This window comes from Hippopotamus amphibius, chromosome 11 (genome assembly GCF_030028045.1).
Source record: "Hippopotamus amphibius kiboko isolate mHipAmp2 chromosome 11, mHipAmp2.hap2, whole genome shotgun sequence".
In the NCBI taxonomy this organism is placed as follows: Eukaryota; Metazoa; Chordata; class Mammalia; order Artiodactyla; family Hippopotamidae; genus Hippopotamus; species Hippopotamus amphibius.
In genome coordinates, this window is record NC_080196.1 from 18,919,368 (window position 1) to 18,971,599 (window position 52,232).

The following is a 52,232-nucleotide window of genomic DNA, read 5'->3' on the forward strand; positions in this document are numbered from 1 at the left end:
GTTGGTTGTAGCGAAGCAGCGAAAACAGGAGAGCTGGGCTCCATATGAGCTTGAGGCCAGCATGAAAAACTTGCTGGACAGAGACAACCCATACGTCAGATAAACTACCTTCATACACACAGCTGTCAGGCTCCAAGGGTCCTATGACAGAAACCATGCTTGGAAAGTCGTCTTTAAAGGCAATCACAGCTACTTAGAGAAACCGGCCGTCTTTACATCTGTGTTGAACTCATCTTTTGCAAGGCTCTGCAGACAGAAACAGGTTAATCTTTCTCTTAACATAGGAACCTAACACTGTGCCAGCTACAAAAACACAAAACTCTTTTAAATATATACCTTAGTGTCTTACCCAACCTTTATTTCTATTAACTAGCATCTCAGTTAAAAGAGCATGTTTTTGTTTTGTGTCTCGAAAACCCCAAGATGACAGGTCTTTTAAAATACGAGGATACACCTCCAGCCCAGTGTGAAAGGATGGGAACGTGCTATTCTAACAAGAGTTACTTTTGTATTTTAACTCCCATTGACTGTCCTAGATTAAAGGATTCCTGTGGGCATCCTTCCGTTTCGTAAGCGCTCCACTATCTGTCCTTTGAGCAATAGCTGAAGGAAGCTCCGTTTCTGATGGATCCATTCATGGAAACCTTTGGATTCCCTCGCTCCATCCTCTCTCGGCTGAAGATTGTGTCCTGATCACTGTCAAACTCAGACTCAGACACCATCAGGCTGGAGTTGTGTTCTGTGCTTCGGTGCTTAATACCTAGGGAGAAGCAGACAGACGCATCTTGGCGGGGAAGGGCATTTTTCCTCTCAGTTGTCCATCATTCTGGTCCCACACATGGAGTCACGCGCTCTGTACCTGCAAAGTGATCACTCACAACGCAGTAGGCAGTTGGCGTTTCCTAGTGAGTATTAACAAGGGCTTTGGGATCACTCCTGTGCTTGAGTCCAACCTTTGTCATTTACCAGCTGTATGACCCTGGGCAAGGTGCCTAACCTCTCTGGGCTTTCAGTCCCCTCATCTATTAAATGAGGAGATGACAAAGCTCTACTGCATGGGTTTATGCTGAGGATTAAGTGAAATTGGGCATATAAAGCTCTTGCCCAAGATTTAGCACTTAGTAAGCACTCAATAAACGAAAACCGTTATGATATGATTTTACCATTTGGTCCAATCAAATATTTTTAGCAGAATATTTGACTGCTGGGAGTTAAAATAAGAGAAGAGACAGGTATAAGATATGATCTCTGCTCTCAAAGAATTTACAGTGTCCAGCTAAGGATTTAAGACAAAGACTCATGAGAAGAGGGTTCATGACAGGCAAGAAATTTTTAAAAATAAATTTTACATGAACCAAGAAGAGATAAGCACACACTTATAAGCTCCAGGCAAGGTTCACACAGGACGGGATTTGAGGAGAGTGAAGGGCTTGGACAGGAGGACGGTGGAGGAGCACGGAGTATGCAGGGGCATGCAGAAACATATGGAGAAACCAGTCTGGAGCAAATGATTCATGCAGGAAATAATACAATAAATAAATTTCTTTTTAAAAAAGAGGCTGGGACCTCACAGAAAAGCACATAAATCCAAGGGAAGCCATGAAGTTTGGATTTTATCCTACTGTCAAAGGAGTGACACGATTAAAACGCTGTTTCAAGATATTACTTAGGAAGGTAGACGTCATAATCTGCATTTTTTACATTCTATTGATAAAACAACGGCAACAACAAACAGGCCCTGAGGAAATAAATAAGTTTTCCTAGATGAGGCACCGAGAAAGCAGTATAGAGTTCACGCCTAAATATCAAAATGGTATTTGTTGGTCCTGGCAAAATGCTGAAACGTGATGAAACTTCCTAATCTGCTCTCAAGGCAAACTACTCATGACATGAAAAATAAAACCACTCAAGCAAGACAATGAAGGACTATCAAACGGTCACTGAAGGTCCTGGCCATCCTTTACTTTTAAAGATAATTTTTTTCTTTTCTAAATGTCCATGTACCAATTTGCCATTCATGTGAAATATTAGGTGGCAAAAGTGAGTAAATCCTGAGGTGACTGAATTATAAGGCCTGGTTTCTGACTAGAACTTTTCTCTTTTTTCAACATTGCCAGATAGGAGGTCTACTGGTGCCCACCACACCCTGCCTCTGACTTCAGACATAAGTGACACCTAATTCTTAGGCACTTATACCATTTTAATAGACTAGCAGGTTTTTTTTTTGAAGATAATGGTTGGTTCAGATTCATTTTTGCATTCCTACAGCAAGTTAAATGCCTTACACGTAGTTAGTACTCAATAAATATTTGTTGAGAGGATGGATGACTATGTATCCAGAAAATATTCTACCAAGACTGATGCCAAAAAGAGAATAAAATAGCAATGAAATGCAATGAAATCACAATAAAATTACAAAGAAAATGTTAAATTACACCAATTGACACGTCCTTTAGTTTTCTCACAGTGGTACTCAGAATAGATTGCGAATAAACATGCACCTTCATTACAAAAAAAGGGGGGGGGAGATAAAACCCAGTGTGCAGGACAGAAGGAGGAAAGAGGCGGGCAACTGGGCAGCTGGCTGCACACAAGGAGCAGTGCGGCGTGGCGGCGGGGGGCCCGGGCTCTGGAGCAGACAGCCTGTCCCACCTGCCTTTGGCGCCCACCAGCCCTGTTACTTGGGCAAGTTGCTAAACTTTCCTGTGCCTCAGTTTCCCCTTCTGTAAAATGGGGATAATCATGGTACCTTTCTCATAGAGCAGGATTGGAATTCGATGAGTAAAGTGCATAGAATAGTCCCTCATACATATCACACATTAAATACCTGCTAACTATTACTGTTGTTACTCTTAGTCCACAGGTGAGATCACAAGGGTCTGAACTAGGGTGGTGCTGAGAACGATGAGGAAGAGGGCAAGGGATTAGGCAAGATGGGGTGTCTTGGAGTGGGGACAAGGCACCCTGGACCGAGCACCAGCGCCTGAGGTTTAGAGCCCGGTAACGAGAAGCACAGGGGGCCTGTGAGTAGAAACAGGACTGCCAGAAGGAGGAGTGTATTTTAGGAGGCAGGTGGGTGAGATAATGCACCCAAAAGCACTTTGAGCTCTTTGATATAAAGTCTCTTTATAACACCTCTGATATTAATTATGTAACACAGATGGCGAGCACTCGATAAATGTATGCTATTATGTGGATTTCCTGAGAAGCTCCCCCCTGCCAAAGCCCCGAACCCCGCTCTCCATACACGCTCAGTCAGTCTGGCCCCTGTGTCCCTACAGGGCATCCTCTGGCTTCTGCAGGACCCTGACTCGGGTGTAACTACCCTCCCCTGGGCTCTGAGCACCCAAAGGCGGGCTCTGTGCTTCACTCTCCTCCCCGTCTCCAGGGCCTAACTCAGGGTCTGTGCAGAGGGGAGACACATGACATTGACTGCGGACGACGTTTTGCAGTGCACAACTTCGAAAGCGATTACGACCCTCTGTAAGAATCAATGTAGTCATCAATCCAGAATTATGACAAGTCCGTTGAATCAGGGCTAAGCAGCCTCAGAGGGCCAGAGAAGGTTCCTTAAGTCTCTAAGAGTTAGCAAGTGAGGATCAGAGAGTTAACTGAAATGGGCAAGAGGCAGTTCCAAGTGTAGGGATCGATTCACGCTGCGCACAAAGTCAATTTTTTGGTAAAAAGCTTTTGTGTTCATCTATACACATGGCTAATTAGCTAATGCAGATGCTGAAAAATTGTTTGGTTTGAAAGTCCAAATGTTATTTTGTGGCATTTTGTGTGCGGCAGACCTAAAGGGAAGAGCTTTCAGAGATGAGCCTGGGTGAAAGGGCATCACAGGCCCCACCCTCCAACCATGAGTAGAGAAAAGCCAGGCACTGGGGACGCCTGCTTGAAAAGCAGTCTTACTCCTGGGGTCATGCTGGTTCAACCAATAATAGGCATTTCCTACCCCTCACTCATTTGTGCCGCAAAGCACCTTGCCTGAAAGCCAAGACTTCATTATGTGTAGGAGGTATAATACAACTATCACCTCCCAGCTAGCATATCCCTGGGATTGAGGTAGGTTGGTTTTCTTCCCAGGATCCCAGCCATACTCCTCCTCCCCGGTTTAAGCGCCCCACCCAGCCTGCTGCTCTCCCTTCACCCACAATGACTCTCAGGCTCCTGGATCAAATAACAGAAAGGCACCAGGAAATCATCTTGGAGGCTGCCTTACCGTATTTGGGCCTCAGCTCCATTCTTTCCTGGTCATCCATGTTATCCAGGATGGTGTACTTTGTTTTTTTCCTTATTTTAGTCCTTTTTCGTCTGAAAAGAACAAAGAAAAGGTCAACTCAGATTCTCAGAAAAGCAACTAGGATCCAGGATTTAAAACACATGGAGGACGGAGGGCACCAAAGGAAATGTTTTGCCTTTAGAATTTATTACGTTCTATTAATTGGCGTCTTTTATTAATGATATACATACACAGCGAGATCTGAGTCTGGTGAGTCTGAGGTACATCTGCATCTTGAAGAGACACATGTCAGAGGAAGAACGGCCACACTGCTATCACCCACCTAACTGCAGGCTCTCACCTAAGCCTCAGGCTGAGGTGCCAAGGACCTCTCCAGAAACTCTCAATACCTGTGTGTTGGCCTAGCAAGCTTTTCTCCATGAGTCACTCCTTTCTCATAAAAACCTGGAGTAGCAAGTTTTCCCCTGAACCTATACTACCCTGGGATGTCCAAAGATGCAGGAATGGAAAGATGACATAACTAGCAATCAGAAAAACAGAAACAAAAACACAGAAATTATAATAAATTCTCCCAAAGGAATAAACAGTAACTCAATCTTTCCTTTCTTCACGACACGTAAAAACAACCAGGCTGATCCTATGCACCTCACCCTATGCTCCAGGGGATAATTTGAAAATACACATCAACACTATGGTAAGAGATGCAGAGAACAAACAAAGGTACTTTTCTGATAGCTTGATGATTAAGAGCAGGGGCGTCCAACCCTGGGTGTACTAGCAGGGTGACTCTGAGATCATTTTTTGTTACCTCTGTGATTCCAAGTTCCCACCTGTAAAATGGCAGTAAGAATAGTCCCTTTCTCATATGGTTGATGGGAGGACTAAATAAGATAACACTTAATAAATGCTCACAGCCAATCACTCCCATCATCATCATCTACTTGATACAAACAAATGTCACAAAACTGCAGAAGCTTTAAAGCCAAGCATGGCAGGGTGACCATCATCCCAGATAGTTCTGGGAAAACTTAATGGGATGGAGGCCTCTAAGTGCCTGTGCTCTCTTTCACCAGTCCTACCTTTGGGAAAGTAACCACAAAAAAACCTAAACATTTTGATAAGTGATCTCTGAAAAATAACTATTATTCTGGTATACCATTATTTATTTTTTTTAATCATGTCTTCTTTGGAGAGCATTTCTAGAGTTCCATATAGGAAAGTGGACCCAACGCTGTCTTCTAAGGACTTGAGTAATCACTATCCTCTTGAATCTCCTCACAGAGGGTTGGGCATGGGGTTCTGGAAGGTTCGGACAATTGGGCAGCTCTGGGGCTTCTCAGCAGTCAGCGCCAACGGGGAAAAGCAGAAGGGAAAACCTAAAGCAGAACTTCTCTTTGGTGATGGTATCACTTCATTTAAAGTTCGGCATGTATGAAACAGAATTCAGGTAGATTAGACTGTTGCTTCACACACGTAAAATAATAAAAATCTACCATTTGGATCAGTCTACTTCTACTCTACCCTTCTCTACTGAGGGTGGATTAGTCAGGCCACTTTAGGTAGTGTTCCAGTGAACATAATGCAAGACTGATAGAGAAGAGCATTAGATTTGATACAGAATCACCGAATCGTCTAGAAGACATGAAAGCTGCAATGAGAAAAAGCTGCCTCTAGCATTATCCCATTTAAGTAGGCACATACGCCTCGTGGGGAAGAATGCACTAAAAAGTGCTTTTTAAAGTCGAGTTTCTCTTTATATAAAGAGACTGTCAAACAGTACAGCAGTTTCACAAATCCGAGCCAAAGCCGCTAAAACTGTCACATCACCTTCCATGTTGCATCTTTTTTTTTTTTTTTAGGCGCACAGGCTTAGTTGCTCCATGGCATATGGAATCTTCCCAGGGCAGGGCTCAAACCCGTGTCCCCTGCATTGGCAGGCAGATTCTTTACCACTGCGCCACCTAGGAAGTCCCCATGTTGCATCTTTATTTCAAAGAAATAAATAAGCATGCCAGGTACCTCTTGCAGCAGCAGACGCACAGCCAAGTTAAACCCCCTGTTAGCACCACGAGAGTGACAGCCAATACTGTCACATAGAATACGCTCCACTCTGAAAAACAAGAAAACCAGAGCGGACATGTTACATACCATTTGCAAAACAGCTTTATTTCAATGACTCACAATGAATATTTCTTGAGTCCTTACAAGCAAAGGCCACCTGTGGAGCTGCTACCCACTGCACCAGGCTGGTCGCAGAGCCCAAGCAAGGCGAAATGCAAATAAATCAAGAACAACTTAAAACCACCCAACTTTCATCCAGTTGGTTCAGGGACCTCAAGGAGCATATATTTCATGCTGAACTGAAAACAGAATAATCTGAAAAAAAATCAATTCATCAATTAAGAAGTAAGGCCTCTTAAACACCCATGGAAGGCACATCAAAATATTCATTCCAGAATCACAGAACCTCAAAACTGTCTGGCCTGGTTTGAATAAAGCCAAGTATTTTTATGGTTGCCTATAGACATGAAGACAGTTTTCACAGAGCCAGAAAGCCACTCAGAAGCTACCTGATCTTCACTTCCTCCACATCCTTGCGGAAATCCAGTGTAAAAACTTTGCAACACCAACTCAGGAAGAGAGAAACCAATGGAGTGAAGACACAGGGTTTCACTCTATGAAATGTTATACACACTCCTTGGAATAATGATCCAAATGCTGGCTATTTTCAAATTTTTATGCAGTAGAGAGTGGGAACATAATTTGGCAGTGAACTCGGCCTACTTTTTCTGCCAATTATGTCCATCTGCATTCCCAAGAAAACAAAATTACTCTTAGAAGTAGACTGGCATTTAAATAGACAGTTTCCTCCTCAGAAGAGACCTAAGGGTACCAGCTTGGCCAGCTGAGGCAGTGGCTCCAATTGGTGGTGCCTGCTTGGGCAGACAGCCTGGAAGAGTAGGTTGATTTTCTTGTTCATCTGATTCCAGCCAGATCCACACCAGGGGCCACTTCACCAGAAGGTCACGCTCAGCTCAGGCCAAGGCAGGTGCAATCTGGAAATGAGGATGATGTAGCCCAAAGCAACCTTCTCAGCAATGCCAGCAATGGTTAGCCAAATCTGCTCTGCCGGGGTGAATTTTCTCATCAGGAAGTTTCACGGAAAAGCCTTAAACACACCCCCAAGGTGAACTGTGGGAGGATCTTAACCCATCACCACGTGAACTGCTTTGCTTAGCTTCAGTGAGCAAAGGGTTGAATTTATAGCTGCAAAGCTAGGCAGATCTATCTTTCTTCCTTCCCTCCCTCCCTCCCTCCCTCCCTCCCTTCCTTCCTTCCTTCCTTCCTTTCTTTCAGAACTTTTAATGAGATAAAATTGACATACAATAAACAGCATATATTTAAAGTGTACAATTTGATATTTTTTTCTTATTAGTAACATATATATGGCAATCCCAATCTCCCAATTCATCCCACCCCAACTCCCCCGCTTTCCCCACTTGGTGTCCATATGTTTGTTCTCTACATCTGTGTCTCTATTTAGGCAGATCTTTCTGACAGTTCAGAATGGTTTGTCTGAAGGCTCCTCGCCTAAGGCCATTGCCACCACACCAGGACTCACCACAGTTGCTTTCGCCATCCCAGATATAACGCTGGATCAGGTTCTCCATCCACAACTGAGAGCAAATGCAGCGTTTTGTGATGGGGTCACAGTGACCATGGCCAGAACACTTCAGAAGGCACCCTGTAAGGAGGCGAGCGGGACAGAGATCATCACCAAGAAAAGCGGGCTCCCTGGCTTCAGTCTGTGTCTCTTCATAGCACAGACACTGAGGGAGGCATCTTGTTGAGTCAAGAGCCTCCTACAGTATGGACAGGGGGCCCAGGGATAGTCCCTCATATTGACAACCTCATCAGGAAGCAAATGGCAGAAATATGCCAACACCTGCACCGTGAAACAAAAGCCTTAAACATGTAGCAGAAAAGTAGCACCCTCTGGCTTAAGAGAGAGAAATTCTAAGAATTTATCCAGGGAAAATGATTGGGGATATGTACAAAGATTTATCTACATTGTAGCATTATTTAAAATCAACCTGACAGTCTGTGAGTAGAGCCTTGGTTGTATAAACTGTGGAACATATCCAGGATGGAGTACTGTGAGGCCATGAATATGTTATTGAGGGATAAATTTTTAAAGATTGGAGAAAACGATCACAGTAGGATTTGAAGTTTAAAAGCAGATTAAAAAATATAAATCAAATTGTCCTGACTGTATTACATGTGTCTAGAAATAGGGGAATGAAGACAAAAAACATCAAAATATTTTTATCTTAAAGGATTTTTAAAAAATTTATTTATTTTTTGGCTGCACTGGGTCTTTGTTACTACATGCAGGCTTTCTCTAGTTGTGGTGAGCAGGTGGCCTCTCTGTTGCAGAGCACGGGCTCTAGGTGTGCGGGCTCCAATAGTTGTGGCACGTGCGCTCAGTAGTTGTGGCTTGCGGGCTCTAGAGTGCAGGCTCAGTAGTTGTGGCACGTGGTCTTAGTTGCTCCACAGCAAGTGGGATCTTCCCGGACCAGGGATCGAACCCATATCCCCTGAATTGCCAGGTGGATTCATAACTACTGCACCACCAGGGAAGTCCCAAAACACTGAAATATTAACAAAAGTTATCTTTGGATGGTGGGAATTCTAGACTCTCGAATCTAGAGGATTATTCTAAATTTTTTGTCTTCTTGGATGTTTCAAATTTCCTACAGTAAATAAATATTACTTTTGTAGCTAGAAAAAAGTTCTTTAAAAATTAATTTACTCTATATTACAAAGAAAGCCAATTGTGAATAGATAAACATTGAAACAAATTAAAATTTACTACCCAAATAGTATCAGAGTCCCGGTGTCTACTGAAATGGCCCCTTTAACATAATAAGGGATTCACGTTCCTTGGAAGGTGGTGACAGAGACCCGGGATAAAGACCACATTTCCACCCACACATATGAAGGAGTTTGGTACCAGGAAGAGGTGAGCAAGTGGCTAAGAAAAGAGGTACTTTAAGGCACTTACAAGCTACCTTAAACTTCCAATAATCTACGTAACACCATCATCACAACCCAAGGCGCGATGTCCCAGGTCAATAAATTACATAAACATGGCTTTTATGGCTTTTCCAGCCAATAATACTTATCTGTCTTTAATACCATTCTGACTGTTTACGTATGAAATTTCTGACAATGACCAGTATGTGAAAGTATAATTTGTTTGTTTCTTTTTCCCCGCACCCCACAGCTTGTGGGATGGTCCCTGAACAGGGATAGTACCCAGGCCCTGGCAGTGAAAGTGCTGAGCCCTAACCACTGGACCGCTGGGGAATTCCCGAGAGTATAGTTTTAAAAACAGATCATGACAGTTGTTTCTCTCCAGAAACAAAGCTGGCAAACATGTGTTGCAAGAAACTGACTGGATAAATAAATGCAAAACAAATCCCTGGATACTGAAGTGAAGATTTCACATGTCCTCTTTCCCACAGGGGTTGACATGGAGAAATTAGAAAGATAATTAAATATCGAACTGCGTTCCCACTTAAATCAAAAAAGATTATGAGACCTCGCTACTGTTCCACCATATTGGAACCAAATCATATTTCACCTCCTTCAAGAAATCTTTTCCTCCCACTACATTTCATTGGATGGGATGTCTAGCTCAGTGGAATCCAATTCTGATTATACAGCAAGTGAATATTTACATTACTTGAACTCTAAAAAAAAAAAAAAGAATATTTCTGTAGAGGACATACCTGCTGTGTCAATCCTCAAGACTTTGAAAAGCAAGAAATCAGTCTTTTCCTTTGAGAGCCGCCTGTGCAGATTTCGGGCCACTTCTGCAGCTTTGAGGACCTTGAAAGGTGGCCCAGTCTGTACATAAAACACAATCACGGTGCTGCAGAGGAATCAGAGAGAGAGGTCAGCCACACAAGTGGTGACTGATGTGACGTGTCCACTCCAGCCATCTGACCTGTGGGGCTGAGAAGGCAGATGGCCACAGCTCTGCTGCTTGGCAAGGACACAGGAGCATATCCTGAGGGCCAAGGAATTGATCAGTTTCTATTAACAAATAAAGGTTCTTGGGTCCCAGAGTTCAGTGGATGATAGACACAACTTCAGATAAAGGAGCGATGTGTCTGTGTGTGCAAACACACACAACCACGCACAGAATGAGAACTTTCAGACATCTTCATTTTTACCTTTTTGTTGACATGTAATACACTTACAATAAAAGTCACCCTTCTGAAGTGTACAATTCAGTGGCCTTTAGTACATTCACAAAGTTGTGCAACCATCACCACCATCTAACTCCAGACCACTTCCATCATTACAGAAAGAAACTCCACACCCATTAGCAGCCATCACCACGCCAACCACTAGTCTACTTTCCATCTCTGTAGGTTTAATTATTCTGGACTTTTGATATAAATAGAATATATACATGGCATTTTGTGTCTGGCTTCTCTCACTCAGCATAATGTTTTCAAAGTTCATCCAAGTTGCAGCATGTATCAGTATTTTCCCTTCCTTTGAACTGCCAAATATTATTCCATTGTATGAATATCTCTCATTTAATTTATCCACTCATCAATCAATGACATTTGGATGGTATCTACTTTTTGGCTATGTGAATAGCGCCACTGTGAATGTTCCCATGCCAGATTTTGTATGGACATATGTTTACCATTTCTCTTGGGTATATACCTAGGAGTGGAATTACTGGGTCAGATAGTAACTCTTTGCTTAGCATTTTGAGGAACTGATAAACTGTTTTCCCCAGCAGCTGCACCATTTTACATTGCCACCAGCTATGTAAGAGTGTTCCAAGTTTTCCACATACTCACCAACATTTGTTATGGTCTTTCTTCTGGAGTACAGCCATCCTGGTGGGTGTGACATAGTATCTTAATGTGATTTTGCTTTTGCATTTCCCTAATAGCTAATGATGTTGAGCATCTTTTCATGTGTTTATCAGCCATTTGTATATCGTCTTTGGAGAAATTTCTATTCAAATCTGTATTACTTACCAATTGTTGCCTTAAAAATGTACCACAAACTGGGTAGCTTAACACAACAGAAATTTATTCTCCCACAGTACTAGAGGCTAGAATTCCAAGAATCAAGGTGTTGGTAGGACCATCCTGTCTCTGAAGGCTCTAGCGGAGAATCTGCTCGCTGCCTTTCTCTTAGCTTCTGGTGTTGCTGGCAATCCTTAGCGTTCTGTGAATTGTGGACACATCACTCCAATCTCTGTCTCTGTTATCACATGGCGGTCTCCCTATGTGTCTGTCTCTGTGCCTCTTTTATTTTAAGGACACAGTCACATTGGATTAAGGGTCCGCCCTACTCCAGTATGACCTCATCTTTACTAATTCCATCTGCAACAACTCTTCCCAAATAAGGTCACATTCACAGGTACCAGGGGTTAGGGCTTGAACAAATCTTTTGAGGAGACACAATTGAACCTACAAGTGTTTTTATCATGAAAATTTTGTCAAATGCTTTTTTTGTGTCTATTAAGATGATCATGTGGTTTTTGTCTTTTACTTATATGGTTTACTATATTTATTGATTTTCATGTGTTTGACTCACCCTCGCACTCCTGGGATAACTCCCACTTGCCCATGGTGTATGATCCTTTTAAATGTTGTGGGATGGATCTGGCAATTCCACTCCTGGGAATACGTCCAAAGGAAATGAAAATAGGATAGCGAAGAGATACACGCACTCCCATGTTTACTGCAGCATTATTCACAACAGCCAAGATAGGGAAACAACCTAACTGTCCATCAGCAGATGAATGGATAAGGAAAATGTGGTATATATACACAATGGAATATTATTCAGTCACGAGAAAGAAGGAAATCCTGCCATTTGCGACAACATGGATGGACTTTGAGGGCATTAAGTTAAGTGAGATAAGTCAGACAGAGACAAATACTATATATCAATTATATGTGGAATCTAAATAAGTCAAACTCATAAAAACAGAGAGTAGAATGCTGGTTACCAGGGCTGAGGGGTTGAGGGTAAAGAACTGGGGAGATGTTTAAGGGTAGAAACTTGCAACCAATAGATAAACAAGTCCTAGAGATCTAATGCACAGCCTAGTGACTATAGACAACGATACTGTTTTGTAAATTCAAAGTTACTAAGAGACTGGATCTCTTGCACACACAATAGATCCCACCACAAGAAGGAAATGATAATTTTGTGATGTGATAGAGGTGTTAGCTAACTGTACAGTGGTGATCATATTGCAATACATAAATGTACAAAAGCAATGTACACCTTAAACTTATACAATGTTATATGTCAATTATAGCTCAATAAAATAAAATTTAATAAATAAATAAATGCTGGATGCATTTTGATAATACTTTGTTGAAATTTTCTGCTTCTATATTCATAAATGATGTTGGTCTGTAATTTTCTTTTTGTGATATCTTTGCCTAGTTTTGCTATCAGAGTAAAACTGGCCTCACAGAATAAGTTGGGAAGTGTTCCCTCCTATTTTTATGGAAGAGTTTGTGAAAATGGTGTTAAATCTTTAAACATTTTGTAGAATTCATCAGTGAAGCCATCTGGTCCTGGTCTTTGTGGGAAGTATTTTGATTTAATCTCTTATTATAGGTCTATTAAATTGTATTATTTCTTCTTGAGTCAGTTTTTGTAGTTGTGTCTTTCTAGAATTTTGTTTATTTAATCTAGGTTAACTAATTTGTTGACATATATTTGTTCACAAAATAATCCTCTTCATTTCAATAAGGTTGGCAGTGACATCCCTTTTCTTTCCAGATTTCAGCAATTTGAGTCTTCTCTTTTACCTGGTCATTCTAGCTAAAGGGTTATCGACTTTGTTGATCTTTCAAAGAAACAACTTTTGGTTTTATTAATTTTCAGACGTCTTTGGTTCATTGTTTGATATTTTATAAGGGAAATGTATGATCCATTTTAGAAAGCGTTCCATAAAAAATAACTAGTATTTTTAATTTATTATTTTTCTAAGTAAATTTCAGTTATCTGAAAAACAAACCTAAACAGAACAGCCGACAATATATGGCAGGTGGATTTACTATGAATGGTAGGTTTTCATGCCCGTATTCATTCTGTCTCTCTCTCTCTCTTTTCCCATCCCACTCTACTGTTCATAGATTGGATAACAGTTTTTTAAAAACCCAATTAAAATTATAAATCTTATAATAAGAAATCAACGCAGAGACTGAACCTTATAGATCCTCAGAAGACGGCAGTGGTAACCCATGATCCTCTCACACTGAGAGAAGTCTCAGCCCCTGAACACGCAGTAGGGATGGAGTCTGGCTCTGAGACATCCCCCGTGCGTGCCCCAGACTGTGTGCACGCCCTCTGGTGATACCAGAACTAAAACCCAGCCCCCTCTGATGTTTCCCAACTCCTCCATCCAGAGCATTATCGATCAATAAACATTTACTGAGACTTGTGGGAAGGACCTGTAATTATGTTATCCTTACTGATGCCCTTTGAGAAAAAAAAAGAAAAAAAGAATATGAATGGGATAAACGTATGTGCAAAGATACAGAAGAAATGTCCAGCTTCAAGCTGGACCGTGTGCAGCGCATACCTGAGATCCGAGTGGGCCTGAATCTTCTGAACCTTGATGTCCGAGTCCAGCACATTCAGCAGCACCGCCAGCTGCCTCACAAGGGTGTCCTTCTGCTGCTCCGTCAGCTGCCCAACACCAACCTGCAGGATCAGCTCCACCAGGCCGCTCTTCTTCGGGTCTGGGGAAATGAGAAGACATGGGCTTTCCACTTGGAAACCCCAGGCCTGATAACAGAAGGAGCGAGGCCTGCACAAAAGTTAAAGAGCTTTGGGACTTCCCTGGCGGTCCAGTGGTTAAGACTTCACCTTCCAGTGCAAGGGGTGAGGGTTCAATCCCTGATCAGAGAGCTTAGATCCCACATACCTCACGGCCAAAAAACCCAAATCATAAAACAGAAGCAATACTGTAACAAATTCAATAAAAGACTTTAAAAATGATCTACGTCAAAAAAAAAAAAATCTAAAAAGAAAGAGTCAAAGAACTTTAAATGACCCCTGTGTAATTTCCAAGCTTAGGTTCTAGGGCTCAAGTCAATTCTTCCAAATGCCACAGAGGCCACTATCCGAGAGTACTTTGTCCTTCTTTTATATCAGCTTGCTGTCTATTAATTTTTCTCCAGATGATAAACAGATATGCTTAATCAGCCTCTGGGTACATGTGAAATTTTGGGACCTCACACACCTCCTCAGGCCTGGAAAGAGAACTTAGTCTCCGAGCTCTACGGGCCCGGCCCAGTTTATGCCTAGAGTCAAGGTGGCCACCTCACTGGAACTGCCCTCCTTGCGCTCCCAGGAATGAAGCCCTCGTGTGCACCTCACATCAGGTCTCTGTCTTCTGGCAGGAAAACCAAAGTGGCCAGGGAGTCTTGCTGCCGGAGCCAATTCTCCCTAATGAGCTAGGAGGCTGGGTCTATTTGGGGATAGATAACCACGTGCAGAGAAAACCTCAAAGTGGGCCCGGCCTCCCACACTGGGTTCCACTGTCACCTGCAGAGAGCCCCAAAGGCTGACCCCTCCCCGCTCACAGACCAGCCCCACAGGCCCAGAAGCCCTGAAGCGCACCTGGCCGCACTTCCACGGTGGCGGTGTCTGTGTCTGAGGCCCCCTGACCATCAGCAACTCGCAGGCGGAAAGTGTAGACCCCCTCCACCAGGTTGGTGAGCTGCAGGGCCGAGCTGTGGTCAGAGCCATCGATGACATCCTGAGAAATGACACAGTTCACGATTCAATACTCAGCTCCCAACCTGGGCCTCTGCGGATCCCAAACCTCAGGGTCCCGTCTCTGTCACGCATGCATGCTTCTACGGGGCAGGCTGAAGAGGAAGCAGAGTGGTGGGTTAGTGAAGGTCTGGGTTAACCCTCAGCGTCTCTTCCACTTTTAAAGCACCAGGAGGCACAATCTTCAGTCAGGACTTTCTGAGCTGAGCCTCCCAAGGGCTCTCTAGGAATTACCAAATTCCACCCAATAGAGGGGGAAACCACTGAAATTAGGCCAAAGACCTGGAGGGTGAAGTACTCTCTTTGAGGAGTTTTCTGGGTCTTATTTTCAAAGCTAGTTTTACAGTGCTCTCATCTTGGGTTTCCTCATGGTGTATCACGTTCACCTTCTCAAATGACCCAAGAACCTGAGTAGCGACATCTCTCAAAAAACATCAGCTCAAAAAATTTGAGAAGAATTTCCCAGACCACTCACCCCTGAACCTGCTACCTGAAGAGGGCGGTCACAAACGGTAACAAGTGCTCTGATCAGGCAGCTGTTATAATGACACTTAGAAGCTAATCCACCATATGGCTGAACAGTGTTCATTCCAGACTTACTTTAGTAATTATAAAGCATTTTCAGTTCTTTCCCTGCGACCACTCCTTTGGTGCATCTCCAAGAGTAAATTTGCATCTCTCAAGTCCTTAGCAACAGCAGGAATGAAGATGTACCTAAATTTATAGCCTAAGAGGCAGAGTGATCTAATGGAGAAAAACGCCTGCCAGGAGCTAAAATCCTAGGTCTATCTGGTTTGACTAAGAATGAGTTAGTGGACCTTGGCCAAGTCACTTTCCATCTGTACATCGCATTTTATGTACTTATGAAATGGGAATAGCAATCCTTGATCTATTGGCCTGTCTGATATAATGTTGAGGAAGAGGAAAGAATCCACTTGGACCAAAATAAGAACAGGGAAGCTGAGGAAGAGAATGAGTTCCATGAGAAGACACCAGGCTATGGTTTCTGACCCTATGCAAATCTGGGCAAGGAAAAAGTCAGAAAGGACTTCAGATTTGTTTAAATAAAACAGTAGCCTGCTGCCTCCAGCCCTGAGAGGAAACCCAGAAGCATAAACACCTTAGTGGGGAACTTGGAAAGGGAGATGAGGTCATAACAGAGACACTGCTTATGGAATTAACTATGTTCTCGCATCTGTTGAAGCTCTAATCTCCGCAATGAGACTCTATTTGAGATAAGGTCTATTAAGAGGTAATTAAGGTTAAATAAGGTCATAAGGGTGGTGTCCTGATCCCATAGGATTAGTGTCCTTATAAGAAGAGACACCCAAGAGCCCTCTCTCTCCCCCCCTCCTCTGCTCTCTCCTCTCCCTCTCTCTCCATATGTCGGCCCTCCCCCCACCTCCCCACCCCCGGTGCCATGTAGGACACAGCAAGAAGGCAGCTGTCTGAGAACCAGGAAAAGAGCTCTCTCCTGGAACCAAATTGGCTAGCACCTTGATCTTAGACTTCCCAGCCTCCAGAACTGGGAGAACACAAATAGGTGTCATTAAGCACCTCATCTATGGTATTTTGCTATGCAGCCCCAGTAAACTAATACAGACATAATGATTAGTGGTCTAGGGGCAATTCTCTTCAAGTACTCACTCCAGCTGCTGGACTCTGGCCATCCCGGATCCACAGATAGGACACAATTCCTTGGTCATCAGTGGACCTTGAACCATCCAAAGTAATGGAGTTATTGGGAAGCACAAGAACATGTCTGCCACCAGCCTGGGCTCTGGGAGGACTATTATTTTCTAAGTCAAATACAGCAGAAATGAAAGCAAAGAAATTGATTTAAAACACTTGTGATAGAAGTAGATCATAAAATATCCATGATTGTTCCATCTTGCAGATAGTAGAATTAAAATACCCAGAAAGCATCATCTCCTGCCCCAAATACCCAAAAGATAATACACAGACTTTCTTTAAAGCTCTCACTGCATTTACCTAGTTGTAATTTGGCAGCCTATATGCTGGGCAGTTTTCTCTTATAATCACAGTTTTTCTCTTTTTAAAAAAGAGAAGTGATGATCTTTCTTATGTTCAGGATCCAGAAAGTGAAAATATTTTGGTTTAGAATATACTCTGGATCATTTTGTACTGGTCCATATTATCTGGCCACAGAAATATTTTTGTTTCTAGTAGTGCCAAATCTTGATTGTCTAAATAAAATAAAGAACTTGAGTCAAAAATAATTAGACTTCAACGTTCTGACTGGGTGTCAAATATAATGAACAATATAAGGGCCATTAATGATATAATAGCCTCCGGAGAGAGGGGCCAGGGAGAACCTGGCCAGACTGGGATACAGTAGGGAGACCATAATAAGATATCCTCAATTTGGGGATGAGGATGTTATGAGGCAGATGGGGTTGGGTTGTTCAGATGGGGTTCTGGGACTCAATTTGACCCCTCATGAATGCCCCCTAAAAATAAGTCAAGCAATAGAAAATAGGTGAGGACAGCCAAACATTGCCCCAAGGGAGTAACTAATATCCAATTAGTCACCAGCCACTTTCATCCTGAGAAAAGACACTAGAGATTGGAGCAGAGACAACTGATGCTACTTTTAGCTTGTCCATTTTGTCCACTCCACTCCCTTTTTGGGAGGACTCAGGGCAGTGGGGAGAATCTGGCACTGAGGAGGCTTAATTTCATTGTTGATACAAGGAAAGGCTAGAAGGAATAGAAATAGACTGGCAGTACACTGAGTAAGCCCAAAAGTCCTTCTGTAAAAAACAATATCTAGACCCTATCGAGCTTTAAAACTGGAACTTAAGACAACCACCCCCTTTTATGCACGTGTCCCCAAACTCAAGCTCCTGTCATGATGTGCCCCAAGGCACCTCACCCAGACACTCCATCACCACAGATTCACTATCTCCAAACCTGAACTTATCCCCTCCCCCACACCTCCCGCTGCTCCCCTGTGAACCTGGGTTCAGATAACTGTGCCATCATCCACCCACACGCTGAAGTCAAAATTCTTTTTTTTTTTTTTTTAATTTTTTTATTTTTTTTTGGGGGGGTACACCAGGTTCAATCATCTGTTTCCATACACACATCCCCGTACTCCCTCCCTTCCCCGACCCCCCCCCCTCGAGTCCCCCCCACCCTCCCTGCCCCAGTCCTCCAAGGCATCTTCCATCCTCGAGCTGGACTCCCTTTGTTATACAACAACTTCCCACTGACTATTTTACAGTTGGTAGTATATATATGTCTGTGCTACTCTCTCGCTTCGTCTCAGTTTCCCCTTCACCCCCCGCCCCCTCCCATATCTCGAGTTCTCCAGTCCATTCTCTGTATCTGCATCCTTATTCTTGTCACTGAGTTCATCAGTACCATTTTTAGATTCCGTATATGTGAGTTAGCATACAATATTTGTCCTTCTCTTTCTGACTTACTTCACTATGTATGACAGATTGTAGTTCTATCCACCTCATTACATATAGCTCCATCTCATCCCTTTTTATAGCTGAGTAATATTCCATTGTATATATATGCCACATCTTCTTTATCCATTCATTTGTTGATGGGCATTTAGGTTGCTTCCATGTCCTGGCTATTGTAAATAGTGCTGCAATAAACATGATGGTACAAGTTTCTTTTGGGATTATGATTTTCTTTGGGTATATGCCCAGGAGTGGGATTACTGGATCATATGGTAGTTCTATTTGTAGTTTTTTAAGGAACCTCCAAATTGTTTTCCATAGTGGCTGTACCAACTTACAGTCCCACCAACAGTGCAGGAGAGTTCCCTTTTCTCCACACCCTCTCCAACATTTGTGGTTTCCAGACTTTGTGATGATGGCCATTCTGATCGGTGTGAGGTGATACCTCATTGTGGCTTTGACTTGCATTTCTCTGATGATTAGTGATGTTGAGCATCTTTTCACGTGTTTGTTGGCCATCTGTATGTCTTCTTTGGAGAAATGTCTATTTAGGTCTTCCGCCCATTTGTGGATTGGGTTATTTGCTTTTTTGGTATTAAGCTTCATGAGCTGCTTGTATATTTTGGAGGTTAATCCTTTGTCCGTTGTTTCATAGGCAATTATTTTTTCCCATTCTGAGGGTTCCCTTTTAGTCTTGTTTATGGTTTCTTGTGCTGTGCAAAAGCTTTTAAGTTTCATGAGGTCCCATTCATTTATTCTTGATTTTATTTCCCTGATTCTAGGAGGTGGGTCAAAAAGGATGTTGCTTTGATGCATGTCATAGAGTGTTCTGCCTAGGTTTTCCTCTAGGAGTTTTATAGTGTCTGGCCTTACATGTAGGTCTTTAATCCATTTGGAGTTTATTTTTGTGTATGGTGTTAGGAAGTGTTCTAATTTCATTCTTTTACATGTTGCTGTTCAGTTTTCCCAGCACCACTTATTGAAGAGGCTGTCTTTTTTCCATTGTATACTCGTGCCTCCTTTGTCAAAGATAAGGTGCCCATATGGGTTTGGGCTTACTTCTGAGTTCTCTATTCTATTCCATTGATCTTCCTTTCTATTTTTGTGTCAGTACCATACTGTCTTGATCACTATGGCCTTGTAGTATAGTTTGAAGTCAGGAAGCCTGATTCCACCAACTCCATTTTTCCTTCTCAAGATTGCTTTGGCTATTCGGGGTCTTTTGCGTTTCCATACAAATCGTAAGATTTCTTGTTCTAGTTCTGTGAAAAATGCCATTGGTATTTTGATCGGGATTGCATTGAATCTGTAAATTGCTTTGGGTAGTACAGACATTTTCACGATATTGATTCTTCCAATCCAGGAACATTGTATGTCCCTCCATCTGTTTGTGTCGTCTTTGATTTCTTTCAACAATGTCTTAAAGTTTTCTGCATACAGATCTTTTGCCTCCTTAGGCAGGTTTATTCCTAGGTATTGTATTCTTTTGGTTGCAATGGTGAATGGGAGAGTTTCCTTAATTTCTCTTTCTGCTCTTCCGTTGTTAGTGTATAGGAATGCAAGAGATTTCTGTGCATTAATTTTGTATCCTGCTACTTTACTAAACTCATCAATTAGTGCTAGCAGTTTTCTGGTAGAGTCTTTAGGGTTTTCTATATATAATATCATGTCATCTGCAAAGAGTGACAATTTTATGAAGTCAAAATTCTTAGTGTCACCTTAGATACCATCTTTCTTCTAGATCTGCTCAGTTACCAACCCCTGAGAATTCAGGTTTTAAAATGTTTTTCTTTTTTTTTTAAGTTTTATTCTATTTTATTTTTTAAATAAATTTATTTATTGGCTGCGTTGGGTCTTTGTTGCTGCACGTGGGCTTTCTCTAGTTGTGGTGAGCGGGGGCTACTCTTTGTTTCAGTGCTTGGGCTTCTCACTGCAGTGGCTTCTCTTGTTGCGGAGCACAGGCTCTAGGCATGCAGGCTTCAGTAGCTGTGGCTCGCAGGCTCTAGAGAGACACATGGGCTTAGTTGCTCCGTGGCATGTGGGATCTCCCCAGACCAGGGATCGAACCCGTGTCTCCTGCTTTGGGAGGCGGATTTTTAACCACTGCACCACCAGGGAAGTCCCTAAAATGTTTTTCCAATCCTTCTTTGTTCCTCTAATCTCCCTGTGTTGGCTTCAAATAGGGCTCATATCATCTCTTACTCAGATTCTTGCAATTCCCTTCTGTTCTCCTGCTTGGGCCTTTCTTCTCACCGAGTGTTATTTTTCTAAAAATCCAAATCTTTCAGGTAAAATGGCATAGTGCTAGGGTTTGCTTTAAAATGCTGCAACCAACATAAAGGAAAATACAAATTGACAGATGAAATAAGATTGGCAAAGTGTTGATAGCTGGGTGATGGGACATGATGGTCCATTGAGGCGATTCTCTCTACTTTTATACATGGCTGAAAACTGCCACAATAAAGCATTTGAAAAAAAACCTCAAATCGATGTCACTGTGCTGATAAAATTGTTTCAGCCTCTCCTAACTGCCCGGCAGATAAAGCCCAAATCCCTCAGCACAACACATGACATACATGATCCGTCGTGGCTGAGCTCCTACTTCGGCTCAGCCACCCTCCTCCACATACTGACACTCCCGATGGTCCGTGATACCCGACTGGATTTTCCCATCCAGCCATGCTCTTTTACACCTCTGAGCTTCAGTACATCACACTCACCCATGCGTGCATTCATTCATTCACTGAAGTAACCAACATCTATGATTTGCCATGAGCATTGTGCCACATGGAGGAGACAGAAATACCTGAAACAAAGTCTTCAACCAGCTCACGGTCAAATGGAAAAGACAAAGAGACAAGTACCTAAAGCAAGATGGCATAAGACTGACCCACACATTTCATATCAAGAAACAACATGGAACCTGAAACCATCTCTGCTCTTAGATTTCCAAGGAAGAGAGAAAGCAAAGCACTATGTGGTCACTAGGACATGGGGCTTTAGTTGCCAGTAGTCACAGAAGGAGGATGAAGCTATTAGAAGGTACACTCCACAAATAAAAGGGAATACTGTGTGCTTGCAGAGGGTGATTGGAAAACAGCTAACGTGGACAGAAGAGGAAAAACCTTTGCTTGGCCAGGCAGAGGTTGGCAACTGCTATAACCAATACGCAAACACCAACATTTTCAGATAACCACGACCTGGCTTAGAGGCCATGAGACGGAAAAGCAGAAGGGGCCCAGCCCCCTCCACCGGCAGATCCACCCGCCGTCTGCCCTGACTCACCCTTCTTTACGGCCACGGTGAGGGTGGTCGTGCCGCTCAGTCCCTGCTGGTCTTTCACTGTTAAACGGAACTGGTAGGTACCCACCTGAAGACCGCTTACTGTGGCTATAGATCTGTCGATGTCTTCCATCTCCACTGTGCTGGGGCCTCTATGAAACAGGACAGTCGTCAACGACAGGCAGGGGGCATGGGATTCTGATGACAGCAGGCGTGTTGTTTGTGTCCTTATAAATGCTTCTTGTCACAGCGATAATATACACCACCCAGACAATTCTAAGACAACCTTTTATTCATTTAGATGCTCCAGCTCCATGTAAGAGTCACAAGCTAAGGCCTATTTCAGGCAGAGGCTGCTGGATTCCTCGGAAGAGGATTTTGGAGTTTTCGGGGTTTTTTAAATTGAGCTGTCAGTGAAATGATCTGTTCTTAGAAAATGGAAGCTTAGAAACTACTCTTATTTCTCCTTTGAATAAAATCAAATGAAATCCTGAGCTATCTTTCAGGAGAATGTGGAGGAGAAGAGAACAAACCAGGATCTCCCAAGACAGGAATTAAATGGAGTCGTGAAGATTTGTAGTCAGGAAGACCCGGGTTAAGTCTCAGCTCTTGCTCTTACTATCTGGGCAGCTAGAGGCCCTGTGATCTCACTCGTCTCTGCAAGTTTCTTCACCTTTAAAATGGGAATAATATTATTTTCCTCTTGAGAACTGATCTAGGATTCCATGAGATTAAGCACAGACAATGTTGGAGGACACAGGAATCCCCTTGAACTCTGAACTTCTGTTGTCTACAGTCACTGCAGATGATTTGAGCAAGTGTAGACGGGGGCCTCGTGAGGACCCCACCAGGTTTCCCTGCACCTCTTCTGTCATGAAGCTCACCTCCCACCAAGATGGCCCTGTCCACCCGTACTGGCTCCACCTTCCTCCATTGTCAAGGAATGTCCATCTTGTCCATCCAAGCCTGATACAGACTTCAAGCAACTGTGCCCAGTCACTTCTAGAAACGTGCTTAAATCCTGACTCCTCAACAATCTCAAGCTGATTGTTTAATTTAGACCCTCCGGAGCAGGGGTAATATTAGCACTTAGCCCAGGTGTGAACCCAGCACTCAGTGATGAGATGGGCTGACTACCTGACATGCTCCCAGTGGTAGAAGACAATGCCGTGGTCATCACTGCTACTGCTCCCATCCAGGGTGGTGCTTTCCACTGGGAAGACCAGCTCCTGATCCGGGCCGGCCACAGCCACTGGAGGCCTGTTGTTTTCTAGAATTACAGAAATGGTGTGAAGAAGCATTATCTCTTTGCATTAAGTCTGCCATCCCCTGATTTCTTGATTTAAGCAAATTACTCATATTCAGATCAGGCAGCTACTAGAGCATGCCCCGTCCTTTGGGAATCCTGGGGTGAAGCACTGCCATCTCCTAGCCGACACAGGAGTTAAACATGCTGAGTCTGAGACAGGGGTTACCGACAGCAAGAAATACTGTCCCCTGATACGTACATCTTCGGTTCCTTTAAAAGATCTCAAAAGTCACGGTGTGGAACTGTAGTTAACTCCCCAATGTTTAGCCACAAGCCATCTGCGTATCAAGCCACATATAACTACCAGCCTCTTTAAGAATGGCCTACAGTGGACTTCCCTGGCAGTCCAGCGGTCAAGACTCCGTGCTCCCAATGCAGAAGGCACGGGTTTGATCCCTGGTTGGGAAACTAAGATCCCACATGGCACAAGGCGCAGACAAAAAAAAAAAGAAAAGATTGCCTTAGGGCTTTGCAGCAGAGCAGGACAAGGCATTGGAGCCCAAAGTGACTCAGGGGATGGCTCTCATTTTGTCCCTCATGCCATGGTTCAGAGATACAGCCAGGACATAATTCAGAACCACAAAAGAAAACTGGCTTTATATTAAGATTCAGCTCCTGCAGCCCTGATTTCTTGATAGTTCAAAGACTTAGAGAATTTGCACCATATTTGGCTGGTCTGAAGCCCAGAAGCCCGGACGCCATTTCTCTTTTAATCTCTGGGGCTAAATCCCTTTCCCATCTCACCCACCAGGCTGAACAATCACAGTGACCACAGCGGTGGACTGTTGCCTTGAAGAATCTGTCACCATCAGCTGAAACGTATAATCTCCTTCCTCCATTGCAGACAAATGAAGGTACGGTGTCTCTACTCCCTAAGTAACAGCAAATACAAAAATGAAAAAAAAAAATTAAAAAGCATATGTAATTACTACGACATAATGAAAAACTAATGATTTTACTAAATATGGAGATCCTGCTTTTAAAAAAAATGTGCGGGACTTCCTAGGTTGCGGAGTGGTTAAGAATCCGCCTCTGATGCAGGGGACATGGGTTCGATCCCTGCCCTGGGAAGATTCCACATGCCGCAGAGCAACTAAGCCTGTGCGCCACAGCTATTGAGGCTGCGCTCTAGAGTCCGTGCGCCACAACTATTAAGCCTATGTGCTGCAACTACTGAAGCCCACATGCCTAAAGCCTGTGCTCCACAACAAGAGAAGCCACAGCAATGAGGAGCCCACGCACCACAATAAAACATAGCCCCAGCTCGCCGCAACTAGAGAGAGCCTGTGTGCAGCAATGAAGACCCAACACAGCCAATAAATAAATAAATAAAATTTTAAAAAATGTGCATGTCCCAGGAAAATGGGATCTAAAGTCCACTCTATATCTGGGACGCTACTGAAGGAATATAAATTAATACAGCCTTTTTGGAAGCCAATCTGGCAACATCCATTCAAATGTTAAATGAACACGCTCTTCAACCCGGCATTTCTACTCAGTATCTACACTAGAGAAATGCCTGTGTGTGTGATTATGGAGACTTGCCCATGGATGCTGACTGAGGCATTGCCTATGACACCAAAAAAAAGGAAACAAACGATCATCTAAACGATCATCCACAGGGGAATGGCCAAACCCATCACAATACACTGTGGGATGCTAGTTAAAAAGAAAGAAGTTTAAAAGCATAAAGTACAATAGATTTATAAAGAATAAAGTGGAAAGATGTCAAAGACATATTATGAAGCAAAAAAAGAAATCTGTGAAACAATGGATACAGCATGATAGATATTGTTACATGCACATATACACACACATAAAGAAGATTTTGGACGTACACACATTAAACTCATAAAAGTAATATCTTGGGGCTCCCCTGGTGGCTCAGTGGTTAAGAATCTGCTTGTCAATGCAGGGGACACAGGTTCAATCTGGGAAGATTTTCTGGGCCAGGAAGATCCCACATGCTGTGAAGCAACTAAGCCCGTGTGCCACAACTACTGAGCCTGTGCTCTAGGGCCTGAGAGCCACAACTACTGAGCCTATGTGCCGCAACTACTGAAGCCCGCTCACCTAGAGCCCGTGCTCCACAACAAGAGAAGCCACTGCAATGAGAAACTGGCACACCACAACAAAGAGTAGTCCCCTGCTCAACACAGCTCGAGAGAGCCCGTGCATAGCAACGAAGACCCAATGCAGCCAAAAATAAAAAATAAATAAAATAAATAATAAATCTTTAAAAAAAAGTAATACCTTGAGCAAAGGGACTTGGATGAGGTCAAAGTGTATTTTCACTTTATCAGAATTTGAGTTTTTTGGTTTTTTTTGTCTTTTACCACAAGAAGTAATTAATGTATTACTTTTATAATCAAAAATAAATTTTTTGTTATTTTTCTCCATTTATTATCTTTTGAATTGAATTTTTTGCATGGATTTCTTTTTTTTCAATTTTTACTGAAGTACAGTTGACTTAAGATGTTTTAGGTGTACAGCAAAGTGATTCAGTTATATATACATATACTCAGTTATATATATATGTATTCTGAAAAAATATATATCTCTCTGAAAAAGAACAATAAGTATATTCTTTTTCAGATTCTTTTCCATTATAGGTTATTAAAAGATATTGAAAATAGTTCCCTGTGCTATACAGTAGGTCCTTGCTGTAAAAATAAATTTTTTAAATGCTAAGACGACAAAACTTTTCAATAAGGCATTTTTTCAATTGAGTATATAGTAATTAGCTACTTGTTGCCTCCAGGTTAATTCCCTTTCATTCTGTTGCTGCTCTGTTGTTGGTAATATTTCCAGTTATTGCCTGTGTTTGAAGTTCATGGCATCCTGAAAAGGATTTTTAATTTTAAGTCCTATTATAATTTATTTACCTTCACAGACCCCAAGATTGTCTAAAGATAAATGTATCTCTGTGTGTTGGTTTTGTTTTTTTTTTTAAGTTTTAATGGGAAAATTGCAAAAAAAAATGGATAGAAAATCAAATGTGTTATCACAAGGGGAACTTCTGAAATTTGAAATGAATTCTTTTAAGAACTTTAAATAAAAGTGCTTTTCCCTACTTTGACTCAATAGAGCAAAGTACTTTTTTTCTGAAAAGCTCTAGAGGAAAAGTATGATTTCCTAGTACTTGACTCAAAATTGATATGGTTACATGAATGCTTTTGCACACAATAAAAAGCAATATTGAGGCAAATGGGAACCGAGCAGACTGATTCACTGAGCACCCCCAGAGCAGCCATGTGATTCAGGTAGCTGCACATGCTTCAGTGACCTTCAGTGACCTTCCCCAGTACAAAGCATAGCCTCTGCAGCCTGTCTTGATTTTTACACTAGTGTAAAAGAGTCTGGTTTAAGAGCTGATCTTGGTGATTGCCCCAGTTCAAAAAAGCATCACCACTTTTGACATCTTAATCAATCAACCACAAGGCGGTAACACTGTTACCATGGATAAGCTGAGAGTGTCTGCAGCAGACGGGCAGGTGGGCAGTCGGGCTAGCTCTGGGGTCCAGCACTAGTGACTTCATTTGGATACAGGTTTCATTAGACATGGATGTACTGGGGCATTAGCTCTGGGAACATAATTCTCAGTAATTAAGAGAAAGAAAATTTGGAATATTTTTTAACTGAGAAAATACAAAATACCTCATCTTCCTGTTTGTATCCAAACCCTTCTTTTTTTTTTTTTTTCCAAACCCTTCTGAATCCGAATTCTTAACCCAACAGAAGCAAACAGTATTTGCCACAGCCCTTAGTTAGAGATGGATACTATACCAAGTGCTCTCGCAGGATATCTAGAGAACTCACAGCTCTTTCAAGTTCCACGCATCCAGTCAGTCATTTCTAATTCATCATAATCACAAAGCACTTTCCAGAAATATCAAAAAGTAAAGTAGGTCAGTTTTCATGGAATGTCTGACTTCATCATAAATACTAATGAGAAATTTGTCTTGGACTGGTAAGATGGAGTTTGAAGGAGAAGAGGAAAGTGGTAATAAAAGGTCCTATCTTTTTTCCATTAAACTCTTAAAGAATAACATAACTTCAAAGATACCAAGCTGGTTAGCAACAAAAGCAAATAGCTCTGGCCACCATCGAAAGAAAAATAAGCAAGCAGCTCACACACACACTCACACATACAAATACAGCAACATTTCAAGGTTATTATGTCTTTAGGCAGATATAGTAGAGATCTGAACAAATCAAAAGGTAAATACAAAAAGAGCTTAACAAAAGACCACTGGATCCAGGAAAGATAACATGCAGTTTCCAAAAATAGGAGAAACAAAATAAAAAGGAATTTTCCGATAATGAGGTTTAGATTAGATTATTTCTAAGGTTTATCCTAATACTAAAATAATATTTCCATAGCAGATGTTGGGTCAGACTTTCCCCATACTAACTTCAAGGTCAAGCTGTCAACATAGGACCTACTTAGTTGCTATTCTGGGCTAACATAGAGTAGGTGAGGGAAAGTGACATAAGTTTGGAAGATTTGTGAGTCTAGCTGCTCTTCTAATGGTTGTAATGTTATCAGAGAACTTTACAAAATATACTTTCTGAATTTAGCTGCCCCCTTGTACCAATATTTTAGATAGATAGATAGAAGGATGGATGGACGGACGGACGGACAAGCAGATGGACACATGAACAGGTAGATAGACAAAAAAAGTCTGAAGGCAGGATGAAGAACTCACCTGCATGGCCACCTCTTTGCTCTCACTCCCGGGTCCCAGGGACCACTCATAGAGGACAATCTGGTGATCATCACTGCTCTGGTTTCCATTCAAAATGATGGAGTTTTGGGGCAAAGTTATGGTCTGATTTGGTCCCGCATTGGCAACTGGTGGATGGTCCACAGCACTGTTGACGATTAGGTCTGCTGTTGCCGAGTTAGTGGCTCCATCTGAGTCTGTAACAGTCAGTCTATTGAAAGAAGAGGAAGCTATTACACCACATGAATCCAAATCTTAAGGCAAATGGTCAATGTAGTCTGCCTATGGTACATTTCTCAGAACAACTCAGAGCAGGTATAAATAGAAACTTGAGGATGCAGCTGAGGAAAGAACAGAAACCTGAGGATATATTTTTTTTCTTTTTTGATGTTTTTTAAAAATTAATTAATTAATTAATTTGGCTGCATCGGGTCTTAGTTGTGGCATGCAGGATCTTTTGCTGTGGTGTGTGGGCTTCCCTCTAGTTGTGGTGCTTCGGCTCCAGAGCGCACAGCTCAGTAGTTGCCCCGCGGCATGTGTGACCTTAGTTCCCCGACCAGGAATCTAATCTGCATCTCCTGCATTGGAAGGCAGATTCTTAACCACTGGACCACCTGGGAAGTCCCAAGGGCCACTGTTTCTAATTCACACAAGTGCACTGACCTATGGGCTAATAGGTCAAAACCCTCAGATAACAGGTAGACAATATTTTGACAATACATATCAAACTCCTTAAAAACATACATGCCTCGGGGCTTCCTAGGTGGCGCAGTGGTTAAGAATCCGCCTGCCAATGCAGAGGTCAAGGGTTCGATCCCAGCTCCAGGAAGATCCCACATGCCGCGGAGCAACTAAGCCCGTGTGCCAAAAAAAAAAAAAAAAACATACAGGCCTCTCACACAGAAATTTTACTTGCACTCCAAAATTTAACTATAAGATGTTTCCCCAACCATTGAATAATAGGGCTAAACTAATTTTCTATAATGTATCAGCACAGCATCAAACATGATGTTGCAGAATACTTAATGACATGGATATTCATAATTAATGGGGAATTCAAAACCAGATCCACTCATACAAGACAAGTTGATATAGGAGAGATGCAGTCTTGCAGATTGGGAAAGGACCGACTAAATAAATAGTAATGGGACAACAGCTGATTATCCATGTGGAGACAAATAAAATTGGATCTAACCACAGTAGACATGTAATCAATTCTAGATGGATAAGATTTAAACATGAAAGACAAAATCTTTAAGTTTTAGAAGAAAAAAGAAAATATAGAAGGTAGCTTGTAAAACATCTTATACATTCTGATCCAAGCAAGAAAAAAGTTTTAAGTATATGTATGTATAGAAAAAGGACCGGACTTCCTTGGTGGCACAGTGGTTAAGAATGTGCCTGCCAATGAAGGGGACACGGGTTCAATCCCTGCCCCAGGAAGATCCCACATACCACAGAGCAACTAAGCCCATGAGCCACAACTATTGAGGCCATGTGCCACAACTACTGAAGCCCACACATCTAGAGCCTGTGCTTTGCAACAAGAGAAGCCATCACAATGAGAAGCCCGCACACCACAATGAAAAGTAGCCCCTGCTCACCACAACTAGAGAAAGCCCATGTGCAGCAACAAAGACCAATCACAGCCAATAAATAAATAAATAAATAAAAAGAAAAAGTACCATAAACATAAATACTATACTCTTAAGGATGTTTATTCCTAGGCAGTGGAATTATGGGAGGTATTTAAATTCCTTCTTTCTGCTTCTAGATTCTGGTTTTTATCTTTATGGCAAACATGCATTATTCTTATTATTAGAAGAAGATACCATTTTTTTAAATGCCTGCATTGTTACTTGTCTCTTGAAACCTATATTTCTTCTGGACCAAGCCATGACTGCCAGTGTGGTAAACTAAAAATAAACACATGACACCTCAGCAAAGAAGATATACATACAACAGATAAGCATATGAAAAGATGCTCTACGTCAGATGGTATCAGGGAGGTGAAAATTAAAACAACAGGAACTCTCATTCATTACTGGTGGGAATGCAAAATGGTACAGCCACTTTGGAAGACAGTTTTGGCAATTTCTTACAAAACTAAACACACTCTATAAGAGGAGAACTTCAGACAATAAGGCTGTAGTTGGCAGCTGCTAGCAATATTGTTTTGAGAATGACTGGTGTCCTTAAATCCCATACAGTTCAGAAAATTCAAGTTCTCGGCAATCCAGAAACATGTCTGAAATCACATCCACAATGGCCACCTCATTTTACCTTGGATAAACAAACAAAAGCTGCTCTATTTTGACTTTTAAATGCATTCTCCTCCTCAATGGCCAAACCAGAGGTACATTTGTATAATGTATATTTAATAAGCCACAAAACAGGCCACAAAAAAACCAAAAAAAAAACTAAACATACTCTTACCACACAATCATGCTTCTTGGTATTTACCCAAAGGGGTTGAAAACTTCTGTCCACACAAAAATCTGCAAATGAGTTTATGGCAGCTTTATTGACAACTGCCAAAACCTGAAAGCAACCAAGATGTCCCTCAGTAGGTGGATATATAAATAAACTGCGGTGCATGGAGACAATGAAATGTTACTCATCGCTCTAAAGAAATGAGCTATCAAGCCATAAAAAGACACGGAAGAATTTTAAATGCATGTTACTACATGAAAGAAGCCAATCTGAGAAGGCGACTTACTATATGCTTCCAACTATATGGCATTCTGAAAGAGGCAAAAATATGAAGACAGTAAAAAGGTCAGTTGTTACCAAAGGAGGGGGAAAAAGAGAGGGATGAATAGGCAGAGTACAGAGGATTTTTAGAGCAGTGAAAATATTCTGTATGATACTGTAATGATAGATGTCTGCCATGATACATGTGCCCACACATATAGAATGGACACCAAGAGTGAACCCTAAGGTAAACTATAGACTTTGGGTGGTTATGATGTGTCAATGTAGGTTCATCCTTGGTAAAAAAAATGAACCATTCTGGGGAGTGATGTTGATAACAGCAAGACTCTGCTTGTGGGGAGCAGGAGGCCTATGGGAAATTTCTGTATCTTTCTCTCAATTGTATTGTAAACCTAAAACTGCTCTTAAAAAAGTCTTAAAAAAAAAAAACATACATGAGCACTGGATGCCCCATTTGGCTGCTCATTCTACCTCCATAGAGCCTACAGATTCCCAGAAATCCACTCAATAATAAAATAAGCTTGCAGAGCTGGGAAACTTTCTTCTTTTTTTTTTTTATTGTGGTGAAGTATATGTAACTTACCATTTCAGCCATTTTTAAGTGTACAATTCAGTGGTATTTAGTATAATCATCTTATTGTATAACCATCACCACTGTCCATCTCCAGAAATTTCTCATTATCCCCAACTGAAAGCTTTGTACCCGTTAAACACTAACTCCCCATTTCTTCCCTCCCACCACCCCATGGCAACCACTATTCTGCTTTCTATCTCTATGAATTTGACCACTCTAGGCATCTCATCTAAGTGGAATCATATAATATTTGACCTTTTGTGAGGGGCTTCATTCAATTAACCCAATGTCCTCAAAGTTCACCCATGCTGTTGCATGCCTCAGAAGTTCATTTTCTTGAGGTTGAATTATATTTCATTGTATTACGCACCACCTTTGGTTTACTCCTTCACTGGTTGATGGACATGTGTGTCGTTCTGCCTTGTGGCTATAATGAGTAATGCTGCTACTAACACTGGAGTATGCTATAGACGGAATGTTTTCTGTTCCCTCAAAACACATATGTTGGTATGTTGAAACCTAATCCCTAACGTGATTGGTATTTGGAGGTAGGGCCTTCCAGCAGTGATTAGGTCATAAAGGCAGAGCCCTCCTGAATGGGATTAGTACTCTTATAAAAAAGACCTCACACCTTCTGCCATGTGAGGACACAGTGAAAAGATGGCGGTCTATACACTAGGAAGAGGGCCTTCACCAGACACACCAAACCTGCTGGCACCTGGATCTTGGAATTCCCAGCTTCCAGAAGTATGAGAAATAAATTGCTGTTATTTATTTATTTATTTATCTATGTATTTAGTTTTGGTTGTGCAGCATGTGAGATCTTCATTCACCAACCAGGGATCGAACTGGCACCTCTTGCATTGGAAGCATGGAGTCTTAATCACTGGATGGCCAGGGAAGTCCCTAAATTGCTGTCATTTAAAGCCAGGATTCTACTCTAAGAAGTTAGAAGAAAAAGAACAAAGTAAATCAAAAGTAAATAGAAGTAAGGTAATAGTAAAGACAAGAGCAGAAAAGACCAAATTAGAAAACAGGCAAATATACTTAAAACAGTTCTAGTTAGGGTTCCTTGAGAAGATAAACGAAAGTAACAAACCCCTTAATTACACTGGTCAAGAGGAAAAGAGACCACAGATCACCAATATTGGAAATGAAAAAGGGTTTATCACCACAGATCCTACGTACAGGAAAGGATAATGTGAAAATAGTATGAACAACTTTATGCCAAAAAATATGATGATTTAGAACGAATAGACAAATTTCTTGAAAAATATAATTTAGTAAAAAACTGACACAAGAAAAAAAGAGATAATACATCATTGTTAATCAACTACACTCCAATATAAAATAAAAAATTAAAAAAAAAGAGAAATAAAGATTAAAAAAAAAAGAAAAAAAAAAACCAGAAAATCTAAATAGCTTTACATCTGTTAAATAAACTGAATTTATTATCAAAACTTTCCCAAAAAGAAAATTCCAAGCCAAGATGGTTTTACTGGTGAATTCTATCAAATGTTCAAGGAAGGAATACCATCAGTTCGTAAATATTTCAGAAAATAAAAGAGGATGGGTCACAGCCAGACTTGTTTTATTTGGCCAGTAGAATCCTCATACCAAAACTTAACAAAGACAATGCAGAGAGAGAGACAGAGAGAGAGAAAGAAGAAGGCATAGACCAAATCTTTCATGAAGACAGACACAAAAATACTTACAAAAATATTATCGAGTTTAAAAATATATATATTATCGAGTTAAATCCCATGCTATGTAAAGAGTATCATCATCAAATAGGGCTCACCCCACGAATGCAAGGTTGATTTAACATTCAAAAATCTCACACAATACATAAAAATAACTTAACATAGATCACAGATCTAAATATGCAACCTAGAACTATAAAACGTAGAGAAAAAAACCAGGATCTTTGCAACCTTGGGATTAAACAAAGGTTACATAGATAGAACACAAACATATGAAACATAAAAGAAAACAACTGATAAATTAGACAAGCAAAATTTCAAACTTTTGCACTGTAAAAAATACCATTAAGAGAACAAACATCATATACTGGGAGGAAATATCCACAACACATATATAAAATAAAGAACTTGTTTCAGAATGTATACAAATCTTACAACTAAATAAGACAAACAATGTAATTTTTAAAATGGGAAAAAAATCTGAAAGGAGACATCACCAAAGAAGTTATATGAATGGGCAATAAGCACCTGAGATATGCTTAATATCATTATTCATCAGGAAAATGCAAATTAGAACCATAATGAGATACCACCACCCATCAAGGTAGATACAATTAAAAAGACTGATTACAGCAAGTGTTGGTGAGGATGTGGAGGCTGGAACTTTCATACACTGCAGGTGGGAATGTAAAATTTTACACCCACTTTGTGAAAGAGCTTGGTGATTTCTTAAAATGTTAAACTTAAACTCATCACATGACCTAGCTCTTCCACAGGTGGGTATTTACACCAGAAAAATGAAAATACAAGTCCATACAAAGATTTGTACACAAATGCTCATGGCAGCTTTCTCTGTAGTAGTTCAAAGCTAAAAACCCCAGTGTCCATACTAGACGAAAGGATAAACTGTGGTACATCCACACATTGGAATAGTACTCAGTGATTAAAAAGAACATACTATTGATACAGACAACAGCATGGATGAATCTCAAAACTATTTGCTGTGTGAAAGAAGCCAGGCAAAAAGGAGCACATACTGTACAATTCCATTTGTATGAAATTCTAGAAAGTGCAAGATAATTTAAAGTGGCAGAGGGGCTTCCTAGGTGGCGCAGTGGTTAAGAATCCGCCTGCCAATGTAGAGGTCACGGGTTTGATCCCAGCTCCAGGAAGATCCCACATGCCGCAGAGCAACTAAGCCCATGTGCCAAAAATAAAAAAATAAAAAAAAAAATAAAGTGGCAGAAAGCAGGTCAATGGTTGCCCAAGGACAGGTGGACGGAGAGATGGATTGCCAAGGGGCATGAGAAAACTTTTGGGGATAATGGAAATGTTTGTTATCTTTATTGTGACAATGGTCTGACAGGGGTATGCAAATGCCAAAACTCATCAAATTTTATAACTTAAATATGTGCAGTTTTTATACTTCAGTTATACCTTAAAAAGTTCTAAAAAGATAAAGAAACAGATAAATCATATAACTCTGCCTCACTTTGACACTGAAGATAGAAACTTTCTTTCACATAACACAGCAAAATAGATGCCATCCCATACTATTCTCGACAACAAAATCCAAAGGTTTCCAATAAATAGGCATTTGTAATTTATATTATTGATAAGGACATCTGCATATAAAGCGGCTGCCAACCAAAATCCCCAAGGAAACCAAATCTGCCCTGCTTCCTGATCAAAATGAAAAGAAGCACAGTGTTCTATAGGCATCAAGTTAAGGAAATAGTCAAATTATCAGTGCTGGAAAGTGAACCCACTTGCCTGAAAGTATAGTTTCCAGGAACAAGGTTAAACAGATGTAAGATGGGGGAATCAGCTGAGGTCTTCTCTTCTCGGAAGGGCCCGTTAATTTCTTCCCAGTGATAACTCACTATTTTAGTATCATCTGTACTTTCTAGAAAGATTGAAAAATAAATGAAAACTAGAATTAAATACAAGAATATTAAAACATAAATTTTGTAATTTATATTATTGGGTGTTTAAATTTGATTTTATATGAAATTATATAGATGCACAGATTTCAATGGCCATATATTATGTGTTAGAAGGAGGATTACTTTTCCTCCTGGATTTCCACCGGATTTGAGTGAGGGTGTTTTGACTCAGTTGTGAATTTAAAAAGCATAGTGACAGGCATTACTGCTTTTTATAAAGCTCACTTCAACTACAGCACACCATATCTTACTGATAATTTAAATAGGTATCTGAACTGACAGATTCATAAAGAATTAAGAGATGCTTCTATATAATTACAAAACACCTTTTACTATCCTAATCATTAAGGGTAAATCCAGAGAAAGGTAGTACCCTGCATGAAAACCTCCCACTTCTACTTTAAAAGATAGCAAACAAAATGTAGAATCACAGAAATTAAGACTGGAAGGGAGCCAGTTTCATCTAATTCATTTAAGGAAAGAAAAGTTCATGTGACAGATAAATAATCCTGAACAGTTTCCTGTAACCAAGCCGCACTGAATTAGAGGAATCAAAATGTAATGCATTGTCTCATGTATATCTTTTCATTTGAAACATGCCTTATCTTCATGTTGTTAAGGGGGCGATATAGACATTTATATCTGAATAGATGCAAATGATCGTGTCAATGTGATTTCTGTGTATTTGCAGACTTGCAAAACGGAGCAGCATTAGTGACTGACAGGTACTCTTCTCCTAGCAACTGAGGCAATTATTCTTTACTCACAGGATTTGGTATTAGCTTTGTGGTTCAATGGACATAAATGCTAATACTGGTGACACTGATGTTGCTGGACACATTTTGAATATAGTGTCAAACATAGGATATGTTTTCCATCTATCGTCACTCACCTGGACCCATGCAGTTACACTGGGGCCCTTTCCACACACACTCTAATCGAAGGAATGAACTCTGAATTAAATGAGCAAAACACTAGCCGCCCTCACTGAAGGCAACCATTCTAACATTTGATTTCCCAACTGCTTACTGCGTATACTACATCGAAAGGAGAGTCTTTCATAATTGCTTTCATTCCAGTGAAATAGCTGGGCCCTTAAAGACATTTTTCATAGATAAATGAACATAACTGAAGGGAAATTCAGGCTAAGATAGAGAAGTTGTGCTAAAGGAGCTGAAGGACTTGAAGATACGGATAGATGCTCATCTATGAGGAGTGAGCTTGTAGTCCTCAGCCTTGGCAAAGACCACGCATTAAGTCTCATAGTAAGTACGGCAGGATACCCACGGCTGCCATCGATGAGGGCCGATGTCAACGGCAGAGTGAGCTCCTGTCTCTCAGGAGAAACGACTGCTGTGGGAGGCAGGTTGACTCTTTTGGCTGTGTGACAGAAAAAAGGACATGGGCTGAGGCCCCGGTGTATATGCAATGCATATGGCATGACTCAAATAAACCATCTGATTTTCCAAAATGGTTATAAATGTCCTGTCAAGAAGAGGTTTACTTTACAGGCCACCACTATGGAGAGTACTTTTTAATGTTTAGGAAACTTCCTATACATTTTAGCAGCAAGTCTGCAGGTTTAGATTTTTGTACAAAAGCCCAGGCTCAATGAACACGTGTAATAACAACCAAGGGGCTGGTCACAGAGTCTGAGAAGCAACTGCAGAAGAGGGGCAATGGATCCAGCTCCTATGATTTTGAATCTTTAACTGGAGGCCCCCACCCCCACCCCCACATTTAGCTCTAAGAATAAACCAGGCAGAATGTGCAAAACAGGCTGAAATGTGTGTCAGCCTCTGAGGTAGAGGCTGGAGGTGGGGTTGGCATTGAGCTGGCCCACCTCCTTATGCCCAGCAGAGGGGGTGGCAGAGGTTCAAGACCAGCCCACACTCCATGCACTGAGCCAGGGCTGTGCCCACCTGGAAAAAGGGTCACTGTTTCTTTTATTTATTTATTTTTAAATTTTTTATTTTTTTAAAAGCCTTTATTGAATTTGTTAAAACACTGCTTCTGTTTTACGTTTTGGTTTTTTTGGCTGTGAGGGATGTGGGATCTTAGCTCTCCGACCAGGGATCGAACCCACACCCCTTGCATTGGAAGGCAAAGTCTTAACCACTGGACCACCAGGGAAGTCCCAAGGGCCACTGTTTCTAATTCACACAAGTGCACTGACCTATGGGCTAGTGGTGGCCTGAAAGGACCAGTGGGCTTGAAAGCCAATGGCATACATTTCCCTTGATCCCTGAGTTGCTCATTTGAACGTATCTTTTTTTAAAAAAAAGATTTTTTTTTAATGTGGACCACTTTTATTGAATTTGTTACAATATTGCTTCTTTTTTATGTTTTGGTTTTTTTGGCCACAAGGCATGTGGGATCTTAGTTGCCCGACCTGGGATCAAACCTGTACCTCCTGCATTGGAAGGCGAAGTCTTAACCACTGGACCACCAGGGAAGTCCCCATTTGAATGTATCTGAAAAGCCCCTTCACCAAACGTCAAGCTGAGTCATGGGGAACAGAGGTAGAAGAGTGAACGCAGCAAATGTCAGACAGAGGAGGCTACTGCCACCATCTAAGAACAGCAAGCAATAACCTTGCAACCTTACACAGCAGTGTCAAGTGAGTACTAAGAACTATACAGAAAGCAGAAAGAAAAAACCACATGATCTTTGCATGTTTTCTCTACAACAGTGCCTAAAACGAAAATACATATTACTATGTATTCAGGCACCAAAAACTGAGATAAACCTGTACAACAGGAGGCCATCCTCTTACACAGGCTTACCTGGCTTAACGGTGACATTTACAAATCCCTCTCCAAAGGCATTTTCACTAGAAACTGCTACTTTGAAGACATAAAGTCCTGCTGACAACTGCAAGATAAAGGAAAGTTACACCAGTGAACATGCAAACAACAGGATGGGTCCATTTCCTAGAAAATCCTTAAATATTCCAGAAGCCATTCCCCTGGAATCAGCATAGAGAAGGGGTTTGGGACCTGTGGACACACTGCCACAGGTCTGAAGCCTGTACTCTGGAACCCAGGCAGGCCTTCAGCTTAGTTACAAATGTTCTTACAGAGGCATACGTGACATGGACAAACCGAGGGCGGCAGTTCTCAAACCTGAGTGTATGGGAACCATGCATTTTTAGCAAGTAGCTCTGGTGGGTCAGCTATCAATGGTCTGGGTACCAGACTTTGAGAAACAGCACTCAGTGACACAGGGGTGATGCTAACTCATGTTGCACCAGTAGCTGTGCAGTCTCAGAAATGAAGACAACATAATCATTGAAGGGCCAAGAAGAGGGTACATTTCTTCTTGTGAGGGCTTATATCTTGGAGCAATATTTGGTAGTCAAACCATTCGTGAACCAGAATGGACTTTTTGGCAACCCTAGAAATGTACCTGACTAAGTATCAGAGATGACCAGAATGTCTCTAACACTGCAAAGGGAGCCAGAGGTGGAACACAGGCTTTAACCTCACTACAGAGACCCACACCAGCCTGGGCAACCAGCCTCTCTTCCCCGGGCTGATGTGTGAAGTAAGTCAAATAAAGAAAAGCTCCTGGAAGCCCCTTTATTTAAATCTACCTGCTTGAAACTTGATTTGTTTATATTTCTTCTTTTAATCTTAATCATAAGAGAGACTTCTGGGTTCAACAGCTAAGAAGGTGTTACCTGAATTCTAAGGTATGCTGTCAATTACAACCAGTCACCAGTTACTTACTTGAGAGACATTAAGAGTTTGCGTGTGTCTTTGTTTTATTTCACCTTGGTAGTCTTCAGGGTGGCTTATTAAACTCCATTCATAGTTGTAGGTTGTCTCTGGGAGCAAAAGAGAAATATGAGTAGTTATAAATTCTTAGAAGTCACTATAATCTGGGCAGAGGGAAGAAAATGACAGTCTTCCATTCATTAACAGAAATTAATGTAGATATACTGCACTCAACTTTCAACTACCATTCAAGTAAGGAACAATAAAGTATCTATATCTTTTTAATGTAAAATTTCTTTGTTATTATAAGAATATACAACTTACAAAAATTTAGAAAATGTAGAAAGTTTTTAAAAAATTGCCCTAACTTCACTATTAGCATTTGATGACCTTCCTTCCAGACTGCTACACCTGACTATCCATATAAATTTTAACATCGTATAATCCACTGTACTTTCCTCCTTTTAATAAAAGGCAAGGAGATTTTAATTCATTTAATCTGTCATGGGAGTTTATATAAGGACATAAGAACAGATTAAACCTCTTTATATTATGATAAAGCAGTCTCCCACCTTGGAATATTAGTGGCTAAAACAGGAGGCACTGCAGCTAAAAGAAGTAAAATACAAATGCCAAATATTATCATCTATGCTTAAATTTTGATCCATGTGTGGTAGGGAAAAGTGAATAAAGGAACTAGCGTGAATGAGAAATATTCAAACGCCTTAGTAATGAACATAGGATTTTCCTGGTGGCACAGTGGTTAAGAATCTGCCTGCCAATGCAGGGGACACAGGTTCGATCCCTGGTCCAGGAAGATCCCATATGCCATGGAGCAACTAAGTCCATGGGCCACAACCACTGAGCCTGAGTGCCACAACTACTGAAGCCCACGTGCCTAGAGCCCGTGCTCTGCAACAAGAGAAGCCACCACAGTGAGAAGCCCATGCACTGCAACAAAGAGTAGCCCCTGCTCACCACAATTAGAGAAAGCCCACACACAGCAACGAAGACCCAACACAGCCAATAATAAATAAATAAATAAATAAATTTATTTTAAAAAAAGAATGAATATACTCTAAGAAAGAATGCATTTGACAGGTCACCCGAATAGGTCAAATGTTTGCTGAACAGCAGAGTGCCGGACCGGCAGAAGAAAGAGCATTTTAAACATTTTTTGCACAGCTGGTGTGAGGATCCCAGGAACCTCAGAGCCATGTCATCACTACAATATCTGCACACAAACCTTTGTGCACATGCTGCCTCCCTCGCCTGACAGTGGAATCTCCCCAGGCTCTGTGGTTATCACAAGTCAAAAGCTAGTATGTGGAAACCTCTCCTGTTCCAAGATATCACTCTGCTTTGCATCATTAGAAATGTATGACTTTTTATCCTGACCAATAAAAGGAAATCTACTGCATTTAATTCCTATCCTCTTATTCCTTTTTTCTTTTTTATAAATTTATTTATTTATTTATTGGCTGTATTGGGTCTTCATTGCTGCACACAGGCTTTCTCTAGGTGCAGTGAGCGGGGGCTACTCTTCGTTGTGGTGTACAGGCTCCTCGTTGTGGTGGCCTCTCTTGTTGCAAAGCACGGGCTCTAGGCACATGAGCTTCAGTAGTTGCGGCACATGGGCTCAATAGCTGTGGCTCACAGGCTGTAGAGTGCAGGCTCAGTAGTTGTGGCACACGGGCTTAGTTGCTCCGCGGCGCGTGGGATCTTCCTGGGGCAGGGATCGAACCCATGTTCCCAGCATTGCAGGCGGATTCTTAACCACTGCGCCACCTAGGAAGTCCTCTTACTCCATTTTAAACTATCTCAATAAACTTTAAAGCTTATGATCATCAAAGCCTTGTCATCCACTCAAAAGTGACACTCATAACGCTGTGAAACTGAATCAAAGTTGTAAATAAACCAGTAAAGACCCCTTAAGGACACATCAACTAATAGGCCCCTGCTGGTCCCAGAGGAAAGTCAAACTCTCACCTGCAGGTGGCGCAGGCACAACAGAAGCCTTCAGTTCAACTTCATTTTCTGGTGAAGTTATTAGATTATCACCAGCAGACACCACCAGTTCTTTCACTAAGAGTTAATTAGAAATAGTACATTTCATTACATACTTTGATGATGTTATATCACTGCCCTATAATAGATTTGTTTTTAGTATCCATAAAATGAAATAATACATATTTTTGTAATAGTTCTTCATGCAATTTTATCTAAGATACTTTTTTCCCTCTGGCTAGTGACTGAACTGTGCCCTACATTATGTTGCAGGGTAGATTTCATAAATTGAAAACTGTCAACATGAGTAGGCACTGTGACGAAAATAATGCTTCAGATTGACTGAGCAAGGTGTCGGTGACAAGAGTTGCTTGAAAGAGGTAGGGTACTGCAGATCAGGTCTATTTTCTCTCTTGCTACTTGCTTTGCTTGATTCCCTGGTATGTGCGATTTTTAGTCATAAAAAGATGGAGCGTAATCATAAGTGTTTCTGTATCATCAGTCACACACCACTCAGTTCTGATAGTAACCCCATGAATTATTGCAATGGTCTTGCTCTTGGAACCTTTCCAAGAGAACAGCCAGTCAACCTCAGTATAAAAAGGCTATTTTAACTCAAGCAGCAGGCACATCCACTCTCATCAGAAGCACTTAGTCACTAAATCGGCATTCAGAATAAGGCTCGTTTCCTCGCTCAATAATCAGGATTACATTGATACATTCAATTGCCTTGACTCAACGGGACATCAGTCTCCCTTGTAAAATACAATTGAGATACGTCAAGATATCACATGGAGAAAAGCAAAGATTAAAAAAAAAAACCACAAAGCTGAGTGCTCTCTAGAAGTCCCAGCTGCTTAGAGATGTTAAAAGGACACGTGGCTCATTTAAATCCACTTCTCTCAGTCTGTACTCAGTCCCTCGAGTGCCCTCCTACACCAGCTGCACAGGCTTCGCTGCCCTTTCTGGCTCCTCTTCCCTGTCACTTTCACCAACTCTTTGCAAGAAAAATCAGCAATTGTGGACCTAGAAAGCACATGGGTCCAAACCCATCATCTTACAGATAAAGAAATTGAGCCGTGGAAAGGCAATAAGTTGCTCGAGGCTTTGGGATCTTTAGCAATAGATCCACCAATATCTAACCAATTTAAACATTTATTTCAACAGCCACTTATCTACAAGATTAAACTCTGCCAGGCACAGTTCTAAGGACTTTAAAATTATCAATTCATTTCATCCTCTAACTACTCTATGCAATAGGTGCTACTAGAACCCAAGGATGCTAATTTCCAGGCCAGTTTCCTTTTCAATATACTATACAGGCTCCTCCACCATTACCCTTCTCTCTAGTGAAACTCTGAATCAAAGTAAACAACCAAAGAAGAGACAGTAATCCTCAAAGTACGTTATCCCCAGAAAGGCTCAGGAAACATGACGAAAGTCTCTAGTAACTTCTTTAGTAGTAAATCTGATGGGAGCTTTTCAGTTCTCCTATAACACACGGTCCCTTCATCACTTCTTCCAACGTGGAACCCTCTCCTCTCTCCTTCCCTCAACCACACTCTCCTCTTTCTCTCCTACCTCTCTGCAGCTCCACGGGCTCCTTCTGCTCTCCCAGCTCCTAATACAATGACAGCTCCAAAGTTTCACCCCTCAGGCCTCTCCCCAGCTCACCCCACGGCTCTCCCTGGAGGGACTTCAACTATCACCTCTACACCAATGACACCTAGTCCTTTATCTTCAGCCCAACTACTCATCTAATTTTCAGTTCCATGTGTTCATATATCTTAGAGTCCTTTCACCTTCATCCCAACCTTCAGCCACTTATCAAATTCTAATGACTCTACCTTTCTAATATCGCTCGAATCTGGCTCCTTCCCTCCATCCCTGCAACCACTCAATATAGGATTTTAACGGATCCTCTTGCCGCCGGTTAACCCCATACCATTTTCCTGATACCAATCTGATCATTTCACTTTCCTGCTTCAAGCCATTCAGGGGTTCTCTCTACTCATCCAATAAAGCACACATTGCTTAGCACAGAACACAGGATCCTTCAAAATACTGCCCTGCTCACCACTCCAGACTCAGACCTTTAAATGAGACATTTGAATTAGTTAAATACCTATTGCCAGTGATCCAGATTGCCTCAAGCAACTGCCTTTCCAGGGCTCAATTTCTTTATCTGTAAAATGATGGGTTTGCACCCCTGTTCCTTCTAGGTCCACAACTGCTGATTTTTCCTGCAAAGAGTCAGTGAAAGTGACAGGGAAGAGGAGCCACAGAGGGCAGCGAAGCCTGTGCAGCTAGGCTAGGAAGGCACTCAAGGGACTGAGTACAGACCAAGACAGGAGGCGTGGATTTCCACTCCATGTATATGATCAGCCATACTGAACTCCTTGCAGCTCTTCCTCAAATGCCACGTGAGCTCTTGTCCCTCTGATGCCCGGCACAGGCAGTGGATGAGAGAACGGGCAGGAATTGCGGAGTGCGGCGCCCGGCGCCGTGTAAGCGCCCAGTACATGTAATTATCATTACTGTTATTGCACATGTTGCTCCCTCGACCTGAACAGCAGGCCCACCCCATTTCAGCTGGCTCATCTGTCCTAGCATTACCACCCCTGGAAAGGCCTCTGTGGCCCCTCTGAGTGGGTCAGGCGGGGTGCCCCTTCACTGCTCCCGCAGCAGCCTCTCACAGCACTTACCATGTGGTACCAAACCTCCTATTTATCTGTCAGGCTGGTCCTCTAGACTACAGAGTCACGGAGGGAAAACACAGTATCTATTCATCTTTTTATTCCCAGGGCTTAGGACCATTTCTGGCACATGATATGTGCTCAACAATGTGCCCGGAGGCAGTGAGTAAACTTTAAAAGTTATCACTACTACATCCTACAGTGTGTCTTCAGTACAATTCTTCTAGTTGTATTTTTTTAAGTTACCTGTCCTGGGAGCAGTGGGAGCAGATGCAGGTTGCTCAGATGCGGTGGACGCAGTGGGGATGGTGCTAGTGGGAAGGGTTGAAATGCTATGCTCTATGCTCCACGGGGTGACTGTGAGGACTGGGCTTTTCTCCACAGTGGCTGGGCTGAACTCCAGGCTGGTTGGAGAAGGGTTATGGGAAGGCATTAGGACCTAGGAGATCAAGTACAAGGATAAGTTGTTATGGGGGAAAAACAAAGGTTGAACTCTTCAAGCCAACGCCATATCATTGACCTTTTTCAAAAATTAGACTCAGTAGCATTTGAAATACCATGTCTAATATTGCAGACCATTGGAACTCTAGACCATCTCTGCCATCTACTGAAAATGTAAGGCAACTCTGGGTTGGACAATTATTACAGGCAAACACACACATACAGAAAACAATCAAGATAAAAAGAGAGAAAATACTTATACTAGCAATAATTGAAGACAATCAGATAATTCAATAATGAACAGGCTTCTAGAGTAAATGATCAGTTTTCATATCACTCGTATACAATTTATAATTTAAGATTATGGTTATAAGGTTATTCAACTTAAAGTTTTAAATGAAATATTATGTGCCGGGGGAAAGTCTCATAACATGGTAATAAAATGCTCTTCTGAGCTTCAACTGCTAGTGACTATATAGAGCCAGGTCACTAAAACTCAGGCTAAGAAGACAGGAGACCCAAAGGGGAAGCTGGAGTGTGAAGTCCACCGAAAGAAAAGCTGTAACTCAGAAATAGTCCATCTACTCAGTGAAAGTTAAAAAAAAAGAAAGAAAAAAAAAGAAAAGCTGTAACTCAAATTTTAACTGGAGAAAGGGGCATTGGTGTTTATTGATAACACAGCTACTCTTTTTTGCAGTTCACTTAGCCACATAAAAGAAGATAAAATGTGTTAATACTTAGTGATGGGGGAAAAGAACATGGTTAATCTTTAATACTTTATTTTTTAATTTAAAGTCTTAAGAATGTTTAAGACAATTACACGGACAGAAAAATATGAAAAGTTTGAAAAGAAAAATACATCAAAGCAGAAAAAAACTTCTGATAATCTCACCGCTTAAAAGAACGTTTAGCAAGTTATAATGGTTGAGATTATAATGTACGGTCAATTCAATATGGCTTTCTTCACTTATTCTAACCTAAGCACTGATATCTTAAATAATATTTTCATTTTTTAAAAAAATCTTCATTGGTTTATGTCCCTTTACATTCTGATTTGCCCTCTTGTACCTTGAAATACATTCAATTCTCCCATGACCTGTCCTTTCGTCACTTAATTGCCAACTGCATTCGGCTCCCCTGATCAACAGGCTCACTACAGCTTCATCAAGCCCTGGCACTTCCCAAATGAGCAGCCTCTGAGCCCCCAGCTACTCTCCCCACAGGGCAGCCTCATTCTCTGTCTCCCTGACCTTCAGCTATTAGCACTTGAAACTTCCTTCTGCTTTGGGTTTATTACTCTCTCAAAGGTTCCCACTCTTTTCATCTGTGTTTTTCATGGAGAGTTCCGTGCAGCTTCTGTTCTCTCCTTAGTATCTTGCTCCTCCTACCCAACTGATTCATGTCACTGGTGAGTTTCTAGCAAACTCAAAACCTGACGGGTCTTGAAGAAGCTGTAGGGGCTGAGAATACATCACCCCCAGATATGGCACTTTGGCATAGTGATTATTTTGAATTAAAAGTTCCTGGAAAATAGTCAGTGTAAAAGAACACTCTGACCCTCCTTTGTCGTGCTGAAAGCAAGAGAGGAATCTCCCATGTGAAAGGTACCCTTCCGCTCAAGGATTATCGACAACTTAATGCAGCTCAAACGAATTTCATTGGGACCGTAGGGGAAAATATGTATTTTAGTGGAAAATAAAACATGGTACCAGGAGGACAGAAGGTATCATTAGCAACATAGAGGGAAAATTCAGGGACTGAGAAGGCTGTAGAAACAAACCTTGTGTTAAAACAACAGGCCCAAAATAGACTCACTTATGCTAAGCCCCCAAACCAAGACTTAATTACAGTTTCAGCTCTCCCAGAAATGGAATCTTAAACCAGTCAATCAGGAATAATTTTAAGCTAATCTGCTTGATAAACCCCTATTATCCTTTAAAGGAAAGCAACTTTGCAATAACCAACCCACTTTTTTGCCTTATATAATAACTTCCTTGTTTCCACTCCCTTTTGCCTAAAAAAGTTTTTCATTTTGTACAGCTTCTTGGAGGTCCTTTCTATCTGTATATTGGATTCTGCCTGATTTGAATGCATTTTTGCTCAAGCAAAACTCTTAAAAATGTTAATATGCTTCCCTTTATTTTTTAGCAGAGAATTATCTTTAACAGATACTTTGTCACCAATTCACTAACCCAAGCCTAAACCTCTTTGGCTTGTCAGTTCTTCCCAGATTTATTGTTTCTTTGTTTAAAAGATACAAAGCTTTCCTGCTTTGGTCATTTCTCATATTTTTATGGGGCTTCCTATACATACAAAAGAAAATTTGTTTTTCTCCTGTTCATCTATCTTAAGTCAATTTAATTATTACCTCAACCAAAAAACTTGGAAGGAAAGAAGAAAATTTTTTCTGCTCCTACAAAACCTACCACCTAAGCCTCTGGCTATCCATGCGGTGTATATGGGCTGGCTCCAGAAACTTCTATAAAACCCTCACTCATCTTAGATACCAGTAGAGGCATCTTTAGGGAGAAGCACTAAATCATCATTAGGTGGCTGACTTGTGAAGACAGAAGAACCATCTGCTCTTTTAAACAGTCTGGTCATGAGAGCACAACAGAGGAAGCAGATGTTTGTCTGGAAGGTTCTGAGAGTCATCTTTCTTGCCGATACCTTAACAGGTGCCCTTAAGAGGAAACCTTCTCGTGACATCCATCCTAGTGAGGGCCTGGCTCTAAAAATGAACTATGCGCCTCCCACCCTCTCAGGCACACACCAGCCACACCCACCTCTTTTCCAGAGCTGTTGCTGGATTGCTCCTGGACCTGAAAAGTCTCTTTCTCCAGTTCCTCTCCTGAAGGTGGAGTAGCGACCGAGGGAAGCAACAACCTTCTCTCTGGAGATGGTTTTGGGGCCGGGGTCCACGCTGACTCATTCAGTTTATGGAGCTCTGGGACCTCCTGCTGCTTCTCTGCTGATGCTGCTGGGCTGTCTCCAGCAGAGGCGTTGAAACCTCCCTCGCCACCGGGCAGCAAGCCCCAATCCGTGTACTCGGCGCTCCCTCGGGGCTCCTGCTTGCTGATGGGCTGGAAGAGGTTCTGCTCCAGCTCCCTGTAGTCGTCCGAGTACTCAGACATCTCCTCCAGGCCCCGATCTTTGCCTAGGAAGGGCAAGTCCTTTCTGATACCCTCAGGTGAGTCCCCCCAGATTCCTGACGGGGAACCCCTGTTCAGCATCACCTCCCCGTAGTCCAGCAGCTGTGCGGGCCTTTGGGCAGGCCTGCGCACAAAGGTCAGGTAAGACCTGATGGAGCCCATCTTCTTGGGCTCACAGTTCTCTTTGTGTGGGCAGCTCACCAGGTAGCAACGGCCCTCGAACCACCAGGCCAGGTCGCAGCTGGACAGGTCACAGCAGGCAGATGTGCAGTCTACCAGGGGAGTGGTTTGAGGCACCGGCATGATTTTGCTAGTTTCCAAGTTGGGAGAAATGATGGCATTGGAATACGTCCTTCCCTCACTGCACTGCGTACAGGCACAACCTGCAAACATGCAATCTCCAATAAGGAAGTGAGGCATATCACTTCTGGCAAGCAAATAAACCACCAGCATTGCCTATAGAAAGTCCACTGCTATATCTTACAGCCCATCAATCAACAGCCCCATCCGTACATCTGCCCTCCCATCCTTCCACCCCTACCTATCCATCTGTAGGTTCTTCCACCTGTCCATCTAACCGTCCATCTTCTCTCTCTCTATAATGTTACTCCACTTAGTGAAGAGAGGTATTCTTTTCTACGTGTGTATTGCTTTCACACTATAATATTTTGTTCCTCACCCAAAATCCAGTTATAAAGGTTTACTTTAGGAACAATGTCATATTGTTGTTGTTAATTGAATTTTTAAACATCTCAGGTTATTCTGATGTGAGATTACTTCTGAAGACATATCAAAGGAGAGAAAAACTTGTCCTAAATATAGGTCTATAACAACTAGCTTTAAGCAGATTCTAAATAATGAACTACAAATGTTTCCAACTGGCAAACGCAGCAGGCATGAGAGCAGTGCTACGTAAGTGTGATCTCCAGACACAGTGGAGCCGGCCACAAACTCTGCGACCTGTTCACGACAGAATAAGAGAAACTGGGGCTTTTAGAAACCTCCGTAGCAATCTGTCATTCCCTGACACCCAAGGACAAAATCACTTTTTTCCTTTTCTTGTTTATTCTGTAAAACAGAGAATGCTGCCCACCGTCCAGTTCTACCAGGATGAAGTCATTACCCACTGCAGTTGCTGACAGACAGTACACCCAGAAAGGAATTCAGGATGAGCAACAGGATGAGAAACAGGATGAGGTGTGCTGTGCTTTGGAAGAACAGGCCCCTTGGATAGTCAGATGCATATCTTAGGAAGAATTTTAATGAGCCCAGATTCTTGCATCTTCCCGTACATAGAAAAGCACTGACATTGTCAGCTGAGATGTCTATTCCCTGTGACTAGCAGTAATTGCTTACCAAGATATGTGCTTGACTGCATGTATTCTCTGGCCCAAAATCATATAAATGTGGGCTTCTCCTCCTACAGCTTCAGAGCAGTTGCCTTAGAGCTACTGAGAGGCTGTTTCCTGGGCTGTAGTCCTCAGGAAGGTCCCTGAATAAAACTGAAACCCAAAACTCTTACATTGTGCAACTTTCTTTCAGTAGAACTTGTTTGTTGATATTTTACCAAAGAATCTGTCTGTGGTAGATTGGAAATAAAAACAAATTGGTCCCTCACCACATATAGTTTGAGGAGCACTGTTCTGCTGAAGAACTCAGAACAGCAAAGGATTTCTTTCCTAGTGAGGGCTCATCACTGATCATTCTGTTAATAACTGTTACATTTTTCATAATGACAGAGATTACTTCTAACTGGAGGTAAGAGAAATGACTAATACAGTATAAGAATCATCTTTTTTTTTTTTTACCTGTATATCTATCATCACTGTTATACATTTTTAAGAATCATTCAATGCCTAATATTGACTCCATAGGAAAGTCTAACTGGTCCAATTCAATAAGAATTAGACATAATAAAGATAACATCTTTCCCAATGAATAAGCTAGCAACAAACTAATTCAACTGAAATGATATTTTCTCAAACAAAATCTACTTTAAAAAAAATCACTTTAATAGTTTTAGTCTTTTATTTTCCAAAGAAAAGCTTAATCTCAGATATTGGGGGGGAGGACCTCTGCTGAACATAACAAAATAGCATTTCTAATTAAGTCAAGAGATGATGAAGGGTATAAAATAGGTAGGGAATCTCCAACTCCCAGCTCTACTCTCAGAAATATTGTCTTTATTTGTAAAGATACCACTACATCCCTTTAAATGAAGGGGCCTTTAAATGAAGATCCAAGGTAGAAATTTGTTTCAAACACAAATGGCAGGATATATTTTATTTCCCTTAAATAACTGTTGGGTCATCTCCCTTTGGGCAATATGATTCATAAGAACTATCATGTTTCATTTCTGGCTTTGGCCACCAGAAGCTTAAACGTCAACTTGTAAAACTGTGTCACAGAAACCATTATACAGGGACAAGGCTGTGATCATGGAACAAGCAAATTGTTACACGTGGGTGAGAAGCAAGGCAGGAGGCTTCAGCACAAAGCTGAAAGCAGGTTTCCATCAGGTTGAAGGTGGAGATCTCCACGTACCTCTAGGACAGATCATCATTTTGTTCTGCAAAAAATCACCTGAGTGTGCTGTTTAGATATATCGATACATACCTAAGGCAGAGATCTGAATGCTAAATAAAGAAGTTTGAGAAGCTGGGTTTCCCAACAACCAAGACATTCCTCCTTTGGGCCAAGTTGCCATAATTACTTTAGAATCTATTATACTCACTCAAGAAAGTTCTTGAAGAGACCCGGAGAACACTCACATGTTTGTCCCCTCTGCAAGTCCCCAGCCCAATCCATGAACATAGTGGGCATCCCATGATCGTGGACAAATCAATAAAATCATTGGTTAGCATCTTGTCAGAGGCAAAGAGGATAGAGAGACAAACCCTAAATAATATTCCTGGGGCTCAGTAACGCAGGAATTTTGAATTCATGAAAAACGCCTCATAAGAAAAAGACAAAAGGCAGTGAAAAAGTGGGGATTGGAGGGAGGGAGGGAGAGAGAGAGAGAGGGAGAAGACAGCTCAAGCATTAATGACAGCATTTTCCAGAGTATAGAGTACACTAAGCACGGAACAAAGGAGCATTTTGCCTTGTGTACTAAGCGGTGGTGAGTTTAATAAGATGGATGGATGGCGTGGGGTGAGTGATCTGCAGGAAATGATAGGACTTTCGTGACTGTAGTGTTTCCTGAAGTGGCCCTTGTACAGCCTAAAACTGTGCTTACAAAAATTTAGATGCTTGACTATAAAAATTTAGACTCCTGAGTCACACCCACTAGACGTTCTGATTCAGTAGGTCTGGATGGCACCCAGGAAACCACATTTTAACAAGGGTCACTCTCAGGTAAGCCTCAGCAGGGTTTTACCACACTGGGACAAACCCTGGATATAAAACCAGTTTCCGGGCCACATCTCCATGCTCTGTCTTTGGCAACTTCAAAGAGGTTTGGCTGGCCTAGCTGGGGCATGGATCATCAGAATTGATGCTTGTCAATGATTTTATGCCATGGTGTGTCCACAATAAGCAAACAGACTACATGAAAATAAAGATTTATGATTAAAAAAAAGTCTGTCATTTGCTTTCCAAAAAAGATCTACTATGTAACTCTTTTAAATAAATACAGACGTTTTCCTAGTACATATGAAATGTGATTTTATTTTCCACAAAATGGTCATGATAAAAAATTTACATGTCTGTTTCCAGAAACCACTTATGCATGAGGTCTGCCTTTTTATATGTGAAATAAGTCTACTGGAAAGCAAACACACAGCACCTTCATCTCCTCAGGTTGATCTGAGTTGCTTAAGCTAAAGAAAGGAAGTTAAGTGTGACGCTGGTGTCTCCAGGGTAACGGTTTCCTACCTGTAAAGGTCACCAGCAGCAGCAATGAAGAGAGCACACCTGCGGGGGGCGCCATTCTGCTTCACACAGCGGGTGGAGGCAGGCTTCTGAGATGGTCCTGAGGGGCCTCTGGCGCAGGCTTCCTTTGATGCTTCTTAGAAGCCAGATTTCGCCTCAAGAACTTCATAGGAAAAACAGAAAAGAGACAGGAAGGAAGAAAAGAATAGGTAAATGCGGAAACACACAAAGTTATTTCTATCACTTATTCCTGGCAATGGGAAGCCTGCCTTGTTTACACCCCAGGGCCATAGTGGGGTTCAGGACAGGACACCCCAAGATGTGCCACTCTGGCATGTGGATTATTACAAGCTGGAAACAATAAACAATCAAGGTCCAAGGGATTCAGGGAGAATCTCTGACCCTCCCCCTAACTGCCTAAAAGGATTCAGACAGAAGACCTGTTCCAGAAAGGGAGCCATCACCATAAATAAATACAGCATAATACGAACTAGGTGTGGTAGACAGGGAGGAACCTAGGAAAGTCTGTTTGTTAAAATTCTTCTCTGTGTTCCACTGTCTCTGTATGACACAGCACGCGTTTGTTTACCAAATATTTGTTCTTCTTCATCTTCCTGTGAATTGCCTTCCTTCCCTTTGAAGTCGCAGGCCCCTACCTTCTTCTGCTTGGTCCAGGATGACATATATACCTCATTTTACCTGCTTCTTATTTTACCTGGAATCTCTCACATTAGGTGGACTTCCTGTATGTAAGCAATTAACTTTGGTTTTCCCCTGTTAATCTGCCTTGTGTCATTTTAATTACTTGACCAGGCAAAAGGACCAAGAGGGGAAGGGGGAAATTTTCCCCTCCCTGACAGCCGTATCTCAGGCAAACCATACACCCAAAGTTTGTTCAAATAGCAACTATAATTCCTAAGTAGGGGTTTTCATACCTTCCTTCTCCCTTTAAAGCCAAACCTAGGAAATAAAATAGAATCAATCATAATACTATATTTCATCAATTCTAACATGTAAATATTTTCACACTTCACCATCTCTGAAATTGGGATGTCTTAAGTTGGCCAAGCACCGGGCAGAAAATAATGCCATTGCGTGTACACACACATGGACTATGCAGAACTGGTGTCAGAGGCGTGACAGAGGACATGTGAAGCACTCTTCAGAAATGCTGCATCCCCAATGCTTACGATGACCCAGAGGCAAGATTGTGCAGAAAAAACACAGACCTCACTCAATGCCTTGACAAGTGATTCAGCAGAAACGGACTAAGATTGTCAGGAAATTTAAAAATACCTTAATGTATATTCACTTATATTTCCTTTTTTATATGCACAAGAATAAGGATAAAAATCTGCCGAAGTAACCCCCCCAAATCTCTTTCAACATGTAGAAATAGTTTACAGGATAAGAAAGTGATGTGCTGTGGTATAACTGACAGGATTTCTTTCTTCCTTCATCATATTTACAATAATGATGCATCTTCCAATCACTAGCATCTTAGATTCAATGAACTAGAGTAATATTAGCATTTTACTTTTGCCTGGCACTTTCTTCAATGTG

The 52,232-nt window shown here is 41.6% G+C and overlaps 1 protein-coding gene across 3 annotated transcripts; it reads right to left on the bottom strand.

Moving 5' to 3' along the window:
- Positions 1-581: 581 nt before the first annotated feature.
- Positions 582-50,727, bottom strand: KIAA0319 (KIAA0319 ortholog). Of its 3 annotated transcripts, XM_057699320.1 has the most exons (20): positions 50,673-50,727; positions 46,431-47,179; positions 43,450-43,642; positions 40,490-40,585; positions 38,513-38,610; positions 37,568-37,655; positions 36,069-36,161; positions 34,609-34,741; positions 27,826-28,054; positions 23,865-23,988; positions 22,945-23,077; positions 21,811-21,959; positions 16,736-16,887; positions 14,933-15,071; positions 13,890-14,049; positions 10,039-10,181; positions 7,866-7,988; positions 6,263-6,353; positions 4,223-4,314; positions 582-760 (listed from the first exon to the last, which is right to left on the bottom strand). In XM_057699320.1, the coding sequence occupies exons 1-20, from the start codon at positions 50,725-50,727 to the stop codon at positions 582-584; spliced, it is 3,219 nt and encodes a 1,072-aa protein (XP_057555303.1). The 3 variants fall into 3 exon arrangements, with proteins under 3 accessions (XP_057555303.1, XP_057555304.1, XP_057555305.1); XM_057699321.1 differs by lacking the exon at positions 40,490-40,585; XM_057699322.1 differs by lacking the exons at positions 4,223-4,314; positions 6,263-6,353.
- Positions 50,728-52,232: the final 1,505 nt, after the last annotated feature.

What these genes read in the sequence shown, in the direction of transcription:
- KIAA0319 (XM_057699320.1), bottom strand. Translation starts at nt 50,727, where the DNA reads ATGGCGCCCCCCGCAGGTGTGCTCTCTTCATTGCTGCTGCTGGTGACC. An exon ending in GCTGCTGGTGACCTTTACAG is followed by an intron (nt 47,180 to 50,672) that starts GTAGGAAACCGT and finishes GCATGTTTGCAG; the next exon opens with GTTGTGCCTGTACGCAGTGC. An exon ending in TGTGCCTGCGCCACCTGCAG is followed by an intron (nt 38,611 to 40,489) that starts GTGAGAGTTTGA and finishes TTTTGCTCCCAG; the next exon opens with AGACAACCTACAACTATGAA.